Genomic DNA, 72,089 nt, shown 5'->3' on the forward strand with positions numbered 1-72,089 from the left:
GTAAATGCTAAGGGGGGAATCGTGTGTTCAGGAGGAATAATTGGAAACAGGTGACTCACAGAGGAGAAAATAGTGACAGCCCACAGTCACAAAGCAATCCTTCCTGCTTAAACAAAGGACACATTCACCACGGTGGGTGGAATGCGAGGATCTGCGTACATGTACACATCACACAAACACATACATACACATGCGCCTGGAGAGATTTTTTTTCAACATTCATTTCTGAGAGCCATAATCACATCATGGCTGGTGGTGCTGTGTGCTAGCAACAGAAAGAAAGTGGGTATGCTCAGATCCTTGTAGAGCCTCGGCACAGGGCTGGTAAGTGAGCACTGCCACCCCAAACAGGAGGCTAGCCTACTGAGAACAAAAACTATTCTCACCATGCCAAGACTGAACAATTAAGGGCTATGCTTTAGGTTTTTGTTTTTGTTTCTAATAACCACCAATCAGAGGAGGGAGTTCTACAAGCAAAAGTCAAAGCAAAGCATTTTACTGTGCCTTCAAGAAGTTCTAAAGTATGGGAATTACAGACTAAAGTTTAGCTGTGTGTCCATAATTGTTCGACTGAATGATAAAAATATTGTGGGTTTTTTTTCCCATGCTTTGTACCCTTGACAATTGCATAATTAAAAAACGTTCCATCTGTTTGTAACAATTTTATCAGCTCCTAACTCAGAAGCTCTGGGGTTTTTTTATCTGTCTTAATCAGCAGCTCATGTCCACTGTCTAGAACAATCCCTCCCTATTCCATGATTGTCAGCTTGGTGTACCTAATGCCTTTTTTAAACAGAGATTCCAACTTTTCGTTTCCTCGTGCCCAGTGTACACATGGACTTCACTGCTGGGCTGTGTTCTTGACCTGGCTTGGACTGTAAGGTGCTTCTGTTGTACTGAGTTTTCCATTCCTTGTGAGAAACCTCAGTGTAGCAGCGTCACAGCAGTGACAAAGGAGAACAGGGCCAGGGACACTGGAGAGGAGCAGAGCACAGTGAGTGCACAGGGCTCACCCTCGGCTCGTCCCCAACCTCCTTTTCAGAGTGTTGCCAACAGATTTTGTGCATGGGTCACCACCTGTACCCTTCACAAAACATCTCCAGTCTTTAAAAGAATGTTATTTCCTAGTCAGGGCTCTCTGAAACATTCGCAGTTCTCATGGATTAGGGCACAAGTATAGTATTAAATTACTCTGGGATTAATAATTATCATCTTAAGGGGAGGCAACTACTACTTCAATGCCCCTTGTGCAATTATAAATGATATCCATTGTTCTCATTTGCTGAGTGAATGAAAAGCATTCACATATAGCACCTCACAGAAATCTTACAATCCCATTGAAAATGAGACTCTTGGGCTGGGGATGTAGCTCGGCTGGTGGAATGTCCACCCAGCAAAAACTCTCTAGAAGTCAGGAGTGGAAGGGTAATTCATAGGACACTGATTTGTAAGTCCCTGTGTGGTGATAAATGGAAATCCTGAGCTATTCTGCTGTGGAAAACAGGGCAGTGGTGTGCCACCTACTGCATGCCTATGCCCCCCCTCCCCCATTCCTACGTTAAAAGCCCTTTTCCAAGTGGACATAGACATGGGCATTTAGAAGGTAGGTCGTGAGGCTGGACCCTTTATGAACAGAACCTGTACCCTTGTAAGAACAGCCAGGAGACAAGATCACTCTTTGGCATATGAACAAACAGCTAAGCAGCCTGTCTGCAAACAAAGGACTCTCACCAGGAATGGATGTAGCCAACTCACTGATCTCGGAAATAACAGCCTTGACGGCTATGAGAAGTCAACTTCTGATGTTTAAGCTCCCCACTTTATCATATTCTTAAGAACAGCTCAAACTGATTGAGATAAGGTAGTAACTAAAGGGGAAAGAGATCCCTGAGTATTTCTCTTCACTGATTGCGGTAATTAGTGCGAGACAGTTCTGTGGGCCTCTTTCCTCTTTACCTGTCTTGCAGAACCAATGACCGCCTCTATGCTGAACCCTCTTCAAGAACATTTGGGACAAATAATCTTGGATGATATTTTTCCTTATATCAAAAGACAGATTTATCTACTCTCCAGTAATCAAGATGTCTCCATCTGGAGCAAAGGCCAGGTGCACTTACTGGGCCTTTTCAAAGATGTAGGTTCCCTAAGCTTGGGCTTCTTTTCCTACAGCACTCTACTGCCATCTCTGCAGGCATGGGCAGGCTCCCTCTACAGTGTCTTGGAGGAATTGGGAGAATCAAGATAGGCATGCTGATGCACATCTTCTGTAAATGATAAAGTTCAAACAATGAATCAAACAGCTTAGCTAATCAACTCCTGTTGAACAACACTGTTGAACAACACTGGACTTCGGCTAAACCTACCACACAGCAGTGCAATATATGTTCTTAAGTACCCATGAAGATTCCTTCCCTAGAAGCCATTTTTGAACCACAAAACAAACTCCAATACAGTCAAAAGGATGGAAAAATTGAATTTCTTAATCAGGATTTAATAAACTTAGAAATGAACAGCAGAGGAGGACGTATATCCTTAATCCCAGCACTTGGGAGGCAGAATCAGAAGGATCTGTGAGTTCGAGGTCAATGGGTTAAAAAAGAAAAACCATAGGGAACTGTTCCATATGATTAAAATTGAAGATATAAACACCCAGACTTGTAGAAAGCCACCACAGTAATCCTTCAAGGGGAATTTATGGCTGTAAATGCCTGCACTAAGAATAAAATCTTGCCGGGTGTTGGTGGCACATGCCTTTAATCCCAGCACTCGGGAGGCAGAGGCAGGCGGATCTCTGTGAGTTCAAGACCAGCCTGGTCTCCAGAGCGAGTGCCAGGATAGGCTCCAAAGCTACAAAGAGAAACCCTGTCTCGAAAAACCAAAACCAAACCAAAACAAACAAACAAACAAAAGAATAAAATCTCGGGCTGCAAAGATGACTCAGGGGTAAAGAGCACTGGCTGCTCTTCTAGAGATCCTGAGTTCAATTCCCAGCAACCGCATGGTAGCTCACAACCATCCATAGTGAGATCTGGTGCCCTCTTCTGGCCTCCAGGGATAAATGCAGACAAAACAATGTATACATAATAAATAAATTTTTTAAAAAAGAATAAAATCTCATCTACAACAACAACAAAAAACCACCCAAACCACCTTACATCAGTGCAACTCTAAGGCATGTAAGACAAAATTAAATTTACATTAGAAGAAACAGTAAAGTTTAGAGTGGAAATCAATGAAGCTGAGGATGGAAAACCAACAAATCTGAAAGTTGATTCTTTAAAACAATTCACAAGAATTGCCCACTTTTTAGCTGATTAAAAAAAGAAGAAAAAGAAAAAAACTCAAATGGCTAAAACCAAGAGTAAGGCAGTGGCCATCACCTGTTAACACTAGAGAGCACAAGAAAGGTGCACTAGAATGAGGTTGCCAGCTTTTCCAGAGTCAAAATGAACACAGCCTTCTCATTCTAGCACCCACTGGGCTATGGGAAAGACACACTGAAAAAGCTAACAAAGGAATTACCGAAATGTCCGCACTTACTAGTCTTTTCAATTGTTGAACTTTATTTAGCATGGACGACTGCCTAACCAAGAAGTTCCCATCTCCATAGGAGGAAAGAAATTGGTGCTAACAGACTACAGAGAGCCAGAAGAAAAACAGTAACAGTAACAGTGTTCTACAGAACACTGGCACAAACATCTATAAAAGTGACATCCTATTGATCATTTCAAGAATAGCAGCAATTGAAACCATGGCCGGCTCAGGCCAGTGTTGATGATGCAGATGATGCAGTTCAGCCTGTCTGAGAATGATGGAAACTCTGGTCTTTCTGTTCTTGGCACTTTGGGTACTTTGTAGCATTCAGCAGCAGCTAGATGCCTGTGTAAGGCTCTCCAATAAACTCTGGCAAGTGACTCAATTTAGATTATGAGCACTCTATTTGGGAACCCTTAGGTATTTACTTAGGAAAATACAGCTGTAAAATCATGCATTAGGGACCTATAGGGATAAAAGTCTCCTGCTTGAAAAGGATCCTCAGATGCCATTAGCGCTTGGCAAGTCTTATTTTAAGTGTTAAGAGCTGCCTGTGGTCCATCATTTGATTGCTTGAGCATACAACAGCACTGTCAAAGGGGCCCACTTTTAGTCCCTTTTATGAGGAATGGCAAAATCAACCTAAGCCCCATGCTGACTAGCTTTATGTCAACTTGACACAAGCTAGTTGTCTGAAAGGAGGGTACCTCAACCAAGAAAACACCTCTATTAGATTTAACTGTAGGGAATTTTAATCAGTAATTAATTGGAGAAGGCTCAGCTCACTGGGGATGGGTCCGCCCCTGGGCTGGTGGTCCTGGGTTCTATAAGAAAGCAGACTGAGCAAGCCATGGGGAGCAAGCCAGTAAGCAGCACCCTTCCATGGTCTCTGCATTGGCTCCTGCCTCCAGGTTCTAGCCCAGCCTGAGTTCCTGTCCTGACTTTCTTCAATGATGGACTACAATGTGGAAATGTAAGCCAAACCCTTTTCTCCCTAACTTGCTTTTGGTTATGGTGTTTCAACACAGCAACTGAAACCCTGACTAGGACAGCCCCATTCATCATTTTCTGGAAATCCAAACCCTTCCTCTAATTTCTGGCTACACAGCCGTATGCAGAGGTCACGTACAGTCTCATGAATGCTTTCTTCCTGTGATGAGATCTTCAGGCAATGAAAAAGCGAAAATCCCCACAGAAAAGTCTTGGAAAGACTTGAGATGACAGAGTGGCACCAAGTGACACAAACACTGGCAAACAAAGAAGCTTCCTGCTCATAAATACTCCTCATATCCTTCACTTGCGTCTCTTCTTCCTGCCTCCCCAGTCTTGAGTTTCTACTGCCTTATTTTCAATTATGTTCCATCTTGTTTGATTCTTACTGAGTGTCAAGTATTCTTGTCATGCCTGTTTAGGAAAATAACCCTAGTTGCAGGGGAAGAGCCTTAGCTCTTCGGAAGACATTGGCACCTATGAATTGACCCTCAGGCCCTTAGCGTCCAGCCTTCAACGTATCCATGTGGCCCAGGATCTTTGCCTTGAAAAACACCTGTGACTGGAATGTAGGATTTAGTAAGAGATGATGAGTTACCTGTCATCTTTCGAGTGACAGCCATCCCCTGAAGATGCTTTCAGACAACTAGCTTGTGTCAAGTTGGCATAAAGCTAGTCAGCATGGGGCTTAGGTTGATTTTGCCATTTCTCATATATATGTTCATTAAATATTCACTAAGGATGAACCAACAAAAAGCAAGTTAGGTTGGGTCGTGGGAAAAGATGAAAACTTGTGTGAGGAGAAAGAGCTCTTTTTAGGAGGGATAGTATGAAAAGTGACAGATGCGTAGCTGTAGGTGGTTGGAGGGTCAGAAAGGGGTTTGCTTGTGCAATGACTCCCATTTGCTCAGTAAAATCAGAAACAAAGTTCTTTGCTAAACAGGGGCAGGGTTGGGAGGTGCCTCTGCCATATGGTTGGGAGTGATCTTTTCCAACATATCACTCACCTTTGTGGAAGATCAGAGGAGAAATTGGGTAGTGTGGATCCTAGCCTGTGGTTTTGTGAACATAACAGAAACATATGGAGATAAAAAATTCAAGTGACAGAATAAGAGGGAGCAATAGGGCTCTTAAGTATTCCATGCTGTAAGGGCACATTTGTGGTTCACAGCTTAGCATGAGCATACTGTAATGGGTTTGTTTTTTCTGCACTGCTCCCTGGCCCCAGATCTACATGGTCTTAGAGGAGTACAAGGCTGACACTAGCAGACAGTACACTCAGCCTGGATGTTGAGAGGATGAGAGAAAGGACAGGAGGTGAGGGAAGGGGAATCAACACAACAAAGGACCTGACCAGTCGGGAGATCAGCTCTGAAATGATCAACTGCCTTTATGTTCAGCTCTCCCTATAACATCTACTGCCTTGGGGAAAGAGATGCAGTTCTTTTAATGTCTTAATCCACTTCCTTCGAAAGACTACCAGCACTCTGAGTCAAACACAACTTTCAAGATTCAGTTTTTTGTCTGTTCCATTGGTGTTTGTAGTGACAGTACAAACCCAATACTTCCATTAAATAGAAATAGAGCCATGTACTAGCTAAGGGGAGGTAGAAAACAGGGCACTTCAAAGTGGATATGGATAAATTGGAGGTATTAGGAGTAAAATTCACACAAAATCAAGATGCCAACTAAGGGCACATTGTTCGTGTTTGAGCTATTATTCGGAAAGAAGCTTTCAATCCTAATGTGAGCAGAGCAGGGTGGTGCCAAGTATTTCAGGGTCCGCCTGGGACAAATGAATGATAGATACCATAATACCTCCTAGGATAGGAGCTACATGAATTGTTTCTGTGGTCTGATTAAAAAAAATAAAAAAAAGCACTGGCACTGAGGGTGAGGAATCCTGAAGCTAGAATATCTGATTGAAGATCCACAGGGACAGTTTGGCATTTCCATTGTGGCCAGCTAGGGAACTGAGGAAGGCTAAGAGCCACAGGCTTTTTGAGAAAGAGTGACCTCCAGGAGGCTGGAATGTGGTGTAACAAAGTTGTGGCAAAGATATTTCACTACACATAATTTTAGTTCTAACATTGATGTCAATACTTACTTATAATAAACACCACAAATCATTCATGTTATAAAAGAATCAGTCCTTGATCTAGAATGGTTAGAGAGATACTGACAACCAGGAGACAAGAAATGTGAATGTGACCTCAGTGTTTGCCTTTGATGGTTCGAAATGAACAAGATATGATACTAAAGCCTCTAGTGCAGATTTTGTGTGTGCTGATTTGCACGTGTGTATGCCGGACAGTTGTGGAGGTTAGAAGACACCTTCAGGAGCTGGTCCTCACCTCCTAACTTGAGACAGGATCTCTTGTTTGCTGTTGAATACATCAGGATAGCTGACCCATGACCAAGTTTTCTTCCTGTTTTAAAAATTTGCAGTGGTGATAGGATAAATCTCAGATAATAGATATGCTGTGTGGAACAATGTAAAGCTTCAGCAGCATGTTCTCTTTCTAGAAGACACACTGTCCTTCTAGGGAAAGGGACAATCAATGCCTCTAATGTGGCACCGTGTCTACCTTTATTTTATAAAATTTAGCCTTTACAAAGAACTGAATATCCATCTAAAGAGATCCAGCCATCAATAACCAGGAAAATTGTGTTTGCTTTTCTTTCTGTCTGACTGGGAAATTGTCTTTCTTTCTTTTTTTTTTCTTTTTTGGTTTTTTGAGACAGGGTTTCTCTGTGGCTTTGGAGGCTGTCCTGAACCAGCTCTTGTAGACTAGGCTGGTCTCGAACTCACAGAGATCTGTCTGCCTCTGCTTCCTGAGAGCTGGGATTAAAGGTGTGAGCCACCACCACCCGGCTCTGGGAAATTTTTTTAAGCTACATTATCATGGGCTAACTGAAAAAAAAAAAAAAGATGAACACTGTTATTTTCATGTATTTATAGGTGTCTGGAACAAAGCCTGAGAAAGGAACTATTCTTTAAAAAGAAGACATCCTAAGATGATAGGCAAGGTTTACACTTCCCAAGCAGCAAGGGTTAAACTGCAGACCACTGATACCAGCATCACTTAAATGAGCAAATAGTAAGTTCACATTAAATGTCAGAGTCTAATTTAAAAACAAAAAGCCTCTCATGATGAACTAGAAATCATCTAGTCATTTATTTTTGTTACATACCAGAGATATAATGAACACATTAAAAAGAAAAGATTTTTTTTTTTAAATCAACATATTTTTATTGTGTTTCTACTTCTGGACTCCTCCATTCAGAAAATAGAAACTGCCTTTTCATTAAGCTGTGACTCCTTTCCTTTTAACCTAAGCTTAGTTTAAGGAAAACTTCATTTATACAATTATGTAATTAACTTTAACCTATCTATAGCATTAAATTACTCAAAGCTTCAATACAGTAGCTAACTTTTTGAAAATGATTTTTTTTACCCAACCTACTTTGCAAAGTAAAAAAATGTTATGTGCTATCAACATCCACCTTCTTTGAAAATTTCTCTACGCAAGTATCAAAACATATTTCTCTTTCAATTTTCATTTTCTATTTTTGGGTATGCATTAGAAAAGTAAAAATTACATATAAACATTGTCAACTATTGTATTTCTAAAGTCAAGACAATTGATTATCACCTAAGCATTTAATTTCTGCAATGACTAATTTTTAAAACTCAAAACTGCTAGCCATGTAATTTAAAAACTGCACTGTGAAAAGCCTATTTATGGGCAGCAACAACATAAAGGCTATAATGAGTGTATAGAACATGCAAAGCATAAAATGGCATGGCTCCATAAATACAAAAACAGCTGCATTCTATCTGACTCCAAATGCAGACTTACATTATCTGTAAATCTGACTCAAGTCTCAAAGCACAGCCAGATGACTAGGACATGGGGCCTGAAGCAGATGTGTGGGAACTAGGGGCACACTTCGGCCCATGATGTTCACCTCGCAGAACCGCTGACGCAAAACACATGCACCAGAAACAGATGGAAAGGCAGTCTCAATAGTGTATACTGCTGTACCCCTAAGTTCAATTACATCTAGAAGAACAAAGTGTTAACATTTAAGATAACTCAACATCTTTGGTTTTCAAAGAAATATAATACCTTAAAAATTAAAAATACATCAATCTGCTTTAACAAGTCATACTCATGCTAAAAGAAGTTTTACTTAACAGCCGAAGGTCAAGATCCCAAGTATGTAGAACTATCTTCAGAAAACTTGGAATGTAACATGCTTAGTTCAGCTTAGATATCATCAATGTCTTCATCATCATCTCCAATATCATCAAACTGGATTTCATCATCATCCCCTGGACCAAATGTGTCCGTTTCATTGATTTTAGCATGTTCTGGAAGTTCTCCATATGCCTTCAGACTTCTCGCTTCATCTGCATTATACTTCAAGATTACATCAGCTTTGTTATCTTGATAGTCTCGCAGACCAATCAATATAATGTCTGATGTATTTATCCAAACCTTTTTTCTCAACTTTCCTCTGATGTGACATAGCCTTCTCACACCATCGAAACACATTGCTTCCAACCGTCCATTTCCCAGCATTTTGATCACCTGCGCATACTCTTGGCCATCTTCTTTAAACACCAACTCTCTTTTTTCAGATTCATTTTCATTTTTGCCTCTGCGCCTGTTTTTGCCTCCTTTACCTTTATTCTTCGGCATGATGGAAAGGGCAACCACAGGAGTTGGGGTGGGAGACGGTTTGGCTGTTGTTGGCTGTAACTCCTTCCCAAGAGCTACTACTAGGATGGGTGGCAGGAAGTATCTAACAGTGGTAGATCTGAAGTAACTGTGTAGCTGCTGGAGATTTCTGGTAAACGGTAAGTATAGAAGATCCACAGGCAGCAAACAGTGTTCGAGAGTCCTGGCTTCCGCTACCTGCAAAAACAAAAGTATTTTTAGTAAAAGTTACATGTAAATATTAAGTCACTGTGGAGAACAGGCAGGCCAGGCCAGTTCTGGGTTGCACTATGTTGTTTGGAATATTGACTTCCAACCTCTGCCCAGCCATGGCTTGCTCTGTCTAATGAAGCAACAGCCTTGACCTGAGCTACTCCATTTTCGGTGTAAGTGCCATGAAAGAATGGCTCCACATCTTGTTTACACAAGTAAACACTATCATCTGCTAGCACATCAGAAGACACAAACCGTTATTTTGTGCCAATAAATAACAAAATCTATCAGAGTTCAAGACACATGAGCTTACCAAGCACAAAGATGGAACTCCTCTTACCTGGGACTAAACTAGAAGGTGCACCCAGAAGCCAAATGCAGCAGCATGATAACTAATCCCTTGGTCACCTGTCACAAGCTTGTCTATGACTCCTACTTCTGTGCTAGGCCTCCAGCTCCAGCACAGCTTCTCCTAGCCAACATTCAACCACACATTCAACCACTTCAAACTGCCTCCTGAATGGCCTGCCTCCCAGAGCTGAATCTGATGTCCTCGCACTGTGGTCTGGTCCCCTTCCCTGTTCCTGCAGTAGCTCTATCTTCAGGACAGCCCCTCTACAATACGAACACAGACAGCCTCTTTGACCCTTTCTTAACAAAGATTCCGAAACCCACTCATAGAGTGAGGCACAAGTGTGTGATCTGGGAGTTAATATTAGTAATTAAGGTTGGAATAAAAGAAACTGGAATTATCAGTGATCACTATCAAGCAAATCTGGATTTCTTACATCAAATAAAATTAATGTGGGCTTATGAATTTATTGTATTCAATAAATTCTGACATTGTATAATGACATAAACATGTCCATCTCTGCTCCTGACAAAACACCCAGAACAGATAAGATACTTTTGACAGTTTAGTTTATTAAAAATTTAAATATTGTCCATTTGCTAAATTTATGCTTTTGTTTCAAATTTGAATTACTTTTATATGTTTGTGTACATGTATTCGTGTGTTAGAGGTGACACATGTACACACAAACATGTTCATGTGAGGCCAGAGGTCACCACTGGATATCTTCCTCAATCACTCTCCATCTTGTTTTTTGAGGCAGGGTTTCTCACTGAATCTGAAGCTCAGCTAGTGAGCATGCCCCCAGAGATCCTCTTCTATCTACTCCCCAGTGCTAGGCATGCTGGGAGACTAAGCTCAGAGTGCTGGGGATGGAGCTCAAGCCTTTATGCTTGCATAGCAAGCACTTTCCCAACTGACCCATCTCCTGACTTTTCAGTTCTTTAGGAGACTTTAGACACAATGCCTCCCCCCCCCCCTTTTTTGAGCTTGGGTCTTGTTATATATAGCTAAGGCTTGCCTGGGGATCCTCCTGCCTCAATCTCATTAATACTAGTTTGTAAGTATGATAGAGTGTTCAAAATTCATTCTATTCTCCAAACTGATTTAAAACTGATCTAACACCATTTATCAAAAAAGAGTATTTGGGGCTGGAGAGATGGCTCAGAGGTTAAGAGCACTGACTGCTCTTCCAGGGGACCTGAGTTCAATTCCCAGCAACCATATGGTGGCTCACAACCATCTGTAATGAGATCTAGTGCCCCCTTCTGGCCTGCAGGCATACATGCAGACAGAACACTGTATACATAATAAATAAATCTTCAAAAAATTAAAAAAGGGTATTTGGAACATAGTTCTTCCAATAACTTGCAGTGGTATTCCTTTTTTACTGTTTCTGAACTAATTTTCCCCCATGTCAGTCTATTTGAATGTAGCTCTATGGCACATCTTGGATGTGTAGTCCGTATCTTCAGAATCTTGTTTTTTTTCTTCTGTGAGGTTGATTTGGCTAGTTTAGAACTCTGCAGCATTATATGCATTTTAAAATCAGATTGCCAATTTCCACAAACAGAAAACCTACTGAAATATAGACTGGAATTATATACCATCATCAGACCAATTGGATAGGATTAACATTTAATTGAACCTAAATGTCTTTAGATGTTATATTACTCCCTTTATGTAGATTTTAATGTTCTCATCTGCTTTTTTGGCAGAAACTATTTCTGGATTTTTTATTTTTTGAACTACCCCAAAAAATGTCATTTAAATATTTGTGTATTCTGATATTTACATAGAGATGTCCAGTACTTTTACTAAACTCAAAATTCCTATTGGTAGTGGGTTTGGGGGGGGTGAAGAAGTTTGGGTTTTACAAATAAAATCTATAGACAATAATTTTCTCACTGGTTTTTCAAGCTCTGTACTTATTTCTTCTTGCCAAAGAGATATTGGCGAATTTTCTGTCATCTGTTTTTAATTCCAAACAAGTTTTCTTGCTTTCTTTTTATGGTTTACAATTACTGAAAAACAAATTGTGTGTTACTAATTCCTAGGTATTTATTAAGTCTTACTTTATGGCCTAGTACATTTGTGAAAACACCACATTTCCTTTGTTACTAGCTTAATTCAACTGCTCATTTAAGGCATATATCACAATGTATAATAGCCTCCTATGAGCATGCTTTCATAGAATTATATCATCAATAGGCTCTTCCACTTTTTAGCAATCCAGATGCTTTATGGAGATGGAACACATGTGAGACTAGTGAAATCTGAGTGTGATACACTGGACCTTTCTTTGCTATTAAGAATACCTCCATTCTGTGATTCAGATCAGTTCCCCACTCATTTCCTCTAAGAGTCCTTATATTACCATAAGCAACCACATACATTTGAAGGTTAATTGGTGCCACAATCCTTGCACCTCTGTAGTTAAATCCTAAGCATAGTGCTCGGCAATACTGTCCTGCAGCTACAGGAATGAAATATATTTATAGCCATGGCTGTTCATGAAGTCTGGCTGTTTCATATCTCCTTTTCTCTACTTATACTCTCTAGGGTACCATCAGAATAACCCACATGAGACGACATTTTAAAAAGCATTATCACTGCAGCAATCAAGTTCCACAGCTACTTGATTTCTTAATAACTTGTCATTCCAGGTCATCAGTAGTGACAGTTGAGCAACAGTACCCATTTTTCCCTGTATTCCTCAAATATTGCAAAACACAATCTAGGGTTTGATGCTGTTTCAAAGATTCTGCTTTGATTTCTGAGGCTAGTCAAAGTATCAAATCCCTGTGCCAATCAGAGGTTCACTGGGGGAAAAGACTGTAGTCAAGTTGAGTAATTTAAAGAGAAGGAATATTTATAAACATGCAAGAGCAAGCCACACCATAAAGAATAGTGCAATGCTCTGTCAGGTGTTGGTGACACACGCCTTTAATCCCAGCACTTGGGAAGCAGAGACAGGTGGGGGTTTGATGCCAGCCCAGTCTACAGAGTGAGTTCCAGGACAGCTAAGAGAACAGTGCAATTCTCTAGGACTATAAGCCATAGTTTTGTATTTAGTGAAAGCGAGAACTGGTGCAAGGTTAAAATGTGTGGGCAAGAAACCCTGATGCCCTTGCTGACACTTCTGTTTTTTGGCGTGACTGCCTGAAACCATGAGGTTTCAATCCCAGCTTCTCAATTCTGGGCTCTCTGTGGATTTGTAAGTGTATACTGATGCCAGTACCACATGCTGTGAAAATTTCCACAGTACATTTGAAAATTATGAGGTATGACACTAAACTTTATTCTCTGAGGGCGTTTTTTTCTTTTTTTTCCCCGCTGTTTGAAGTCTTTCCATATCCATATGATCAATCATCTGTTAATTTCTACAAAGGTAACTGAAATTTTGGTAGTAATGCACTTGATTAGCACAAAGCTAATGATTTAATCATTTTCATATATACATGATATGTAGTCGTCAAGGCCCCACACATACGAGGTTATGTCTAACATTATTCACGTCATTATTTGTGACATTATGAATAAAATTTCTTAGTAACACTGTTGGAAAGTGACTACAATGGAAAACCAACTTTCGTGTGTTCATTTCCCAATTTTTTCATGGTATCATGCTATTTTTAATAAAAGCATTTTTAACAAAAAATGTTTTGGTGGTGTAGTACTTTCTTACATATTCTCTTCTTTTAACAAAGGGTGTGTACATTAGGAATATAAACTTATTGTCTCTGACTTCTGTCACAGCACCCTGTACATTGTCCCTATTATCACATGCCTGGATGTCTGCTTTATGTTATGAGAACTCTCTTCTCTGCACCAGTGTATGTGCCCTGGAACAGAAATATTTGTTTCCCATGTGTCCACTTGGAAATGAGAAGGGCTGTGATATTGGAACACAGAACTATGTTTTATCTTTGACCCTCAGCATTCAGAACATTTGCTTGTGCAGTTCATCCCAACTAGTGGGGAGGAACCTAAGGGGCAAAGACCAGAGTCTTATTCAACTTGTGAAACTGATAGCCCTAGCCACGTTCTTCCAGGACCCAAGAAGAGTCTAGCCAACAAATCCTGAGAAAACAAGGACATCATACTGTTCACAGCAACAACACTGAGGGGCCAGAAAATAGGGAAAGATGCCCAACCTAAATATTGATCAAAGAGATGCAAGTGTATTAAGAGAATTCTTTCAACCTATATAATTAGCTTAAGTTAAGTCAGTAAGACCCAGTTTGAGTTAGGGAAGCTGGCTTTCCTTGATCAGTTCTGCTGGAAATGGAACTTGGTGGGTATGAAGACACAAAATGTGAACATGCTTGGATACTACAATTCTGCATTTGGTATTAAAAGTACAGTAAGTAACATAGAGTCAGTGTCCATGGACCACTTGCCTTCCTCTTCCAGTGTGCTAAGTCTGTAATGCCCTGACTGCCCTTTCCTGGCTTTGTCTCAGTTATTTTTTGAGCTGCTAAATTTGAGAGCTAAGGTGTCATCTTCAGACCAAGAGCAGGCTTACTTCAAACTTACAGGAAAAGCAGCTGCCCACTGAATGGACAACTCACCTTGGATGCAACACAAACCCAATCTGTGCACAGCAGCCAACTAAGCCACTCTGATCATTCTTGCAGGACTTGATGGCAAGAACATTCAACAAAAATATGGAAGGTTCATGCTGACTACTGTAGAATGAGCAACAAAGTCTGAAAAAAAAGCTGACACCCCAATTTTCTACAAATAATTAAATTGGGCCTATTAAAATTAAATATTTAAAAAGCTCAGTGTACAGGCACATGCCTGTAATCCCAGTACTTGGAGGCTGAGGTAGGAGAATCATGAGTTTGAGTTTCAAGCTAGCCTGATTTATATGGAGACCCAGGGACTAGGGGAGTGTTTCAGCCAAGAACAGAGGACTTGCAGTGTAATGGCGTCAATGTAAATAAACCATACCCCATTTCAACCCCTTAGTTTTCAGAAAACGTTAAGAATAAAGAGTGCAGAATTCCAGTATTAAATGTGGTTTCAAACTCTGGCTTTGCCATTATTAGTTTTACAATCTTAATTTCTCCATATATTAAAAAAAAAAACCTGTCAGTTGTTTGTTTATGCTGAGAGATATATGTGTCTTTCTGTGTTTTGCTACCCTAATGTAGGTACTATGAACAAAGCTATTTGAACCCATCATATGAAAAGAAACACTCTGGGACAGGATGCAGCTCAGGGTTTCAGAACTTGCCTAGCATGCCAAAGGGCTGCATTCAGTCCAGTACCACAAAAGCAGTATGTACTTCACACAGCAGTTAGCCATATTTCTTTCTTTCTTTCTTTCTTTCTTTCTTTTTAAACCAACTGGAGCTGGTGAGAGGGCTTAGTGAGGAAAGGCCCTTGTTTCCAAGTTCAATCCCAGAGACCTACACAGTGGAAACAGAGAACCAGGATTATCTTTTGGCACATGGGTTAAATCTAACATTTTATGGTTGCCTCATGTAATGGTCTGACTGGGAAACATCTCCTACATGCTCACATATTTAAAAACTTAGTCCCTGGTTGGTGGCACTGTTTGGGGAGACATGGTACCTTTGGGAAATATGCCACTGGGAGTTTGAGGGTTTATAGCTTTGCCCCACTTCCAATTTAATCTTCTGCTTATGGCTGTAGTTTAAGATGTGATTTCTTCCCTTAAAGTGAAGAAAAAAAATATCCTTACCAACAGATGTTTAAATTGCAACACAGAAACTCAAGGAACAAAAAAACTCAAGAAAAAAGCAACGTGACTCCTGGGTAGTGGGGTAGACTGTTCTTGGAGGCACCAATGTAAGCTAGCTTCCTGTAGCTACAAGAAAACACTTGGAATTTATAATTTATAAATGATAGGTTGGCCCCACTGATTTGTGTACCGAAAGCATAACTGTTGACTCCATGACCAAAAGAAAGAAGGGGGGGGGCACTACACACTAGGATCCCAAAATTGCCTTGAAGGCATCTAAACGATCTGAAGTCCACCCTGAGCAGTATATCACCTACCTACCTCCTAACAACACCTCTACCCAACCTTCTCTCATTGCAGCCCAGAAGACTTTCATGTATCCACGCCTTTAATCCCAGTACTTGGGAGGCAGAGGCAGAGGCAGAGGCAGAGGCAGAGGCAGAGGCAGGAAGATCTCTGTGAGTTCGAGGCCAGCCTGGTCTACAGAGCGAGGTCCAGGTCAAGCTCCAAAACAATACAGAGAAAACCTGTCTCAAAACACCCCCCTCAAAAAAAATTGTTTGTAATTAGACTGGTGGGAAGCATACTGGAACTACTTAAATATGCTTTATGGGCTATCTTTAGGGAGGTGCAAAATGCTGAATAAGAATGAACTCACTGGAGGAAGGATGTAGCTCAATGTTAAAAGTATGTCTAACATGCACAGAGCCCTGAGTTTCATCTGGGGAATAGGGAAGAATGACTATACAAACGAGCATGAACTGGCTCTGAGTCCAGTAGAATGAGGACATTCCAAAATAGTGACTTAGCAAATGTAACTCTGACAACTATGAAAGGCAGAAGTTAATCAGATGCCTTTCAAAGGACACTCTTAACTGGACTCTTCTGAATTGTAATGTCCCTCATATAAGCTATCCCTACCCCCATGGTCTACATGAGGCTAAAATACATTGTTTATTGTTATTCTTTCCAATGTTATTGGATGCACAGGACATCTCATGTAAGCCCCAGTTAAGCCCAAGAATTGGGATACTTTTCAACTACTTCCTACCTAGAATACATAGTTAAAACTATCTGCGGCTGTCAGTGCAGCTTGCTTTCCAAGACACATGGCATTTTAAATAAAAAAGATAATCAATTACATGTGATAGAAGATAGCCTGGTAAATACACTGTTTGAAACATGCATGCTACAAAAGCCTAATATTTACAATGGTTAAAATAGCACTATGATGTACATCAAAAATAAAAGAGCAAGATTCTGGTGCACCACATTTACACAATCATTATTTATATTCTCTATCATTCTATACATCTCTTTAGCTAATTAGTTGAGCATTTATTATGTGCCAAATACAGGAGCAAGAAGAAAATTGTCTTATATAAAGTGGAAGAATAACGCTGTCTTACAAGGAATGGAGCAAACAAAGGAATGAAGTGTCTTTTGTTTTGTTTTGTTTTGTTTTTCTAGACAGGGTTTCTCTGTGTAGCTTTGGAGCCTATCCTGGCACTCGCTCTGGAGACCAGACTGGCCTCGAACTTACAGAGATCCGCCTGCCTCTGCCTCCCAAGTGCTGGGATTAAAGGCGTGCGCCACCAACGCCCGGCTGAAGTGTCTTATATAAAATGGAGGAAAGCAAAACCATGAGACACTAACATGGTGTCTCGAAGATAGAGATGATCACTTACAGATGAAACAAATGCTTTTTGCTCGCCACTGAGAGGATGCCCCAGTCTCTTCTGTGTCTATATCAGATTCTGTCCCACCTTGTTCTCCCAGGCCTCCCTTCCCACAGTCACAGCTGCCTTGTCTTTTAGTGCCTCTGAGCTGACTCTTAACCCCTCCAGTCACCTTTCATCAGCAGATGCACTACCATAAGCCACCTAGTCAACCACTGATTTTTCCTTTTGCTAAAGACCTTTCCTTTTACATAGATTAATCTTACTTCCATATTTATATACCTCTAATCTAATCTTCTAATGGCATCCAGAATGTTCGTTTTAACAATAGAACTCTAACTAGGTCCTTTGTGGTGTGTTTTTTTGACGGTTCTTCACTGCCCTGGAAAAAGCTTAAATTCCTAACATGACTCTCTAGAAACAGTTGGTGTTTTTTATCCATTACCCACTCACTCTTCATTCTCCCTTTTGTTGGTTTGATGTCTTTAGCAAGTTCTGCTCAAATGTCTCAGCTGTGTTACTTCTGTAAACCTCAGAAAGAATAAAAGCAGCCTCTGTGCCTGTGGAGAGATCTGAAAAGTGAACAGCACCATCTACTGGCCACAAGGCTGTTGGGGCAATGAGGTTTCTAAAAAAGGCAGTGAGTTTCTCACTACCTTCAATCTCCATTTTGTTACACAAAGCCTTCCAAATGTGGATTTAAAATATTGGCCCAAAATTTTAGGCTCATAACCCCAAATCTCAACTCCACTGTGCTAAGGAATTTCTATGGGGAGATGAGCAACATGGTCTCCCATACTTTCTAAAGAGTTACCATCCAGCAACTGACTGGATTCCCAGCTTCTAGAGATTTCTTCCATAGTTTCCATTTCAGCCATTGGTTGGTAGCTTCTGAAAACTAGTGGCTTCTGACCATCTGCTTTTTCCTTTAGACAAATGTGACCTATTTGACAAAGCAATTCAGGGTTTCCTTGTGGCTTTGTTCTCTATTCAATATCAAATAGGCTATCACACTCACACAGCAAATTTTGAATTTCAAAATTTTAATTTTCCTGTAGGGAAATTACAGGCTGTAGAAGCACTCAGAGATTTAGTAATTCAGACTCCAACTGTCTATCCTCTGTGTGTGTGTGTGTCTGTATGTGTGTGTCTGTGTGTCTGTCTGTCTAGCACTTGAATCAGAAGTTATGAAAAGGGGGTTGGGTTGATGGTCCTGTTGGTAAAGTGCATTCAGCACAAGCACGAGGACAAGGACGAGGACCTGAGTTCAGATTCCCCAGAACCCACAAAGCCAAAGTGGATGGCCTGTGCCTGTAAACCCAGAGCTAGGCAGACAGAGGCCGGAAGACCCCTGGGGCTTACTAGCCAGCCTATCTAGCCCAGTCTGTGAGATCTCAAAAATCCCAAGAGGAGAACAACAGAAGGAGGCACCTGATAACAACTGCTGTCCTCCACACCTGCAGGAGGCCATTGGGTCCATTTGACATTCTCTTAAGTATGAGAGATATTCACAAGTTTTTACTAAAGAACCAACCAACCTCATGAAATTTGTTCATGTCCCTTATATCCCGTACCACATAACCACAAACTCAGTGACTTAAAAATAACAGAAACTTCTCTGACAGCTGAGATGAAGGTATTGGCTCACTCTGTCTGGAGGTTTTGAAAAGCTTCTCTATGAGGTCCTCATGACTATGGACAAGCTTTGGTGTTCCTGGCCTGTGCACACATCACTCCAATCTATGTAAGTGCCTTTATGTTCTTCTATGTGTCTTTAATCTTCTCTTCTATCAGGTCACCATTCATTGCATTTAGGGCTCACTCTAAATGTAAGCTTATCTCTTCTGGGGATCCTACTTCCAAATAAAGTGTTATCCAGTGACAGGAGTGAGGTCTTGGAATTGTGTTTGAAGGTATACAACTCAACCCATTATACATAGGCAATATATTTGAAAATAAGGCATTAAATAAAAGGAAAGGATAGGAAAGACATTGCTTTATAGTTTTATAAGTCTAGATTCATAGAAAACCCCTAGTGCTCACCTCCTTCAATCTGCTATGTTATACTGTTTTGATTAAAACACATCATGAAAAATCCAGCCTCAAACAACTACGAACCCTCTGAAAGATTTTCAGAAGCCTCCAGGGGTCTTCAGAAGATACTCCGAGAATCACTCCTCTAGAGTAAATACTCTATGGTGTATGTACAGTGTGGTATGAAATTATGAAAAGTGGGGCTGGAGAGATGGCTCAGAGATTAGTATTGACTGCTCTTCCAGAGGTCCAGAGTTCAAATCCCAGGAACCACATGGTGGCTAACAACCATCTGTAATGAGATCTGATGCCCTCTTCTGGCATATAGGCAAACATGCAAACAGAACACATATACATAAGAAATAAATCATTTAAAAAAATTATGAAAAGTGAAACTTGCAGGTCACATATAAGTATTACATAATATACATATATCTTTCATTTTATTACATGTTAGGCTTTCCCCAAAGTGGTTGCCCCTTTTACATTTCCACTAGCAGTGCACAACAATGTCCAGCATTGCTGTATTTTAAAATTTTTGCCTGTTTGGTGATACTTAATTGTGATTAAAAGTGATAGTGCATTGATTTTTTTTTTTACTATTTTTTGAGATTCTAGTTACATCATTTCCCCTTTCCTCCCTCACAAACCTCTCATACTGTACTGAGTTTTTTATCTTGCTCCTTCTTTCCTGTTTATTTGTATTGTCATCTTATGAAGAAAGAAGATGGCCTGTCCAGTATAGTCGCTGTCTACATCGTTGAATTCCCTCCCACACCCATCCCTGCAGCGCTGATGAGTCAACCCTGGGCCTTGAACAAGCTCTACTGGTGAGCTGCATTACCAGCTCCGAGGTTGGTTTTAAAGAGAGCTATTACCTGTCCAAGATCACAGAGAACAGAACCTACATTTTTCACTGTCAAATTCAGTTTTACTTTCGCTCAACAACAAAATAGTGTTTGTTTCTGGCCTGGCTCTCAGGAAGGTGTAGTCTCCACTGTAACCTTTGGCCTCCATTCCTTTGTCACCGCAGAAGCTTTGGTTGCCCCAGGCCATAGAGTAGACTTCCGTCCTACCCCACCCTAACTCAAGACCCGGCCTCACTCTTACTTTGCCTGTTATTTCCTTCTCATAAAACCCCTGTATTAATCCCCCGCAGCCTGAAAGCCCACCCCTGCCTTTTTCTAAAAAACAAAAACAAAAAAAAAAGAAGGAAAGGAAAAAAGGAACACCTGACGAATGGCAAAATGTATTATGAATGCACTTCAAGAAACGCCATGTTGGTCACAGGCAAATCAGTCACTTTGCTGTTGTTGGACCCTTAACTCCCTAATCAGTACAATAGACAGACACAATGACCACTTTTGGGTGGAAGGGGCCTGATAAAGGGTACACAACAGATGTTTGTTTTTATTAAGCCGAAACTTAGCTCGTGCTTACCACGTGCAGGCCACTCTTCTAAATGCCTTTCCCAGATAATGAACTCATGTAATAATCATGTGTTTATCTTAGGCAGTACTATTAGCACTCTTTAGACTAAGACAGAGGGCCGGGAGGTAAAGAGCAGGGATTAGAAATCCCAGTCTTGTATTCAGCTCTGAGAACACGCGCTTTCTGCCTGAGCTGCCTCCTCCAAATACTACTAAAATTTATGAGACAACCTCCTGCAAACTACGTAGCTCCCTACCACCGGCGACTAGTCCACCCCCCATGAGCACTTCAGAGTCCCTCGGAGCGTCCCCAAACTCGGTACTCACGGTGACAAAATGCAGCAGAACCCCTTCACCAGCGAAGCCCGGCGAGCAGCAAGACGACGCGCCCCTCCTAGGCAACGGCCGGCCACGCCCCTTCCCGTGGAGTTCCCGCGCGGGCCCCGCCCCTCGTCCAAGGAGGCCGCCTAAGCAACGCCGAGGCCTCGCGCGCTTCCACGTACTCACTCCAACGCCTTGCCCCCGGATATCATATCCGGGTCGCTGGAGCCGGCCCCGCCCCTTCCGCTTAGGCGCTCGCTGTACTTCCGGTCAGCGAGGCCTCTTCCTCCGCTGTCCTGCCGGCTCTACCCCGGCCCCTCGGGTCTTCCCAGTGCGGCGCCGGTCCGTAAGTGCGTCTCTTGGGAAGCCGGCGCCCGCTCCTCGTCGCACGCACCGCTGAGGTTTGCGGGCCGGTGGGGGCCGGGCCTGCTGCGCGCGTCGAGGCCCCGCAGCTCCGTTGAGGCCGCCGCGCTGCCGGGATGCCGCGGCCGGGGTCGGCGCCGCGTTGGGCGGCCGCCGCGGGCCGTTGGGGATGCTTGCTGCTTCCGCTGCTGCTGCTGCTGCTGTCGGGCCCGAGCGGCGCCTCCGAGATCACCTTCGAGCTGCCTGACAATGCCAAGCAATGCTTCTACGAGGACATCACTCAGGGCACCAAGTGCACCCTAGAGTTCCAGGTACCAAGGGCCCCAGCCTCTGTGGGTGGCTAACCTGAGAGTCACATCGGTTGCGGAGGCAGGGTTTTCGCCTTTCTTTTAAGAGCTTAAAGAAAAAACTATTTGTGAATTCCAGATAAGCTTCTTGTGACTGTGACATTCTCCGGTGTCATTCATTGAGTTTAAGACCTATTAAATAACTTCTTTTTAAGAGATTGTGATTTATTATTGTTATTTAGCTGTTCTTGCACACAAATGCCCGGCTCCCTACTCCTGTAATCCACAACGCCGATTTAATAAGATTTGATATAACTCCATGATCTTTTCGGGTCTTTTGGGGGTTTGGTTTGGGTTTGGGTTTTGTCTGACACAGGGACTCTTGGTTAACTGCGGTCGTGATTGGAAACTCTCGGTGAGAGGATTTTTAAAGACCGTCTGTCAAAGCTGTTGTAAAAAAAAAAATGTGATTAATCAAGAGGCCCCTTCCCAATGTAAAGCAAGAACTTTTTTCATCAGTGTGATTTCTTAAAATGGTCTAAAACAGTCTACAGTTTTTGTTAAAGGCTCATTTAATATTTCAGCAACTCTTGAATGCTGGGTCTCTCACAGTCACCTGTAACTAGAGCTACAGGGAGATCTAACAACCTCTGACCTCTGCACTCATGTGCACATACCCTCTTCAGACACACACATACACATCATTGAAAATAACAAAAATACTTCTTAAAAGAAGCAATAATAGCTTAGACTCAGTATAGTGCAGAAGGAGAAAAACAATAGGTAAAATCAACAGGACTTGGTAATATGTGTTTATATTAGTGGTAGTAATTGGTGAGGGAGGGAGAGGAGACTAAGGTTCAAAAAAGAATTGAGGATATATACGTGTATGAATTCTCAACATATATAATTACAAAGGATTGTAAGCTGTAATTCAGAATTTCCTTTAAGTTCAATATACATTTCTTGAATTTTTGTATCTGTAGATACTATAGTGCTGTAACAGGTTTAAAAATATGTTATTCGTATACAGTATGCCAAGTGTTTCATTTATCTTAATTCTGAAGAAAATTAACATGAAATAGAGAAGAGTTTTTATTCCTTTCAATTGGTGAAACAGAATCCAAGATGGATTTAGATCCAAGGTCCCCCTTAGAAGTAATAGAAATGGTAGCCTCAAGATGAAGTCTCTATTGTAGTAACTGCCTTAGAGTAGACACAGTCTGTACATTAAAGTGCACCACTAGAGGTTCACATCTGGGAAAGTTTAGAGGAGCACTGAGGTTTGTTTGAGCTGCACTCGGAAGGATAATTAAGGTTTGGTCTGCAATATGGCAGAAGAGGGAAAACATACTAGACGGATAAGTTGGAGAGTTCCAATAGGCCTAACATTAGCCTAAGCTCTTGTGCTAAAGTGTGAGCAAGTGATACTGAAGTAGTGAGAATAGTTCTGCTCTATGGCTGTGGAGGCTGAGAATTTTAGGAGATAGTTTTTGATCAGTTTTTGTTGTCCCATCGTGTGTCCCATCCCTTCCCCTGTTCCCCCCCTCCCCATAACTAACAATAAGATTTGTACTTGGTCTCTTTGCTCCCCATTGCCCAGTTCCTGCCCTAGAGCTCTGCTCTTGAGTTTAGTTACCTGTGCCTGTATGACCAGAAGACAACTCAGACAAAACTCAGCTCTGGATTCCCTGATTACAGGGTGTTCTTACACGCATGAATGGCCTTGATCTGAGAGAAAGTTCGTCTGGCCCAGACTTTAAAGGTGAAGGACAAAGATGGCCCATACCTGATCTCTCCAGATCTCTGTATATGAGAGCTTTTTCTGTTGAACCCCATTGTCAGTACAAATGTGAGGTAGAGAGCTTGTGAAGTCTGTCTGATGGGTAGGAAGTGGTAGGTACCAGTAATGAGCAGGAAGTTGCTGAGGCCCAGAGGTGATAAATAGGAAGGAGTGCAAGCTGGTAATGACATACATATCTGCACTTTTGATAAGTTATAGTGAGTTTTCAAGAGATTCTAAATGAGTTATTTCTTCATTTTCATTGAAGGATGAAAAAAGATAGAACACCCCCACTCCCACCCCACAAGGAGAAATTGCAGGTGGTGGGGTGCTATGATTGACATCTAATATGCTAAGATTGCAGGGAAGATTAATGGTAAATGTGGTGTTCCCGGGACAACACAGTTCCTGTTACCAAGTTGGGAGACCCCAGGTTAGAAGAGATTAGATTTGGGAACCTTTAGGCATTTGGGACCAGGATGATCAAGAAAGTGTTGTGATCATATGAACAGGTGGTAAAAGCTGAGTTTGAGATGATATCCAATTCCAGTTGTAGGTGACCAGACAAATTTAGAAGAGGTACTATTAACTAAAATAAGTTTGCTGTTTTAAAATATAATAGAACAAATGTGGCTGGTAATCATCCTGGCTTGTTTTCAAGTTGTTTTATTCAGAGTACTATGATCAGGTATAGTTGAATGAAGGCATTTTTCTCTTGGTAGAAAGTGTATTTACTTTCAGAGAGAAGGGTAAATGCCCAGTTTATAAAATACTTTTTAAAATTGTAGTCTCAAACTGTTTTATCTGTTCCTGTGTGCTGGCACATATGTAATCCCAGCTCCTTTGGAACTGAGGTGGTGGATTACAAGTTTGTAGTAGGCCAGGCAGGGGTGTTGCATGCCTTTAATCCCACCCAGCACTTGGGAGGCAGAGGCAGGCAGATCTCATGAGTTCAAGGCCAGCCTGAACAGAGCAAGGTTTAGGATAGCCAGAGCTATAGAGAAATCCTTTATTTAAAAAAAAAAAAAAAAAAAAAAAAAAAAAAAAAAAAAAAAAAAAAAAAAAAAAAACTTGAGCTGCTGGAAAGAGAGTTCTCCTGTTAAAGGCTCTCAACTGAAACAAGTTTGTGGTCATCCTGGTGAGTTTATTAAGATCTTGTCCACAGACAAAAACAGGCTAGGATGTTCGGCAATATACTATACGGCCCTAGTCTTAATCCAAAGCAATCATTCATTCATTCTTATTTGTGCTTATGTATGTATGCCTATATAATCATGTATTACACACATACAGCTCTTTAAGTACAAATTGTATCTCATGTAATTATTGAAATGGTCTTGTAGCATAATTCTATTAGTCATCATCTCAAGTGACAAAAGGTCATATAAGTAATAGAAATTTCTTTGAAGTCTAACTTTGACCTCTTTGTTTTACTGATGTATAATGTCAAAAGTATGTTAGCCAAGAGAATTAAAGCCTGAAAATAACAGTCCTGTCCCACCCCACCCCTCTTTTTTCTTCCTATATCAACCAGCACAGTTGTCTGAATGGTTAATGTGATTAAGTTTCCTCTCTGCTGTTAGGAGGAAACCTCTTCTCTTTCTATAAAGCTTTAGTTGAACTGGAATTTTAACTCCATGTTTAATCCACTGGTGAGAATCACAGTCTGTGAAATTGTGGTAGGAAGACCTCTGTATACAGCCTTGTTGTCATTTTAACAAGAAAAACGACTGACTTTTCAAATTCACTAGCTGCAGTGATCTCTAAATCTCTTACAGGTGATCACTGGTGGTCACTACGATGTAGATTGTCGATTAGAAGATCCTGATGGTAAAGTGTTGTACAAGGAAATGAAGAAACAGTATGACAGTTTCACCTTCACAGCCTCCAGAAATGGCACATACAAATTTTGCTTCAGCAATGAGTTTTCTACTTTCACACACAAAACGGTGTATTTTGATTTTCAAGTTGGAGAAGACCCACCTTTGTTTCCCAGTGAGAACCGAGTCAGTGCCCTTACCCAGGTAAATAAAAAAAGAGCAGAAGAGCATTGATTAAAGGGGTGGGGGGGAGTACATAATTTAATCATGTATTTACTCCTTGATGAAATTGAAATTTGAGACTATTTAAAAATCTGAATTCCTGCAGATTTTTGATTTTGTTTTGTTTTTGTTTTTGTTTTTTTGGTTTTTTGAGACAGGGTTTCTCTGTGTAGCTTTGGAGCCTATCCTGGCACTTGCTCTGGAGACCAGGCTGGCCTCGAACTCACAGAGATCCACCTGCCTCTGCCTCCCGAGTGCTGGGATTAAAGGTGTGCGCCACCAACACCCGGTCTGCAGATTTTTGAAAGATAACTTGAGACTTCTGTGGTAAAACCCAGTGTTAAAAGATTTTGTGAGCCCCCTACCTTTAAAGAAGGGAAGCAGTGTTAACAGGGGTGGGAACTCACAGCTCACTTTACATCAATGGACAGAGAGCTGAAGATAACTTAACAGGGGGAAGGGTTTAGTATGGTTAATGTTCCAGAAGTTTCCGGCTCTGGCCAGCTAGCCTGTGGAGAAGTAGAATACTCATGGCCAAGAATGCTTAGTAGAGGAAGGTTCCTCAACTTCACACTAGCAAAGAGAGAAGAGGGATCCAGGATCCTAGTATACCCTTCAAGGTCGTGCCCCCAGTGACATAACTCCCTTCCAGTAGGCATTGTCGCCTAAAGATTCTCTCTTCTCCCATCAGTGTCATAGGCTAGTGGCCAGCGCTTTAGCATATGGCCTTTTGGGACACTGAGGATCCATACCACAGCAGCCACTAGATAGAAAATGAGTTGTAAAGCAGAGTATGAAGGCTAAGCTGCTCCAGTGCTCTAAAGCGCTTTCTTTCAGCTGTGAAGGAATGTTGCTACGATGTCATAGAATGGCTTTAACTGTGGATGGAGAGTTGTCTAAGCAGCTCCAGTGCTCTAAAGTGTTTTCTTTCAGCTGTGAAGGAATGTTTCTACAGTGTCATAGAATGGCTTTAACTATGGATGGAGAGTTGTCTTACCAGTTAAGAACACTTGCTAGTCTATAGAGGACCCAAGTTTGGTTCCCAGCATCCAGATGGTAGTTCATAATCACCAGTAACTCTAGTTCCCAGGATCTGATGCCTTCTGGCCTAGAGGCAAAATGCACCATCGTGGGCATGCATACATGCAGAAAAACTCTGTACATTTAAGAAGAAAAAAAAAAGAATTGCTCTAAATCATTAGAAAGATTGAAATAAGATCAGCCATGCAGTAATAAATGTTGATATGGGACTCACTGTTTTATTCTTTTAATGTGTATGAAATTTTTCACTTTAAGGGTTTAAAAAATAAACCACATCTTAAAAATAATAGGAATACATTTAATTTCAGTAATTCTCTCCAGTATAACAGTTATTAACTCATGCTTCTTGATGTAATCCAAGGGGTTCTTACATGTTAATTGCTTACCTTGCCTGTCAAAAGGTCTTATTCTGTAATCAAGCTAGCCTGCAACTCACCACATAGTCCAGGTTGATCTACTTGAGCTTGGATCTTCTTGCCAAAACTTTCCCAGGACTCATATTACAGGCATGCATACCTGACAGTAAAATTTCATTAAATAGGTTATTTTCTAATGTCTGTATAAGCTAATTAAAATTAAGACAAAGTCACATATGTCTTTTAAATTTTTCCTACATGGTTTGTAAGATAAAATAGTAATGATGTATTTCATCTCCAGGGTTAGATTTTCAACAGTACAATATTAAACTCTGCTATATATAAAGAAAATGTATAACCATTTTAAGTCAGATGATAACAATCATAGAAAAAATAAACTGTCATCTGAGTAGAAGGTCACAAGTCAATTAACAATGATACTGGTTTAGTTACTGGATGGGCAGAGACTTATCAAAGAGATAACCGTTTGAAAAAAGGTCATTCAGGAGCTGGAATAATGGTTCAGCAGTTACAAGCACTTGTTGCTTTTTAGGAGGACCCAGGTTTGGCTCCCAGCATACATGTGATGGCTGAGGGGATCTAGTACTCTCTTCTGGACTCCTTTGGCACTAGGCATGTACATGGTACACATGCCCACATGCATGCAAAACATTCATATACACAGAAACCTACAAAACTGAAGGATAAACCTCATTCTCTTACCACTTTCAGATTTAAAAGTTAGCTAAAGATGTGGATAATACTTTTTTTTATTAAAAAAATTTATTTAAAGTTTCAGATAACTTTGAGTAGTTGGATTTGGGTCTTGCCATATTTGGTTTATTTTTAGAGTATGTTGGCTGTGGCCTGTGTTCCCCTTATTAGTGAACTTACTAACCCACTGTTGTATTCTTCTAGTTCTTAAGAATTGTTTTGAAATTTACTAGCCACTGGCCTTAACTAAAAAAGAAAAATGTTCACTTTTGTTAGTTTGTGTTCTATCTACCACCTTAGAAGAGCCGTAACTGTGGCATCCTGGTTTGGGATGTATCAGTAGTTGTCTCAAGGGAATGAGTACAAGAGCTTCGTTGCCAGGGCAACTGATATGAGTGAAAGAATGATTGCTAGTTCACTACAGCAGTGATAAACAGTGATAAATTGAGATTAAAAATAGCAGAAGAATATGGTAGGTACAGAACTATGAAAGATGTTAAACTAACTGAAAATATTTCTGTTTAGATGGAATCTGCTTGTGTTTCCATTCATGAGGCATTGAAGTCCGTCATCGACTATCAGACTCATTTCCGACTGAGGGAGGCCCAAGGCCGAAGCCGAGCAGAGGATCTCAATACAAGAGTGGCCTATTGGTCAGTGGGAGAAGCCCTCATTCTTCTGGTGGTTAGCATAGGGCAGGTGTTTCTTCTGAAAAGCTTTTTCTCAGATAAAAGAACCACCACAACTCGTGTTGGATCTTAACTCCGCTTCAGATGCACCATTGCCACTGTAATATCACTGTCCTCTAATTTTAGGTACTGAAGAACTTTACATTGGCAACATTCTAAAACCCTACTCATTCTTGTTGGGAGAGATGTACAATGCATATCCCCATGGAGAGAGGACACCTTTTTTATTTGTAAAGGTGGAAAAACTTTGGACCTTAATGCAGCTATTCATATGAAATATCTAACACCAATGATCTACTTTTTCTTGGTTTATATCTACTCTTCATACACTAAACTTTGGTAATCTGATTCCTTTTAACCATTTAAAAGTACTTTTCTTAATAGGTAGTTGATACTTTTAAAAAATCTTAGATTTAATGTCTGTATTACAGAGGAAGAAAACTGCCTTTTAATTGTTTATAGTGAATAAAGTTGTGTTTTTAAGAAAACCAAATGTGATTAACTGTAGCCAAGCCCTACTCTGCACTGCTTAATTTTATGGGGGAAAATAATCTACCATAGAACTATTAGTTAATATTGATAAAATTTTCATTAATACATCATGATATAATTTATTTCTTGCTAGTTTGGAAAATGTACAGGTTTTTTTTTGGTTTCTTTGTTTTTTCTCATTCTATGATTTATAACTAGCTATGTCATTTGCTTAGAAGTGTTACCACCACTCAGAAAAATAGCATAATGGACCCTAAAAATCACACTGTTGTAACTGTTAGGATAAAGAATAACATGAGACACTACAGTGTGGGTAAATGAAATAGAAACATGTTTAGTGAGTTGTCTGTGTCATTGCATTACCAGGACTTTTACAAAGAAGAAAGGGTGTCTGGGTCATTTGATCATTCTGGTGAACTAGTTCTAGTCAAGTCATTCGCAGCTTCAGTCGACAGTCGTAAGCCAGGATCACATAAGTGCCATACATACATGTTGTCCTCATGATGTGATGCACTGAGAAGTTAGTTTCTATCTCTTCATTTTTGTTGTTTCTACAGTCTCTGATTAGCAACCCTAAAGTTAAAAGTAGAGAATGCTGTGAATATTTCCTATTTAAATTCTTTAGAATTGGTTTGTACTGTTTGTCTCTTACACCTTGTGTGGATTAAGCTGACTGAAATGAGATTTTGATCCAAGTATTCAGAATAGAATACATAATGATGGAAAATTACATAGATAAGCAGGCTTCTCTGCTGTTTAAAAAAGAAAAACCATGTCAGTTGCTTTTCAGCCCTGCCTCTTCACCACAAGTGATGAGAACTAAATGACTCTCATGTAGTGGAGACTTTAACATGTACCATCATAGGATAGTGACTGAGTAGCAATTCTAGTCACTTAACCATTACTGACTAGAAGTGGACTCTTAATTCTAAGCCATCATAAAATGCGCGCGCGCGCGCGCGCGCGCACACACACACACACACACACACACACACACACACACACACACACACCTACCTGCATGCAAAAGCCAAATGAATTCATATTGTCTTGCGTACTAATTTCAGATGTCCCAGTGTAGAAGGAGTAAACATGTTTTCAACCTTTTAGGATTCTTGAAGACCAGTTCACTACTTCTTAAATAACATTTACAAAAAGATTAAGAAGATTTAAGATTTTGCAGATTTATCCATCTGAGTTCTTATACTGAAGTTGTCCTGTGACATTTTAAAAATGTCCCATCTACTTAGCTGTGAGTGTCTTAAGCACCAATGTTAATGTGATTACTAAGCATGGGCACATGTAAAACACTGTATCTGGTTGCCAGTGGGTGATTTGGCTACTTACACTGTAATTAAATGGAGTCAGGTATAGATTTTGTTAGATTTGGCATAAATAATGCCCTTATTTAATCTGTGCCTCTGGAAAGTCATGATAGTAAGCTAATACTATAAGTCTTTTTAAATGAAACCATGTGTCAAACTTGAAAACAGCAGTTACCTATTGTCAGAAATGGTATGAATTTAGTTTCATCTCTCAGTAGCTGGCTAAATTTTGACAGCTATCTGTTCAACTGGTATGAATAGATAAGAAAATACATAAACAAAAGCTGTGTGATATTTTTTTTCTCCTGTGACATAATTTGCAGCTTGTCTTTTTCTGTAATCTTTATATAAGTTGTTGCAGGAGTTTGGATTTTCCAAATATTTTTGTTTGGTCATATGACTACATATTTGAATATCATAATTGTATTTAAAGTAAATAATGGAAAGCAACTTGATACGTTAGTTAATACCAAAATTTCAACTGGGTGAAGATATATTTTAAGATACTGCTTTGCTAATAATCTAAATATTCTTTCGTTCTATTAAAAACCATAGTTTGTGGCTTATAACTTTTCCTCTGGGCTCAATAATCACCTTTGAAAATACAATGGACTGAAAGCAGTTTACTGAAAGGTCTCATTTATGTCTCTGTACTATCCATCTCTTGTTTCAATTTCTAAGTGTAACATTCATAGTTAAATAGGATAAAGCTGACTATGAGTTTTGTTTTCAAAAATTAGACAAATTAATAATATATAAATAATTCAAAGGATTTTTGTTTACTTTTGAAAAAGAATTTTCTCTAAATTAAAGATGGTTCCACAGGATTGCACCAATCAGTTCCATGTAAAATAAAAAACATTTAAAAATCAGCAAACTGACTTCACTTGTTTCTAAAACTCCTTAGAAATACTCAGCTCATAGACCTGTTTTAGGCTGGGCCGTGTTAATAATGTGTTAAATGGTTTGGGGAAGGGGGGACGACAAAATTTTAGAGATTAGCCAGTGTATAGAAACTAGCCATGTTTTTCTTTGGTCCCAGCACTAGAGAGGCAGAGGCAGGTGGATCTCTTGAGTTTGAGACCAGCTAGTGCTACGCAGAAAAACCCTGTCTCAAAACAAACAAAAAAAGAACAAAAGAAATACACAGTTCATAGTAGGGTTCTGCAACTATAGTGTTTTTTTTTTTTATTATTTCATAAAGGAAGACATGAGGAGGGACTAACCAAAACAGATTATAAAGAAATGTTGAGCTCCTATTTCATTTTTCATCTTTACAGTCCTTAATGAAAATGTTCATGGAAGACAGTGATACCATTAGTTGCTCTAAAATGTTCCTAATTTTTGAGGCAGTTAACTTAGATTGTTTAAAACTTAGTAGCCTTGACTCACACCCACCCCCCTACCCCGTAGAGACCAAGAGACAGTCTGGCTCCTGGGCAAAACTATGCAGAAGGGAACTTAAGTGCTACAGACTGGCACTTGTTGAGTACTTAACTTTGGGTTGTGATGAACTGAAAGTATTGTGTCCTCTGCAATTGCCCTATGAACTAGGAGTTTTAAATATGTATGTGATGCTTCATGTATATAAGTATTACATATCATTTTATCCATCACAGTTCTGGTCTCTTGGTCTGTCTGCTGTCCCTAAAGTTTTTATTGTGGCATGAATAGGATCTAACTCTCACACAGGTATTTGACAGATAGGAAAACATGTGAATGTCTTGTCATCAACATAATTACCTGCCAAAAGTTTGAAAAATTAAGATAGTCTGACCTCCGAGAACAAAACTATTAAAGCAGTGAACTCAAGGTACTCCAGGAAGAAGAGTGTACATAGGTCAAAGTTCACTCCCTAAGGAGTTGGACCTTGTTTTCCCACAGTGGATGCCTATGGTCTATGACCATGCCAGGAACTGATTTCATTTCTTGGCCCAGCCCTTGTTGCTACAAAACTAAAAAACTATTGTTGAAAATAAAGGCAATATTTGATCTCCTGAGTGACTTTATCTTGTAGTTTACAACTTTGGGAAGAAAATACAGATATGTATTTCCCTGAATAACTATGCAAGTAAGATCTCATGGTTTAATTTGCATTTTTCTGATGATTAATAATGCTAAGTTCCTTGGCTTCAGCTTTAGCCATTTTTTATTTGATTGGAGGCAAGAAGGAGGAACGAAGACTGCCTATTTTTTAATTATCAGGGTGCCATTTTCAGGTGAATGCTTTGCAGGCCAAGTGCATGGGCTGCTTTTTCGTTTTATTGAGTGTGTCCTTTTTTGTGAAGAAACATTTTAGTCTGATTTACTTCTACTCGTTTATTTTTGCTTTGACTGCCTGTATTTGCGTACACTAAATGCCTGTTAAGAAAGAAAAAAGGGTTCAGCAACCTCAGCTTCCAACTAAATAAGCCAAGGAGAAAAAGTTAGATATAAAGCAGAAATAAATGAACTAGAAAACAAAAACTATAAAAATTCATCAATAAAAGATGATCTAGTAAGAAGATCAAATTTCCAGGCAGGGAAGTCAGGAAGAGAGATAAAGTGAATCTCAGATATAGATAAAGCCTACTGCACTTCTACTGCTAATACTACCGCTATTAAAGAATTAGGAAGAATGTAAACATCTTACGACAGTTCAACAATATAATGGAACTAGAATTTAATTTCTAATTATCAGGACTTTTTCAGATACCTCATTAATGAATCCTAATTTCATTCCACTGGAGTAAAATAATTGAATTACTTAACTAACTTGGGAATCATGTTATGCCCAGAAAAGAGTCCATTTTGGTAAATTGCTGATCCATGGTTCTTTTGGGTGGAATACTTTCTAAATACCTATCTAATCAAGTTGGCTGGAGTCAAGTTGGCTGGAGTCAAGTCCGCCATTCCTGCTGAGTTTTTATTTTTTTATTGATGATTGAAAGAAAATACTCAAATTGCCTTCTGTAATAATTGTGGATTTGTATATTGCTCTTTGCAGTCTGTCAGGTTTTGCTTCATACATTTTGAAGTTCTCTTTGATGCATACATGTTTAGGGCTGCTGACTAACTGGCTCCTTTATCATGCCATGCCCTTTATCTCTGTGATACTAACAAAATTAATCCAGTGTTGTCTGGCTAGTCTTAGTATGGCATATAAAAAAACTTTACTGAATTGTAACCAGTTTAAAGTATGTTTTGTGTTTATTTTACTTTATTTTAATTGATAGTAAAAATTACATTTATGTATACATATCTTTTGTTTCCAAAGTCAATTTTATTTGGAAGCTATTTAATAAGATTCTCTTTTGTGTAGCTGTACTTACAATTTCAGTAATGTTCATTCCTTTGTAGAGGTCTAGACTTCTGCCTGCTGTCATTCTCTTTTTTATCTAAAGTGTTCCTGTAAATACAATACTAGGCCCCTGATATACTCAGGTTTATCTCATTTATTCTCCTGAATTTTCTCAGTTAATTTTATCATGGATATGGTTGTTGATGTTTCCACTATTTTTATTTGATTCATCCCCCTCCACATGTGTGTGCGGTCTTGTGCGTCCATGTGTGTGTGTGCCTGTGTGTGTGTGTGCGTGCGTGCCTGCATATTCATCAGGGGTCACCATTCTGCCAGCATTGCTTAGTGGTCAGCTAGTGATAGGTCAAAGGCTGTGTTCACACACTTCAGTCTTGTAAAACTATTCTGGTGAATATGTGCCTGGGCTGAGAAATTTATCCAAAACTCGTGCTGTTTTAAACTCTGGCTTCACTCTGTTGGTCATCTCTCTATATGCAGTGGCCTCCCATTCAGCTAGTGATGTCCAGAGGACTTGAACTCAGTTCTCTTCTGCATAAACATAGCCTTATGACTAGCCAGAAGTGTAGTGAGAACTTGAGTTCTCTTGTGTTTTCCTTTTCTGTGTTTGCAGGTTTCCTTCCTGGCATGCAGAGATATTGGAGTTTACTGAGATCTTCAGTGGCTCTCATTTCTAACATCTCCCTGCTAATTTCTTGTGTCAAATCATGAGTCTAGTCTATTCCTCTTAAGTTTGTGATTTTTTTTTTTAACTGATAGTTATCACTATGTATTACTATCCAAATCAGGCTAGCTTGGCTTCCAACAGAATACTTCCTGATTTTTATTGTCAACCCATGCTAGTGATGCTATAGTGATGAACAGTATTCTGTATAATGGTATCTTCACCATACCATCACTAAAAGTCTCATTATTTGCTGGATCTGTTGTTAACCTTACACTAATAAAGTAGCCTGTTTCCCAGATACAGGCAAAGACACAGAAGTCTTGGGTGTAAGACAATGGGCCTTATTTATCTCATGGGAAAACAAGCAGGGTCACTCATGACCAGCATTGCTTGTACAGGTTCCTCTTGCCCACAATGTCCCTAGAGGTGATGAAAGAGCCAATGGATGAACCTGCAGTGAGCCTGAGGGATCTGCTACCTTTAGAGCAAGCACTAAGCTAGTTTTTGTCTGTCTGTCTGTCTGTCCTGGAGTGAAACATTAACATCCTATCTCAAGGTTGCTCACATAAACACTACCTCAAGAAAATAGTGGCCAGGGTCTGGCATTGTTGACAGATGTCTTGTGGTCTTCATTGATATCTCCTTTTTATATCCACTAGTTATTTGTGTTCTCTCGTCTCTTTTCTCTTAAATATGTCCACCAATAGTTTACTTATTTTACTAGTCTGTTTCAAGTAACATTTCTTTCAAGTAACTTTTCTTTTTGAGCCTATTTGTTTATTTTTTCTTTAAATTCTGGTTCTTTATTTGAATCCATGCCCCATTTATTTTCAAGGGTGTGAATGTTTAGATAGTTAATTCTCAAACTTTGTTTTCTTTTTTCTCCTTTTTAGAAATTTGTAAGTTTATATGTATGTGTATATGACCAATTTAACATTTCCTTCAAGCAACACATCTATGTATTGTGATGATCAGTGCAACATTTGAAGCAATTTAAAAGAGTGGGAAAGTTTGAGTCACTTTACCCTGGACATTAATGACTTCTAGCTCATTAGTGCACTTGATGTAAGTGTCAAATGGGGAAATAGATGTTTGTTAAATCTGTCAGTAGTAGTTTTGAATACTTTGGAGGAGTGGCAAGTGAGGCAGCAGTAATTATTGATACAGGGGAAGTTCTATGGTTGATAGAGGAGTAAACCTTGCAACTACCTGATTCAGCACCTTCATCTTACAGCAGGAACACACATGGAAGAAGGTGAAGTTAGTGATGACAGGTGCCATTGCTTTTCCTTTTTGTGGTGCCCTTGACAATCTATTTCTTCCAACTTGATTGCTAAATAGCCTGGCCCAAGAATGATCAGCCTCACAATCAATCACAAACTAGCTGTTATTTTTAACTAATGAAATTACAACAAAGACTGAATATAACTAAAAGGTGATTGTTCCTTCATTAGGAGAAAATTGGGGACATGCTACTCCAAAGGCTAATTTTCCATTGAGAACAAAAGCAGAGATTTGCAACATTGTCCAAGTTGCCACAATGCAGCTTCAGTCACATCTCATGTATTTATAGAGATGCTGGCTGGCCTTATTGCTGTTTCATTGCAAACAGCAAAAGGGGTTCTTTGGATTTCTGGAACTGGTTAGGAGCAGAAGAATACCAATCTCAATGCATACAGTTAGACTCTATACAAGTAGTACACATAAGGAGTTTATATTTTACTATGGAAAAAGGAGGAGGAGGTAAAGGGGAGGGGGAGGGGCGGACTGATTCTAAGAACTTACAGAGGGGCAAGCAAAGGAAATTGGTAGAGAAGAGGCAAGAGCACAAAGGCCAAGTGGGGCAACACCCAGGCAACATTGGAGAAGGCAATTATCATCTTTGACAATGACCAGAGAAAGATGCAGTGTTAAGGAGCAGACAGAGGATTCAACATGAGGTCAGCCATTGCATGGCAGCAGTTTGAATAGTGACTGTCTACTAGCTCCCGAGATCAATGGTAAGTGGAGTTGGCTGCATGGAAAGAAGAATAACGTGGAGCTCTGTGTGGTGTCTCTGAGAACAGGCCCAGACTTCCAAGCCCAATTTGCCGTTTGTGAGCTCCCTGGATTAGGCTAAATTCCGTTCCTCGGCAGCAAATGAAAATTGTCAGAATTTGCCGGGGCATGGTGGCACACACACTTTAATCCCAGCAGAGCCTGGATCTCTAAATTGGAGGCCAGCTTGGTCTAAGTTAAGTTTCAAATCCTGGAGCAAATGGCTGAGGTGCCTATTTAATATTATCAAAGCAAACCTGGTCACTCTTCCCTAAATAACCCAGATGTTTAGTTATTCGCCATTTCTTTTACCTTTTGCTGTGTTGGCTGCTGCAGGGTTCCCCTCTTTCCCCTGTCCTTTCCCCTCCCCCTCTCCTCACAGTCCATTCTGGACTCTCTCAGATGTCTTTGCCTCTGACTATGCTCTCCTTTTGTCTAAAATAAACTTTCTCCTCCACTATACCTCGGAGCAGTCACGTCCGTTTTATTTCTCTCTCAAATTCATCCTATGGAGTGAGTTCCTGGACAGGCAGAACTACATAGTGAGATCCTGTCTCAGAATCACCAAAATGTCAGAATTAAAAGGTTGAGGAGAGAAGACCTAACAGAACTTTTGAGGTATGATCACCATTGGAGCCTGAGGTAAAGAATAAAGATTGGGGACTCTGGAAGGTTTGTAGTTTTACTTGATTCTTGTTTTGGTTAGTTTGTTTGGATTTTTGTTGGTCTTGGGCCTTATTTGGACTTTAAGGAACAGACAGAAGCCGAATTCTTTTCCGGGTTTGGGCTAGCATGGAATTTGGGACTTAATTTAAAAGGAAGAAGACAAAAAGGAAGAAAACAGAAACCAGGGAGCCAAGCTGGCTTTTGCCTGGGTGGTAGTTCCCCAAGGCATTTCCCCTCCTCCGCCCTTGGCCATCTGCTTCCTCCTGGGGACAGTGCACCCCACCCTTCACTCGGTGGCCCAGTCTGTCAAGTCAGAGTACGACCTCCAAGGGCCAAGTCCACCGCCCTAAGGACTCTAAGCCAGTCCAGGTCTTCTACGCTGCAGGCTCAGTGGGCGTGGCGTGCCAAGTCGCAGTGGCTTCAGGACTAGATCTCCCGCAGTCACATCCTAACTCTCAGCGCTCTCCTACAAGTCACCTGTCCACAGGACTGGTTCAGTGGAAGAGGAAGACTCAAGAGCCTCGTGGCCTCTTAGCTCTGCTTCCCAGGCAAGTTGCGGGCGCCAGGGAGCGGGCTGGCTGGGGAGTATCATGCAGTCCAGGTTGTTCTCATTGTCTGCCGGGCAGGCCCAGTGCCTCATGGTGCCTCCATCCGAGGGCTGCCTCTTTCTGAAGGGAAAACCCGCTCATCTGTTTGCCAGTCATGTGTTTCAACTTGACTAAGAAACTTTTTTTAAAGACATGTAGTCGAGGCTAGCCTCCATCCTTCTGTAGCCCAGGCTGGCATCAAATTCCAATCCTATCCCTTTGGACCTTTGGAGTGCTAGGAACATAATTTTGAAAGACACCCAGAATAATGAGCAAATAGCCCAGCATATGAAGAGCTCTGTGCCAGCTTCAGCCAGCCATGCAGAAAGTTCTGTGGGTGTTTTTTTGCTTTTTTTTTTTTTCTCCTTTCTGTTTTTCCAGGGCTAATTTGAATGGAAGTCATTTGGGCTGGCAGCTGTGAGCTGGTTTCAGTATTGCATTAGTTAGGACTACTTAAGTTTTCTAGAACAGTAAACTTTTAAAAATTATTTTAAAATATGATCCTGATTTAACATTTTAGTAGTGTAGTAGACATAACTGAAGTTAACTCCATTGTATATCATTTATATCAGAAAATAGATGAACACATATAGAATCACAAGTTATATTTGAGGCAAAGTCAGTGTTACCATGTGGGACTTGAAGTACAAACCGTGTTTCTGTTGTACAGTCACACATCATTTGCTTCTCATTTGGTGGAATTTCTTAAGTCATCAATTTAACAAATGTGTAATGTTGAATGCCACTTTAAATAATGCCCCCCAGGCCAAATGTCCCCAGCCTCTTTGAAAGGCTTGCCTCTGGGCCTCATTTCCTACTTCTCCTATTTTTTTTTCTTCCCCTCCCTGTCCCCTTGCTGGCTCTGGGTGACATCAGGGACAGTCTTGTGAAATCTGGTATCTGTGCACAGTTCTCAGTTCTCATCTTTCCTGACGAGTCAGTAGCCATTGTCATAGATGTGCTCCTTCTTAGTAGTCTGATCAATCCAGTGGGCTCCTGAAAACCATATGAAAATTAAGGATTTCTTCATACACATATCTACAGGATTGGCTTAATTTATCAGTTAAGCAGAGTAAGAAATTAGTAACTGATAAAATAGGACCATGATAACAGTATGCTGTAATCAAATTGCCAAAATAAGTGTTACCTGGATACATACCCTGTACTACTCTCTGACAGTTACCTGATATCTACATAGTGACTGCCAGGCAAGGAGCATATCCGGTGTATATAACCTATATAATGACTGCCAGGCAAGGAGCATATACAGTATGAACAATCTACATAGTGGCTGCCAGGCAAGGAGCATATACAGTGTGAACAATCTATTTAGTGACTGCCAGGCAAGGAGCATATACAGTATGAACAATCTACATAGTGGCTGCCAGGCAAGGAACATATACAGTGTGAACAATCTATATAGTGGCTGCCAGGTAAGGAGCATATACAGTGTGAATAACCTACATAGTGACTGCCAGGCAAGGAGCATATACAGTGTGCATATGCCAGACGGAAGAATGACTCAGGTCCAGATGGGACACTGCTCAGAATATTGAAAAATTAAAAAAAAATTATACATTTCTGGATTTTTCCATTTCATAGTTTTGGATAGTGGTTAAACCCATGAAAGTGAAACTGAAGAAAAGCAACCCTAAGTAAGCAGAAACTGCTGTATCCTGTGAAACACTGATATCTATAAACCAACTGTAGCTGCTGCTAATGTTAAAACTGTACGGCCACCTTCCTTTTGAGTATCATTCAGACACTATCTTGCTTTGAAATTAATTTCATTTTTTAAAATAGATCATCTTCCTTGTTTGGAGATTTGTTTTTTATATAAGTTCTCATTTTGTCTTCTAAATATAAAATTAAAGAGAAGAGCTGGGTATGGTACCACTTGTCCATAATCAGAGAACTTTGAAATGTGCCAACAAGAATAGGCAATAATTTGGCAGAGGGTGGGGAGGACACCTAAAAGACAGGATTCCCAAAGTTAAAAATATAGATGAAAATAAAGTGTTAAGTGTTTTTTGTACTCTGACAGAGGTATTTTTAAAAATAATTCATTTAACTTTATTTTATGTGCATTGTTATGAAAATGCCAGATTCCCTGGAACAAGATTTACAGTCAGTTGTGAGCCTCCATGTAGGTGGTGGGAATTGAACCCATGCTCTTAACTTCTGAGCTATCTCTTCAGCCCCAAACAGAGGCATTTTAAAAGAGATTTCCTTATCTATTTATCTATCTATTTACTTATTTATTTATTATGTATACAGTGTTCTGCCTGCATGTATGCCTGTGTACCAGAAGAGGGCACCAAAGCTCATTACAGATGGTTGTGAGCCACCATGTGGTTGCTGGGAATTGAACTCAGGACCTCTGAAAGAGGAGCCAGCACTCTTAACCTCTGAGCCATCTTAGAGGGTTCTTCCCTCCTCAGTTACACCTGCCTCTCTGGAAACACTCAGAGGTGTGTTTCCTAAGTGAACCCAAAGCCAGTCAAGTTGACAGTGAACATTAGTCATTATAATCTCTAATAGCCAATGTACAAGTTCTCTTTAATAAGGAAATATACTCACATTACTCATACTGCAAACATACAATAAATATGTCTTCATAGGTCCTGCTATAGGAAACTTTAAGCCAGTTGGATGAGTAAAAAGGAGCCCATGGAGACCCAAGGGCAGAAACACTAAAGTTGTAAAGGAAAGAGGTTTGAGATGAGAGTGGAGCAGAAGGAGTAATATACGACATTATTTGTCAAATTAAAAAGTTTGGATTCAAGAAACCATGTCTCGGAAAAACCAAAAAAAAAAAAAAAAAAAGTTTGGATTCAGCTGGTCAGTGATGGCATAGTCCTTTAATTCTAACACTCAGGAGGTAGAGGCAGGCAGATCTCTGTGAGTTCCAGAATAACCAGGGATACACAGAGAAACCCCGTCTCAAAACCAAAAAAAGAAAAAGAAAAGACAATGGGCCATTTCAGGGTTGCAGATGGGAATAACCTGATCAGTCTGCCTGATGTGTGTATAAAGATCGGTCTGGCTGCTGGCTGAAGAATGGACTACATACTGGGAGAGAGTGGAATATACATACTCAGGGAGAGATGTTGATCCAAAATAAAAATAAGGCAGAGGAAGTGTAATGATTTGAGAAGTATTTCGGAGGTTGAAGAGTCAAGATTTGGTGGTAGAGAGGCAAAGTGGAATAATTTGAGAGGAATCTGGAGGTTGAATTGGCATCACTTCTAAGTGATGACTTAGAAGTGACATGTAGAAAGGACTGGAGAGATGGCTCAGAGGTTAAGAACACTGGACTGCTCTTCCTGAGGTCCTGAGTTCAATTCCCAGCAACCATATGGTGGCTCACAACCATCCACAATGAGGTCTGGGTCTTTCTTCTGGCTTGTAGGCATACATGCAGGCAGAACACTGTATATATAATAAATAAATAAATTTAAAAAAAGAAAAAGAAGTGACATGTAGGAAAAGTAGAGGGAGGTATCAAGGATACCTCACGTGTAACTGCTGCTGCCGTTTACAGCAAGGGAGAAGACTGGGGAAATGGGTTTGAAGCTACCTCCCAAGTCAGCAAGGATGACAAGTGTGCTGAGATGTGAACAGGACATTACAGCAACACAGAGGGCCACTGCTCAGTTCAACCTGGATGTGGTAGCCTTTCTGACAACATGGCCTTTAAACAGTATCTTGAAATAGAAAATGTATATAGACAATTGCAGCATATATTCTAAATAGGCAACACAGAGGTGAGACACATGATGATGTGCTGGTTCGGGTTAACTGTCAACTTAAGAAATTGTGCCAGACCCCCTGAACGTGGGTGTCAGTTTGGAGGTCTGGGCAATCTATGAGGCCTCTGGTAGTAGATCAGTATTTATCCCTAGTATACAAATGGACTTTGGGAGCCCTCTCCACATAGAGGGATACTCTCTCAGCCTAGACACAAGGGGGAGGGCCTAGGCCCTGCTCCAAATGATATGATAGACTTTGAAGATCCCCCATGGAAGGCCCCACCCTCCCTGGGGAGCAGAAAGGGGTTGGGATGGGGGGGGCAGGGAGAGGGAACTGGGATTGACATGTAAAAGAAGCTTGTTTCTAATTTAAAATTGGTCTAATTACAATTATATAAAAAAAAAGAAATTGTGTAAATGAGGTTGGCCTGTTATCTACAGGGGATTGTTTTGATTGTTAATTGATGTAGGGAGACCCAAGCATTGTGAGTGTCACCACTCCTCAGCTTTGGGACTGGGTTCTATAAAAGTAAACAGCATTAGCTGAACACTAAGTAAGCAACTAAGGTTGCATTTATTCTCTCTTTGCTCTTGACTGTGGATATGATATGACTAGCTGCTTGACTTCCTGCCTCAATTTCCCTGAATGATGGTGTCTTGAAGAGACACCATGACCAGGGCAACTTATAAAAGAAAGCATTTACTTGTGAGCTTGCTTAGAATTCTGGAGGGTTAGTCCATGACCAGCATAGTGGGGAGTGTGGCAGCAGGCATGGTGCTGGAACAATAACTGAGAGCTCACATCTCTCTCTCTCTCTCTCTCTCTCTCTCTCTCTCTCTCTCTCTCTCTCTCTTTTGGTTTTTTTGGTTTTTTTGAGACAGGACTTCGATTTGTAGACCAGGCTGGCCTTGAACTCACAGAGATCTGCCTGCCTCTGCCTCCTGAGTGCTGGGATTAAAGGCATGTACCACCACCGCCTGGCTTGAAAGCTTACATCTTGATCCACAGGCAAAGTAAGTAAGACTGGACCTTGTCAAGGCTTTTGAAACCTCCAAGCCCACCCCAAGCCTTCTCCAACAAGGCTATACCTCCAAATCCTTACCAAACAGTTCCAACAACTAGGAGCCAAACATTCAAATATATTAGCCTGGGAGGGGGGCGCTATTCTCATTCAAACCACCATAGATGGATTGTAACTTGGAACATAGCCAAATAAACCCTTTCTCCTCTAAATCGCCTTCTGTTGGAATATTTCATAACAGCAACAGAAATGAAGCTAGAACAGATGGTATCAGGGATGCCAATAGTTGGATGCTGTATCTTTGAAAGCTAACAAAGTAGGGGTGGAAGTTGTGGAGAAAAGAGATGAGGTGATGGAGGGCTATACTACTCAGGTACAGGTTACTATCTGGGAATCTTTAAGCAATTGAAAAAATAGCATCAGTTTTCCATTGCAGAAAAATCTTTCTAAAAGTAACCTAAAAGGGGAGAGATGTGGAGGCAACGAGACCAGCTGAATCTTGGCATGTATAAACATCGAAGGAGGAATGCTAGTCTTTACCTCATATAGAGACAAGACCATGGAAAGGATAGGAAAGTTTTGAAAACGTTTAGGAGACATATTTGCAGGAATTAAAGATTGGGAGAAGCTATGGGAAGAACGGGGGCTGTGGAGATGATTTCCAGGTTTTTGTCTTGGTAGATAGATAGCGTATCACTATCATCGGCAGAGAAGCAGAGTGTCTGAGGTAGAACAGATTAAAGAGGAACAACTGTTAAGTATACCCATTAGTCCATCCCCCCATCTATTTTACACTTATTGACAGTGTATTATGAGCCAGGGATTATTGACTTAACTTAGTAAGAACAATAGTGGTCAGCTGTTCCAAAAGATGCTATGGTCCCTGTCACTGGTGTTTATTCTTGTGATCTTTGCCCCTGTGGAAATCCCACAGAACAGCATTCAGAGAGTGGGTGTTTCAGGCCTGGAAGATGGGGTGGCTTTTAGAAATAAGAACACTAAGTTTACTTTCTATCTCTCAAGTAGAGAAGAGCTCATTGACCTATGAGAAAGTCTCCTGAGGCAGGAGTGGAGGTACGTGAGGCAGAAGGAGACGAGGCTGGGCTACATAGCAAGACCCAACAATCTCCTAGAGTCATAATATGCCTTCAGCCATATTTCTTCTGCTCTTGTAGTTGTCATTCAATCCTCCCAGGCTGCAGGAATGTTTTGGAGTTCTTTCTTAGTACCTAAGCATTGCTGCTGGTCCTGTAGATACATATGTGCGTTTACATGTGGGAGCATGCGGGTGTGGTTGTGCATGCACATATATACACATATATTGTGAAAGCCAGAATAAACCTTAGGATGGCCACCCACCTCAACTTTTGAGCCAGGGTCTCTTTGCTGGGGCTAGCCAATTCAACTTGGCTGTCTAGCAAGCCCCAGAAGACCTCGAGTCTCTCCCACCCAGCACTGGAAAGTCAGAGTGGTAGGAACTTGAAATAGCTTGTTACAGCACACTGCAATCAGGAAACAGAGAGGGATGGAGGCATACTCAGTTTACTTCCACTTTTTTATATAGTCCCGCATCCCAGTTCAGGGAGTATAGCTAACTACAATACACAAGTCTTCCCACCACAATGACCTAATCGAATAATCCCTCACAGGCATGGCCAGACTAAACTAGATAATTCCTCATGGATGTGCTGGGATGTTTGGCTTCTAAGTGATTCTAGATTCCAGTTGACAATTAACACTAGCCATCAGGATTTCACCTTGTCAGTTTCACATGAAAGCACATTGTTTTTAAGCCATAACCTTTCACTCTTTGTCCCCATAGGCGCATAACTATTAATGAACAGTGAATTCAGTTCAACATCAAAAGATTTCAGAGTCATTAATAGTTTCTATACTTTTAAAAAGTCAAAATTCTTTTAATTATGAGTTTAGATAAAACTTTAAAACCAAATCTCATACTTCTAACACTTAATGGCACAAAGTCAACCTTTTTAAGACTTATTTTATGTTTAACTATGCATGCGGTATGTGTGGGTGTGTGTACTCATGACTATGGGTGCTCTCAGAGGCCAAACGTGTCAGCCCCTTGGAGCTGGAATTACAGGAGGTTGTAAGCCACATGACTTGCATGCTGGGAACTGAACGTAGGTCCTCCAGCAAGAACAGTATGCTATAACATATTTTTCTAGCTATAACAGTATGCTCATGACCTCTGAGCCATCTCTCCAGCCCCACTCTCAGAGTTAGCATACTTATTCCAAAAGGGAAGAAACGGAGCATAGCAAGGAATATCCAGATAAAAATCAACCCAAAATCCAGGAGGGTAAACACCAAATCCTACAGCTCAGTGTCTGGAATAGAGGTGATGTTCATACTGTCACAATTAAATTGGCCAGGCTCTAAAAGTCTTGGGTAGCCTAATTCCTCCAGCTTTCCACCTGCAGCACTTGGCTTTGCTCTTGAGCCCCCTCTGCTCTATACCCACAGATTTCTTCCATGGCAGACATCTCACAGTTTTGCCATCACCAACATCATGGGATCTCTACTGAATCATAGATTTCATCTTCATAGTTTCACACAAAGGTCTCTCAACACTTCCTTACATGGACTCTAATACTGCCACATATTGCCTGTCCTCAGCTGCTGTCTGAAACTGTGCATCAGGACTACATGTTCCCTCAACTTTACATCTTTCATGTCACCAAAAACCAGTACCACTGGGATGTTCTGCTGAAAGTTTGAGACGTATCCTGTTCACCTTGAACTACTTGAGTACAGGAGCCCATAGAAGCCAGAAGAGGGTATTGAATCCGTTGGAGTTGAAGTTATAGGCAGCTGTGAGCACCCAGCATGGATGCTGGGAACTAAACCTGTAGGGAGACACTGTAACCACGCCTCCTAAGGGCTGGCTACAGCCTGTCAGGGCTGCATTTGACTGGTGTTTTTCTAATAAAAGGTTATCCTTATCGTAAGCTCCTTTTGTTCCTTAATATGAACCCTGCACTAGGCTTTTTCTTTTGGGCTACCAACCAGCTCCCAAATCATGACACAGAGACTTATCATTAGTTATGAATGCTTTACCTAGTTTAGACTTGTTTCTGGCTAGCTCTTTTAAATTAACCTGTTTCTCTTTATCTACCTTTTGCCTTGGGGGCTTTTTACCTTTCTTTTTTTTTCTGGAAAGAAGTGACTTTAATGTGAAATATTATGAACTACAGAACATGTGGTTTCAGTAAGATCTCTGAAGGTGCCACATGTCTTTTTTTTATTTTTTTAGCTTATATATATATAATGTATATATTTATATTTATATAAAAAGAGCAATAATGGCAATATGTTATGCATCAATAGCAGCAACAGCTTTTCCAGGTTCTGTAGTCCTTTGAACAAAATTGTAGAGATATCCAGCACACTCCATTTTTTAAAAAAAACAAAAAACAAGCAAAAAAAAAAAAAACCAAACAACGACAACAAAAAAGTAAAAAACAAAATCCCAGAAGACAGCACACTTCTGTTACTCTTGTGGTACTTGGCACCATTTTTTTTAAAATTAGTTTCTCAGTCATCATCTGGGAGGAAACCATTCTGAGCAACATCATTAAAAACAGCTCTGATAAAGCATGGTCACTACTGTGTATCATAAAGCAGGTCCACATATGAGTGAGTACATATCATGTTTTCTGTGTGTCCTAATCTGTCTACTCGCTGGTGGCTGCATGACTGGCCCCTGGCATCTCCTTCTCTTTCTCCCTTGTTCTCTTCATTTTTCTCTCCTCTCTTCTTGAGCTCAGATTTCTCCTATTTATTCTCTCTGCCTGCCAGCCCTGCCTATTCTTTCTCTACCTACCTTTATTAGACCCATTGGGTACCTTAGGCAGGCAAGGTGAAACAAATGCAACAAGTCTTTACGTAATTAAACAAATGCCACATGAGCAAATGTTACATGTCCTTACATCATTAAATAAATGCAGCATAAACAAATGCAACACACCTTTACACAATTAAAGTAATATTCCACAGCATAAACAAATGTAACACATCTTTACATATCCCACAACAGAACCTGACTTCTCAGCAAGCCCAGTATAAGTGCATAATTACTGAGCCATCTCTCCAGACCCCTGAACATAATGCTTTATGTTTAAGTCTCTTCTGCTCTTAATTTCCCCAGTCTTCTTTCTTACCTTTGTACACACCCCCTATCCCACAAGTGTGGACTTGAACCCTATAAATGGCTAGTGCAAAATGATCCTGAAATAGTTGCGCCTCTGATTCCTGAGAACCTGAGGTCCTTGCTTCTGCTGTAGGTGGCCCTGCATTCCTATCACCTGGTACCTTGTATAAAAAGCAAGAGTACAGTGGCTCCTAATTGTCTATCTGCGTATGCTGGCTTCACATCCTTCAAACCCAGCAAGTCTTGGTGTAGAATAACTTTCAGCAAAACCTGTAAATAGCAATAAAGCATATATTTATTAATAGCAAAACCTCAGTTGGACCAGAAGCCGTTGATTTTACATATTTCCGCCACAAGATGGGGCTATTCAGATAGGAAAGAAAAAAGGTTTTCCAAATCAAGTATTACTGACATACTAGGATTGTAAACGTGTTAAATTTCAAAGTTACTTATTTAAATATATAATATTTCCTGTGATAAACATACAGACTGAAAGTTTGATGTTTATATGTATTTTATCAGATTATTATTGATTATTATTTTACTCTTAGCATTTGGGAGCCCCTCTAATCAGGGGGTCAAAATGTTTTTAAAAGATGAACATTAACTTTTAACTTAATGACAGGAAACTCTTAGGTGAGCATTCCATCAGCCGCTACATCTCCTACCTTCCAAGGAAGACTGTGTTAGGATTCCTTCTGGAACAACAGGACTAATACCAGATAAGTGGAGGCTGGGAGAAGGATAAACTTTACAGATTGGCTTGCAGGACAGAGGGCTAAGTAAGGCAAACCAGACTGAGGATTGAGAGAGAGTGTTCCTGGGGCTGGGGATGAATTTCTGTGGTAAAGTGCCCTCCCTAGCAAGTGTTAGGTGCTGGTTCACTCTGGAAAAACAGCAATAATAAGTTGATAAATTATTGAGTCTCAAACAAGTCTGTATTGCCTTCTGCAAGCAGAATTGATCCTCTGGACATCCAGATGATGGGATGTGGCCCAGCTACATTATGAAGGCCAATCCCATTCACTCCAAGTTTACTGAATGGGGAGACTAAGTTTAGCAAGAAGGGGATGTGCACACCGATGCTTCCTTCTTTAGTCATGGGGTAGGACTGGATGCTTGCAGCTGGAGCACCCTAAAGGTGTTCTGGGAACTTTCTACAGAAAGAGCAGCTCTGCTGCTGTGATGTGCTCTCCTTCCTACTACAGATGTCTTCCCGGAAGAGGAATGAGCCTGAGGCTCACCAGCTCTGGGACTGCACAGGAATAATGACATGCAGACATGGTATTTCTTCCCAACAGTCACATCCTGTTACATTTCAAAATGAGATCTGAGGCAATTTGCAGAAAGGTCTCCATTCCCATCTTACTGGGAATAGTGAAGAAGAGACTTTCTGCAGATATCCACTAGTACCCCCCCATCTGTCTCATCTCCTCTCTGTCTCTGTCTCTCTCTCTGTCTCTCTCTCTCTCTCTCTCTCTCTCTCTCTCTCTCTCTCTCTCTCTCTCTCTCTCACACACACACACACACCTGTATCCATACTATTGATTCTTCTTGTCTGCCTAGCACACCCCTGTCTGCCCCTTACCTCATGCATGAATAAATTTTCTCATCAATATTTGTTCTTTTCTATGGATAGACATCCTTGTAAATGATCCTCTCTAGATACCCTTCCCCTCCACCAGTCTTACTTCATTTTTCTACCTTTTTCCTTTGTGACAAAACTTTTCAAAATGGCTTTCTAGGACTGGGAAGGTAACTCAGTCAGGACAGTGCTTGCCAGAGGACCTGGTTTTGATCCTCAGAACCAGAAGAAGAAGAAGAAGAAGAAGAAGAAGAAGAAGAAGAAGAAGAAGAAGAAGAAGAAGAAGAAGAAGAAGAAGAAGAAGAAGAAGAAGAAGAAGAAGAAAAGAAAAAGTGTGGTGGTGGTGGTGGTGGTGGTGGTGGTGGTGGTGGTGGAGGAGGTGTTCATTTTGATCCCAGCAAACTCAGATCTCTGGAGCTTGCTGGCCAGCTAGCAGTATTTGAGCTCCAACTCCCTGTCTCAAAAATGTGGTGCATAGCCCCTAAGGAATGACACTTCAGGTTGTTCTTCAGCGGCACACATGCAGGCACACACACACATTCACACACACACATTTGGGTTTTCTATATTGCTTTTTTTTGCAAGGGGGGGCAGTTCGAGACAGGGTTTCTCTGTAGCTTTGGAGGCAGTCCTAGAACTAGCTCTGTAGAGCAAGCTGTCCTCGAACTCACAGGATCCACCTGCCTCTGCCTAGCAAGTGCTGGGATTAAAGGTGTGCACCGCCACCACCAGGCTTTCTATATTGCTTTTTCTGACTTTTTTTTTTAAACTCTACCTAAATGGTCTTTTATATCGCTCCCCCACTGTGCCATGTCTACTCACTTCATGGTATTTCTCAGTGCTAGTCCCCCCGGGCCAGTCATAGCATTTGAAGACAGCTATGCACTCCCTTGAACTGGTTCTTCCCCTGGCATCTGGGGCAGCACAGTCTCCTGCTTTACCTCCACATTCCCTGCCACTCAGACTCCTTGGCTGGCCCTCTGTGTTCCTGACCTCGGTTACATTGGAGTGCCTAGGGGCTCAGCCCTGGGGCACTTCCTTTTCCTGTCTATACTCTTTCCGTTAATGATCTCACATGGCCTTTAGGTTTTAATGCAATGTGTATGAAGATACGGATACTTCTTGTCCTCATTAGTCTTTATTCTATTCTTTATTCCCTCAACAGACTCACTTAAACACAAAATGTCCACCAGCAGTTTTTAGTTCATCTTTCTGCCCTATTTTCCCACACATATATGTATGTATATACATGCATATATATATATATATATATATATATATATATATAGAGAGAGAGAGAGAGAGAGAGAGAGAGAGAGAAAGGGAGAAATAAAAATTTTTAAATGACATAAATTTTTTTTAAAACAAGGAAAAGCCCTAACATGACATTATAAGACAAGGAACAAACCTCCAAAGATGTCGTTGAGTTTGTTTTCTGTTGGCCATCTACTGCTGGGCATGCAGTAGTAGTGAATGGTGTGTTTCACCAATGAGACTCCCTTGGAGGAACTAAACTTTAATTTGCAAGTGGCCGTCAATCGTTTACAGACGGGTGTTCCAAGGTGTCTCACTCTCAGTGCAATGTCTGGTTGTGGGTCTCTGTATTTGTTCCCATCTGCTGTAGAAGGAAACTTCTTTGATGGAGGCTGAACAAGGCTCTAATCCATCGGTTCTCAACCTATGGGTTGTGACCCCTTTGAGTGGTCAAACGACCCTATCACAGGGGTTGCCTAAGACTATCTACAGATCATATATTTACATTATGATTTATTACAGCAAATTACAGTTATGAAGTAGCAATGAAAATAATTTTATGGTTGATGGTCACCATAAAGGGTTGCAGCATTAGGAAGGTTGAGAACCACTGATCTATCTATTAGTATTGCAAAATGTCATTAGGAGTCATTTTATTGTTATGCTTTATTTCTATCTATTTATTATTTTTAAAACAGTAGTATTTGGTTTTACCCTGGGTTCCTGGGCTATCTGGTCTCAGGTTCATGGTCACCCAAGCAGAATCATGTATGGGTTCCATCTTACAGAGTGAGCCTTAAGTCAAATCAGATATTGGTTGGTTATTCCCACAAGCTTTGTGACACCATTGCACTAGCATATCTTGCATTTGGGACACCATTGCAGATCAAACTGTTAGTGTCTGGCTTCATGTTTTGTATTTCTCCTTTGGTAGCATGCAGAGTACCTTGCTATACCAAAAAACACTAGAACATAGGAGTGAAGGCTCTTTGTAGGCACCAACTTGATTTCTCCAGGTTCAGTGAGTTGTATAGGTGTTGTCTTTAGCAATGGCGAGTTGCCATCCTTTTGTGGAGAACAATCTATAGTCTTGGCAATAGCCTGAGATGTTTTGGGGGTTCCCATGGGACCACTTTGCCCAACAATTCAATTAGATATAACCAATCCTGGGACCCAGCCCCCGCCCCATCTATCCATCTATACATCCATAAATACTCTATTTCCTGTTCCTGGGGACATCTATCTACACCCACTTACTGTATACCTAACATCTGTGATTCTATGAGTTGTGGCTTGGTTATCATTGGCTTAATGTCTAATATTCACATGTAAGTGAATACTTATTATATTTGTCTTTCTGGGTCTGGGTTACCTTACTCAGGATAACTTTCTCTAGTTCCATCCATTTTCCTGCAAATTTCATTTGTTTTAAATGACTGAGATCCACTGTATAAATACACAACAACAATTTTTTTTTAATTCACTCATCTGTTGAGGGACATGGAGGTTCTTTCTGATCTCTGGCTATTATGAATAAAGCAGCAATGAGCAAGTGTTGCTATGGTGGAATGAAGCATCCTTTGGGAAAGTGTCCGAGAGAATCACTGTCTTTTTTTTAAAGATGTGAACTAAACACAGACACACATGGTGAGCAGTGACCTCATGAGACCCTCGCCAGTAACAAAAGGCAGCAGTGAGTCCTAGCTAGAGAAGAATGGGCAAATCAATTAGGTTTTATTATTTGCAATGTATGTGGGCTACATTTTAGAGTGGCACTTTAGACTATCTCTTGGTCACCTAGGACCTTGGAGCCAGCCTTAAAGTACAAATACCACAAATGACAAGCAGTGGCCATCAATGCCTTCACTAACCAGGGAAGCAGCAGGGGATTTTCACCTGTGTATGCATTAGAATGAGATTCCGGGTATGTTTTTCCTAACTGTCACCACTTCTTCTAAATCTGAATTATGTGGAACTTTGTCATTGTATTATTTAGGTCATTGTGGATGTGACTGTATGCACATATATGGTGGTATAAACAGAGAAAGTTAATTAAGAAAGAGAAAGACAGCCCCAAGAATGTGTGCAAGCTGGGAAAAGGCATAGGCTCAAAAGTCTAGTTTATATTTGAATCTGGCCTTTGAGCATAAATAATAAATAATATATCCCATAGCTTATATTTCAAAATATGAAAGTAATATTTGTCTATTCTAAATTGTCTTTTGATAAAAGAATTTCCTTTGAACTTAACATTGCCAACATCTTCTGAAGTTATTTAAATTCCACTCACGTGGATTACTTTTCTTTCACAGCTGGTTTAATTCTTCTATTTCCAGAATTTCAGATCACAAAAAAAAATTAATGGAAATTATGTCATCTTGGGTTGGCCTTACTAGAAAAAGCTGCAGATCTTAGTTCCTAGACTTTGATCCAAACTGGGATGTTAACTTTATGCAGGTGAATGTCTGTTCTCTAACCTTCCAAAGACACCTGGAAAAAGATGTTCTTGTATATCCTAATTTCTTCCCCACCACAGCAATGAAGTGAGTCCTGAAAACTGACATTTCAAATCTCTTGGTGCTGACTCAGTAGAGCAACTGTCAGTCATCTTTGGGATATTTGTATCTGTGTTTGCTACCAAAAAGTTTCTCTTGTCTCTGGCAGCCCTTGTGAAACTCACAAAAGCCTGATAGTTTGATTTCTTGATTGGCTGCCATTTCTTTCTTAGGCCCTTATATTACAGTGTTTTTTATTTTTTCAATTTGAACGAAAGTTTTTTTTAATGCTTTAATAAAACATATAATATTCTGCTTTGTTACTCCCTTTTTAGATTGAGAAGAAATGTGAGGCTCAAATAAACCTCCCTCTTCTGCCTCATAAGTCCACCATGGGTGTTGGGAAGTCGAAATTAGATAACTGCCCTCTTTCTTGGCATAAAAGACCCAGTGAGGATGCAGATCAAGACTGCCATGAATCAGTGGCCAAGAACTCTAAGGATGTGTCCTTGCATGATTTGGTGGAGCGTAGCAATAGAACAGAGCAGCCGATGGGAGAGCAGGAGGGAGCGGAGGCAGAGGGAGAGCTGCCAGAGGAGGAAGCTGAAGAAGAAGTCTTCCTCAAATTTGTAATACTGCATGCAGAAGATGACGTAGATGAGGCTCTCAGGGTCCAGAATCTACTGCAAAATGACTTTGGTATCAGGCCTGGGATAATTTTCTCTGAGATGCCGTGTGGCAGGCTGCATTTGCAGAATCTAGATGATGCTGTAAATGGATCTGCATGGACGATCTTATTACTGACTGAAAACTTTCTAAGAGACACCTGGTGTAACTTTCAGTTCTACACCTCCCTGATGAATTCTGTGAACAGGCAACACAAGTACAATTCCGTCATACCTATGCGGCCCCTGAACAGCCCTCTTCCTCGGGAAAGGACTCCCTTGGTGCTACAGACCATCAATGCCTTAGAAGAAGAAAGCTTGGGCTTTTCTACACAAGTGGAGAGAATTTTTCAGGAGTCTGTGTATGAGAGGCAACAGACTATATGGAAAGAGACGCGAAATGTGATGCGAGGACAGCTCGTTGCCTGAGATGAAGCATACACCCGGCTGCCTCCTGTTTTGTAAACAAAATGATTCATCTTCACTTGAGAAAGCAGCGTCTAAGAAATGGTTCTGTATGAGTGAGTCGGCTTTCAAGAAATCTGTGGGCCACAAGAAAGGTACATTTCTGCAGGCCTAGGATTGTGGTGCTTTTTGATGATAAACTCAAGATGGTCCGTTTTGAGCACTTTTTGCTTAAAAAAAATAGTTTATGGATATTCTTAATTTGTTTCTTATGTTGAACCATGAATAGGCATATATGAAACATTTTCAAAAAACAATATTAAAAAAATCTTCTAAAGACATGAAGAAAATGCTTACGGCTGAGAGAGGTCTGATTACCTTCCTTCCTACTTCTCTCATGAATGTTACCACAGAGCATCCTGGTGCTGTCACCCAGAAACATGGATGGCCAGACTGGGATATGTGCAGTGTGGATGCACACAAGTAGGAGGTCAGAAGTAGACGTGAGAATGGTCAGGCTTTGGAAAACAATCCAGCCACGTGTGGTTTTGTTTCTGCTGGAGTTTGGAACCAATTCCTGCCAAGAATTATGAATCATTTTGAGAGTGTGGTAGCTAGGGACTCGCAAATGTCCTCTGACCTTGTCAGTGGCCGTCTGTAACCAGGGCTGTTTTATTCTCAGAGCTTGGGAAGTGTGTGATTCCCCAGTTGTTTACCTTAAAAATCAATAACCTCTTATGTGAGCCTTTAGAAATGTTCCTCTTACAGTGCTTGTCTCAGGGAATGTTTCTTATTTAGGGTGGTCTGACTGTGAGTGTTAGTGTGGTGGGAGTGGTGTGTGTTTGTGCAGAGAATGTATTTTTACCATCTCCACTTTCAGGGCCCAATGTGCATACCAAGCCAGGGAGGCCCACAGGGACCCATACCTTTCCCTCATAGAACCTTAGCCCATTTGAGACTGAAGCACTGCAAACAAGTACAAACTGGGCCTGTAGCTAAGGGTGAGTCATGTCAAATAATGAGAAAGTGCCCACTGGGGGCCGGGAGACCTACTTGCAAGCCAGCCTCTGCCACTGAGGATGAATGTGCCAGTGGGTAGCTATTCTCCTTTGTCTATGAAATGAAAGGGTTAGATTGATGGATCTCTAAAGGCTTTTGTCCTCTCCCAGGATGGGAAAAACTGGAAGCCAGAAAGCAATAAGCAAAGCCTTAAATGTTTATGAGGTTATACATAGTGTGATCATTGCAGAAGACATAATACATGCTTACAATGAATGGATATTTTTGTATATTTGCATCAGAGTTACAGGAAAGAATCTATACATGCTTATTCAGATTTTTGGTTTTGTTTTTATTCAGGGTCTCACTATGTAGCCCTGGCTGGCCTGAGAATTGCTGCATAACCAGGTTGGCATCAAAATCACAGATCCACCTGCCTCTGCCTCCTGAGTGCTGGAATTAAAGGTGTACACCACCACTGCCTGGCCAGATTTTTTTAACTAAATAAAGAGATAAATGTTAGGTACCAAGTAATTGTAGGTGTTGAAATTAGCAAGAAATGATCATCAAAATAACTAATGGTAAAAGGAGACAAAGGTGGGGGCCTTATCATGGGTTTTGTGTTTATATACACACACATAGGTTTAGATACACACATCAACCATTCTGAGAAATTCTGCCACATGCCAGCAGATTGTCACCCTGGGTACTCTGTGCCACCCACCTGGAGCTGCCATAAGGATCTTAGGTATGCCTGAATAAACAGCCCTCCATGGCCTAACGAGGAAGTTTACATTATCCTGGTAATCAGGAGGCAGAGGCAGGCAGATCTCAGTGAGTTCCAGGCCAGCCTGGTCTAAGAGTGAGTTCTAAGACAGCAGGGCTGTTACACAGAGACACCCTGTCTCAAACAATCAAACAAACAAATAATTAAATAAGATGTATAGTTCATCTAACTTAACAAGGCATCCTAGAATGTGTGGAGGCTTAATGAGGTCACTCAAGACCTAGGTTCCTTCATTCAGTGGAATATTATACAGGCTTTAAAAATAGTAAAATTTTAACATGTGCTATAGCATAAATGAACATTATGCTTAAAAAGAATAATATTGTAGGATTCCACATATATGTTGCAAATTCATAGAGAGAGTAATAGAGACAGACTTGGGGCTATAGAGGGAGAAATAGGATGTTAATTTTTTAGTAGTTAAAGAGTTTGGTTTGGACTAATGAGGGAGGTTCTGGTAAAGCCCTGGTTGTATACATTGTGAATGGACCTAATGCCATGAAACTGTACACTCAAAAAATTATTAAAACAATTCCTTCCAATGGCTGCATTTTTGCCACAGTAACTTTAAAAAGTAAACAACAACAAAACCCAAAAGTACAATATGGTGATATATTGTTTATGATTTAATAAAGCCACTGGAGATCAAAATGCAAAGCTAACCATAGCCATAGAGCCAGGCAATGGTGACACACACCTTTAATTCCACTTTAACAGCCACTCTAGTTAGCTTTAGAAGCTGCGCATACACCTTTAATCCCAGGACTCAGGAGACAACGGCAGATGCATCTCTGTTAGTTCAAGGTCACACTGAGCTACATGAAATTGATCCAGCTAAAAGAGAAACAGCTCACACAAAGGAGATATCAGCACTTGAGATCCCACTCCTTTAACCCCAGCTTTAGAGAGGTACATAAGACAGGAGTGGGACATTCAGTATTCAGTACCGGATTTATTCTCCAGCCACACTGAGGACAGGACAGCCCTTTCAGCCTGAGGTAGAGGTAAGAGCTAGTGGCCAGCTGCTTTGCTTTTCTGATCTTCAGCTTGAACCCCAGTATCTGTCTCTGGGTTTTTATTATGCATGTTACAGTATAAGTCCAAGGTCTTCTTGCCTTTTTTGCTAGACCATTCTCAGTTTTTCAGTTGAGTTTCCTTCTGAATTGTGTTATGGCTGCCCCATGTCTGTCCCACCACACCCTGGAACACTGCCGTGAAGTCACACTAAATCCCAGCTTGGCCCTTTATTTTATTATTTTTTTCAGAAATAGTTTTAAGACACACACACAGAGAGAGAGAGAGAGAGAGAGAGAGAGAGAGAGAGAGAGAGAGAGAGAGACAGAGAGAGAGAGACAGAGACAGAGAGAAGTGAGGAAGAGAAAGAGAGAATTTTTTAAAACAAAAAAATTTGGACCTGAAGGCTAAATGTTTTAAGTGTTAACTTGATCATCATTAAAATGTGGCAGTTAGTAGAACTTTGCTAAAACTAACTTTAAAACATGGGTGAGGGCCAAGAATGCTATACAGAGGACCACTGCAATGTCCTTGGGCCACAGTTACAGGACAGTCTATACAGAAGTGATAGAAGTGATTGCTCACAGTTCTGAAGCCTGAGAGGTCCAAGGCCAAGGATGTCTTAGTTAGAATAGGGTTTCTATTGATGTGACAAAATACCATGAGGTTGGTGAAGAAGAGGTGTATTCAGCTTACACTTCCACATTGCTGTTCATCACCAAAGGAAGTTAGGACAGGAACTGAAGCAGGGCAGGAACCTGTAGGCAGGAGCTGATGCAGAGGCTATAGAGGGGTGCTGCATACTGGCTTGCTACCCCTGCTTTGCTTCGCCTGCTTTCAGAAAGAACCCAGGACCACCAGCCCAGGGATGGCAACACCCACAATGGACTGGACCCTCCCACATTGATGACTAAATGAGAAAATGCCTTACAGCTGGGTCTCATGGAGGCATTTCCTCAACTGAGGCTCCTTCCTCTCTGATGACTCTAGCTTGTTCAAGTTGACACAAAACCAGCCAGTACAAGGCCCTAACAGATTTGGTGTCTGGTGAGGGCCAGTTGTCCAGAAACAGCACCTTCTTGGTGTATCATCACATGAAAGAAGAGGAAACAGGTTCCTTGAAGCATCTTTAGTCGTGGCATGAGTCCTATTCTTGAGGGCAGAGCTTTCTTCCCCAATGGTCTCTCAAAGACCTGACCTTGTAACAACATCACATTGTGGATTAAGTTTCCACTTTGGAATTTTGGGTGTTCACACAGGTAGTCAGTCATCTATAAACCTTGCTGAATCTCAGTATCCTTCTCTAAAAATAAAGATAATACCCACAATAAAAAAGAGTCACTCTTAGGATTGTTGAATGGCTCACACACTGTCCTAGCTGGCTTTACATTGCTGTGGTAAAGGACTGACTAAAACCAACCTGGGTTTGTCTCATCTTACAACTCCCAGGTCATAGCCCATCACTGTGAGATGTTAGGGCGGGAGCCCAATGCAGAAAACTGGAATCAAAAAATGAAGCAGAACCACAGAGGAACACTGCTTATGCTCTCCAGGCTCATGTTTAACTACCTTTCTTAATATCCCCCAGGACCACTTGCCCAAGGGTGGCACCACCCCCAGTGGGCTGGGCCCTCCCACATCAATCATTAACTAAGAAAATACTCCACAGATTTCCCTACAGTCATTTTTTAATTGAGGTTCCCTCTTCCTAGATGACATAACACTTGTATCAAGTTGACAAACAAAAAACAAACTCCAAAACTAATCAACACACACACACACACACACACACACACACACACACACACACACACACACATCTGTGCTACCAGCACTATCATTATTTAGCACATTTAACCTACAACATGGGAGAGGAAAGAGGGAAAGAATGTGTTTAATCCTACCCACAACCCTACTCCTAGAAAGATTGCTGCTTGTAGGGAACAGATTTAAAACAAAAGAGAAGCTACTGGGATTTCTTTGCAAGTGCACTGTCAAGAGAAAGGAGCTCCCTGATCTACCAGAGTGTGCAAGCTGCTAATTAGTGGTGGAATTTTTGCATAGAGAAAGCTGGTAGAAAGGATGGTGCTTCAGCAGGGTCATGTACATCTAAAAAATTGGGAAAGCTGGGCCATAAACTAGGAAAACAGAGAAATGGAGTATAGGAGCGTTAGTCTTGAAGCCATTCAGGGGAAGAGTAGCTCACGTAGGATGCCTTCAGCTCGGCTTTGTGAAGTAATTCTGCACACATTTGCATTTGGGGCATTTGGGCTATAATACATTTGATTTAGCCATTTATGGTGCTCTGCCCAGAGAAGTCTCATTTAGGAATGGGTAAAAGCTGGACTGTCTTCCTTGAGTTGCAGGAAGAATAGTCATGGATCCCCTTTGATCCTTGCTCTCCTATCTGACTTATCTTCCAGTTCAACAACTTCATGCTGGGGTTTTCCCAGGGCAAGACAGTGTTGTTTACCTCAGCCCTTGACTTTGCCTTTGCAAATCCTAAGGCCTTGGGGTGAAGATGGACCCTCCTGACATCATGGGGGCATCATGCTACTATTTCTAGAAACAGCTTCCTTGGACCCACACACCGTCTCACTGCAACTCAAAGCCAAAACCCTGAGCCTGGTTGGTGGTGGTCGTGGCCATTTTTTCAAACCCTGAAAGAGCCCAATTATTGTGTCTCTTGCTGTAAGTTGTATTGGTGTAAATGAGAAATGTCCTTGATAGTCTTGGCCATTTGAACATTTGGTCCCTGGTTGATAGCACTGTTTGGGGAGGTTTGAGATATGTGCCCTTGTTGAAGGAAGTCTGTCATTGGGAGTGGACTCATACCATTTCAGTTTGATTTCTCTCTGCCTAGTGCTTGTGGCTTGAAGATGTGAGCTCTCTGTTTCCTGCTGCAGCCACCATGCCTCATTTCTGCCCTCATGAACCCTAAGCCTCTGGAATCATCAGCCAAAATAAACTCTTTCTTCTGTAAATTGCCTTCGTCATGGTGTTTTATCACAACAACCCAAAAGTAACTAAGACACAAACACAAGGGTTACCTGTAGACAAGATCTTGCTAAGATATATCTGCCTAACAGAGGGCTCTGCAAAAAAGGAGATCAAAGGCACTGATTGTGGGGAAGAGACTGAACTGAGACCCAGAGCTGGAGGTGAAAACAATAACAAAAATCTTCATGTGATTAAAGGAATGACATATCACACTACTGAGCTAGGCTAACCCATGTCCAGCTTTGGGTAAAACCAGGCCATCTATGACTGAATGGGGTTTGGCATGGGGCGTGGAGGAAACTGTTGCCATGGCTCTTACTGGGAGATGGGATCCAGTGTGTTGACTTTGGCAGTCAATGCAGCTTCTGTGGCTTTCCTTCTCTGCAGTTTTAGGTCAACTATTACACCGTTACAGCACATGACTGGCTACACCTTCCTCATAGTAGTTCAAAGAGCAAAGAGGAAATCTCAAAGCTACCAAAGACTTGATGTCCTTAAGCCAATGATCAAGCAAAGCACTAATGTTGCCCTTGAACCTGGTGTTCCTTATGATTTCCAAGTGAAACATTTATTAGATTTTGACCATTAATACCTAATAAGAACATACACACACACACACACACACACACACACACACACACACACACACACACACACATACACATTATATTTGGCAACCCCCACTACCAATTAGCACATTGATTGTGAACTGAGGCAAGTATCATTTAAAGAAACCATTAATTAATAACTTGGGTCATGAAAATCATTTGACTAAACCCCAACAGGTCAGCTTATGAAAGCACAAAATCAGTTTGTTGCTCTTGCCTCTTCTTCCAAGTACTCAAACTTCACAACTATTTGTGCGTCCATCCATACTCCTTCATCCTTCCTGTCATTAGTGAGAACTGTTTTGGAGAGCCATTTCCTTTACCTAACTTAGCATTTCTCCTGTCTCTTCAAATACCGGGAGTTCTGAGTCATTTGCTCCAGAGTGAATGAATGGGGATACTTATTAGCAAATAGCAGGAATCTGTAGGTTCCTGGGCATTTAGCTTGGTTAGTTCAGTTGCTAGAGGGCTTGTCTAGATGTACGAAGTCCTGGGTTTGATCCTCAGAATAATCAGGACATGGTGTTGCATGCCTGAAGTCACAGCACTTGGGAAATAGAGGCAGAAAGATAAGACTTTCAAAGTCATCCTTGGTTATAAGGCAAGTTTAAGTCCAGCTTGGGATACAAGAGACCCTGTGGAAGACAAAAGAGAGAAAAACATTTGTCCAGTTTTATATTATAAATTTTATCTTATTATTATATGTGTTTAATATGCGTGTGTATGTGTGTATACACAGGCATGGGAGTCAGTTGACAACTTTCAGAAGTTGGTTCTCTAGGTGGCAGTCTGGACCACTGGCATCCACATGGCCTTTGGTGGTGACAAGGACCACAACATCAACACAGACCCTGGTTGTGGTAGAGCCATGGACCCAGAAATGGCTCCCATCTTCAGCTCAGGCCTGAATATCACCATGGGGGAAAAAAGTTGTTTCTCTTTGCATTGTGGGTTCCAGAAATCCATCTCAGATCATCAGGTTTGCCTGCCAAGAACCATCTTGCCAGCCCTTTAGTTTCTATAATCTATTTAGGACTGTCCCTCCCAGCTATTTATTCAAACTACATGTTTTTCGTTTATTTATTTGTTTTGTTTTGTTTTGTTTTGGGGGACGGGGTTTCCCAGTAGCTATGGAGCCAGTCCTGGAACTTGCTCTGTAGACCAGAGCCTCTGGCTGGCCTCAAACTCACAGAGGTCCGCCTGCCTCTGCCTCCCGAGTACTTAGGATTAAAGATTATGTGCCACCACCGCCTGGCTAAACTACAGGTTTTAAAACAAGGGCATTTCAACAAACTGTCTTCCCAGAGGATTTTTATGGTTATATTGTAAGGACACAAATCCAACTGTATATATTTTGTTGTTGTTGTTGGTGGTGGTGTGTATGTATTTTACAGTATGTGTTTGTGCGTGTGCCTATATATGTGTGGAGGCAAGAGGTTGACCTTGAATCCCTTCTATCTCTCTCTACCTTAACTTTTGAGACCATCCCTCACTGAACCTGAAGATTCCTGATTAGGCAAGACAGCCTAGCCAGGGAATTCCAGGAATCTCCCTATCTCGGCCTCCCCAAGGTTAGTATTACAGATAAATACCATCACTCCCGCCTTTTTACTTGGGGGCTGTGGATACAAATACAGGTCCCCATGCTTGCACAGCAAACACTATACTGACTGGGCCAATGCCCCAGCCCTCAGCATCTTATTTGTATTTGTGAATAGCACTATGACATGAAAACATTCTAAGATTACACTGAAGTGCACTTGCACAACTCTTGCACAAATACACCAAAACATTCAACTGTCATCTTACACAGTGAATTTTATGCTATGCAAACTGTATCTCAAAACGAAAACCCAAGGCAGAGGATGTAGCTCAGTGGTAGAGCATTTGCTTAGCATGAATGAAGCTGTGATTTTGGTCATTACTGCTTCAAAACTAAGATAGATAAATAACTCAGAAGATAAAGCCCCAAAGAAGACTTCTGGGTTATAATATCAACACATAATTCATATAGGTAGTCCACAAATATTGCATCAGTTTACATTCCCATCAGCATATCATCACCTATTTTCCCATATTTTTCCTAAAGGGTGCCTCAAACCTTTTAATCTTTGATAACATTAATAGTCAAAAAGTAGTAAGTAGGAAACTACACATGGTTAGATTTGTTATTGTTGTTTTCTTTTTGAGACAGGTTCTGTAGCCCAAGATTTCCTGGAATTTACTATGGAGTTTATGGCTTCAAACTTAAGCATAAGTGAGATTGTCTCTGCCTCCTGAGTGCTAGGATTACAGGTGTGCCCAGCATACCCCACTTACTTCAAGTCTTCAATCAGAATGTTTTAAAGTAAGATTGACATTTCCATGTGTTTTAGGGGCTTTGGCATTATCTTCCCCGTGAAATACGTGTGTATATCCTTTGCTTGGATATCCTCTGTTGGTTTCAGGTTGGTCTTTTCATATCAACTAGTAACAGCAGATATCTTTATTTAAATGTCAGCTACCCTGAATGTGGATGTCAGTTTGAAGGTCTGGTTAATCTATGGGGCCTCTAGTAGTGGGTCAGAATTTAGCCCTGATACATGAATGAACTTTGGGAGCCCACTCCACATAGAGGGATACTCTCTCAGCCTAGACACACTGGGGAGGGTCTAGGCCCTGCTCCAAATGATATGATAGACTTTGAAGATCCCCCATGGAAGACCTCACCCTCCCTGGGGAGCAGAAAGGGAAAGGGGGTGGGGGGGCTGGGAGGAGGGGAGGGAGAGGAAATTGGGATTGACATGTAAAATAAGCTTGTATCTAATTTAAATTAAAAAAATAAAAAAAATAAATGCCGGCCTGTGTGTGATGAGTTCTAAATATTTTTCTAAGCATGTATTATAACTTGTCTCGTGATATTTTTCCCATTCTAGGTATTTTTCATTTGCAGAAGTAGACTTTATCTGTCTATGTTGTAACACAAATAATAAAAACTCAGTGACAGATATTGGGGTTCAGGCTGAAAACTCAGAGAAGCAAAGCAGCCAGCCACTTATCTCTACCTCTTATCTCTACCTCAGGCTGAATTGGGTGATCCTGTCTCCAGGAATCCTCAGAGGCAATACGCAGACAGTACTGCTCTCCACCAAGCCTCAGACTGTAATCCTGAGTTCCTGTCTCCTCCTGAGTTATATTCCTGTCTCCTCCTGAGTTATATTCGTGTCTCCTCCTGAGTTATATTCCTGTCTCCACCCAGTCATATCACTCCTGTCTCCACCTCCGTAGTGCTGGGTTTAAAGGCATGGGATCCAAAGTGCTGAGATCACCTTTGTGTGAGCTGTTTCTCTTTTAGACTGGATCAATTTCATGAAGTTCAGTGTGGCCTTAAACTAACAGAGATCCATCTGCCTCTGTCTCTGGAGTCCTGGGATTAAAGGTGTGCATCACAACCACTTGGCTCTATGACTGTGTCTAGCTTTGCATTTTGATCTCCAGTTGCTTTATTAGATCATAAACAATGTATCACCACACTGTTTCTCTTTCTCCTCCTCTTCCTTCCTTCCTTCCTTTTTTCCTTCCTCCCTCCCACATCCCTCTCTCTTTCTTTCTCTCATGAGATTTTTTTTTTCTCCTAGCTTCTTTTTATTTTCAGGAAAGACTCATCCCATGTGAATATTATCCAAAAAGTATTTATCTAATACTTTTGTGGCTTTATTGTTTCCATAAACTCGGATGAGATTTACTGGGTGTGTGACTAGAGATAATGTTGTAAGTATTCAGTAAATAGTGTTACTAAATAAATTACTAAAATCCTTTTGCTATAATAAATCTCTTCCTGCTAATTTCAGAGTCACCACTCTCATCAGCTCATTTTGGGTCTGCTCTTGAACTCCCTATCTTTTCTATAAATTTGCCAATGTATTCAGGCATCACTCGCACACTGTGGCAATCATTGTCTTTAAGGAAAGCTTTAGCATCTTTCCTAATTTTATTCATTTGCATAATTCTACTTTATTATAATTGACTTTTTACTATTACATTCAAAAGCTGTTCACTTAAATACAGTAATATTAAAATATGCTGATATTGCTATGAAAATCCTTATAACATTCAGGAGCTAGATTCATCTAACATCTTTCTTTTTTGAGATTTTATTTTATTTTTATTTCATTGAATGGCTGTTTTGCCTGTGTGTATTTCTGTGTATCGTGTGTGTATAGTGCCCACAGAGGCCAGAATAGGGTATCAGATCTCCAGGGACCGGAGTCACAGAGGGTTGTTAGCCCCTCTGTATTTACTGGGAATTGAAGCGAGGCCCTCCTCAAGAGCCACAGGTGCTCTAACCCCTTGACCAATCTCTCTAGCTCCTGAATATATTATAAGGATTTCCATAGAAATATCAGCATATTTAAATGAGCTGACAAGAGTGGTGACTCTTAAAGGAAAGCATACACTTTTAGTCCCAACACTTGGGAAGCAGAGGCAGGGGGATCTCTGTGAGTTCAAGGCCAGCCTGGTCTACACAGTGAGTTCCATACAACAGGCATGACACTGTACTTTAGATGCACCTTGTCTTTTTAATCCATGCTGCAATGCAATAAGAGAGGAAGTCCAACATTCTTTTTTAGAAATAAGGAAGCAAGGTGTGGATGAAAAGAGAATAACTGGGAAAACTTGGGGTCTGAGCTCTTGGATTCAACAGTCTAGATGTCTATACTAGCACCATGCCATCTGATGGTTAGTGAACTGCAGACCCTCTGGAAGCAGCAGCTTTCTTTCTAAAGGGGGCATAGAAAAATACCCATGTGTGATGCTGTCTGCATCTTCCCTAAGAGCTACCCCCTTTCTCTCCTTCCTTACCCAAGAGTCCACCGATTGTTACAGCACCAAATTCTAGACCCTGGTGAACTTGCAGCAGTGTGAGACTTAGTCAAGGCCGCTGGAACCCAAGGAGGGGCATCAGAAGGAGGGATGTTTCTTTCATAGTGAGAATTAGTAAGAGGAGAACTCTAAGAACCTGTTTTCCTTCCATAAACTGCTCTGACACCTGATACTACTAATCCCTGGACACTGAGGGCAGCTCCAGAAACACAGGAGTGACTGAGCCAAGGACATCTCGGAATTATGAAGTGGTAAATTTTCCTTATTTCTTAAACCACATTAAATTGGACATTGAGTTACAACTCAATATGGCTGTGTTTGAAATTAAACATATGAGATAGTTAGTAAGATACTAGCAAACAGGAAGTGCCTGATAATAAGTTATTGTCATTTTCATTGATTTTTTTAGTTTGTAGCTTTTGATCATTAGTAAGGTATGGAGGTTTTCATTCTTTTTGAAGTAATCACTTCTCAGGCTGGAGAGAAGTTTCAACAGTTCAAAGTACTTGCTGTCCTTGCAGAGGACCAAAAATTGGATCCTAGAACTCCCATCAGGAAACTAACAAATGCCTGTAACTTTAGCTCCAAAGCCTCCCTGGGTACCAGCACATAGGTGCTAACACATACACATGTAAATAAAAATAAGGCTGGGCGTTGGTGGCGCATGCCTTTAATCCCAGTACTCAGGAGGCAGAGGCAGGCGAACTCTGTGAGTTCGAGGCCAGCCTGATCTCCAGAGCGAGTGTCAGGATGGGCTCCAAAGCTACACAGAGAAACCCTGTCTCAGAAAAAAAAAGTTACAAATAAAACTACCACTTCTAAACTTACCAAATCAAAACACTTAAGTATAGTCATAGCCCATAGACCGTTAAGGGAATTGTTAGGGTAAAAGCCTGGGCCCTGACAACCGTAAGGAGCTCTGTTCAACCACTCATCCTCAACAGGCCAACTACAGAGACAAGTGATAGTGAAAAGTAAAGAGATAGTTGATGGGGGATATCCTTCTGAGTGCTGTGAATATATGTTTCTCTTATTGGTTGATGAATAAAACTGTTTTGGCCAATGGACAGGCAGGATTTAGCCAGGCAGGAAATCCAAACAGGGATAGAGAAAGGTAGTAGGTGGAATCAGGGAGACACCAAGGAGGTACCAGCAAGGTAGAATGCCCAGGCATTTTCTGGTAATCCAAAACCATATAGAGATATACATATTAGTAGACATGGGCTAATAATTAAGAGAGAGCTAGCCAATAAGAAGCCTGAGTCATCTACCAAACAGTTTATAATTAATATAAACCTCTGTGTGTTTATTTGGGACTAAACTGCTGCAGTACAGGGTAGGACAGAAACTTCAGTCCACAGATAGGGATTCAATGTTGCCACACAGAGAAGAGGAATAAATAAATAAAGAGGTTCATGACACTGCCACTAGGTCCACATTCAGGGTGTCAATAGATGCCAAAATTAAGCAGTCCTGGCCAACGTGTGGTCCTGACTATCACTGACCCACCATTGTCTCAGCTCCATTCTTATCCAAAACTTGCTGACTGTGTCAAATCTCTCTTCCAGGAGACTCTAGTTGGCATCAGGCTTCAGCTTTTTCCTTTACACAGAATGAGATTCCTGGGGAAATTCCAGTTTCTTGGATACCATAGTTTCAATAGTCTGATAGCTGAAGGGAACAGTGCAGGGTCTCTTTAGAATATGTCCATTCCTATCAGCAAAGTTAAAGTCTATGGGATGCTGAATCGGTAAGTTTATAACAGAGGGCCAGTGAGACGACTCAGCAGGTAAAGGTGCTGCAAAGCAAGCCTGGCAGCCGAGTTCGATCTCCAGAACCCACATGAAAAATAGAAGGAGCAAGCTGAGTCCACAGAGTCGTATTTCACACACTCACCATGTTACATGTGTTCACCGCCCCCCCACTCTCTCTAAATAAATAAATACAAAAGATTTATAGTGGAGCTGAGAAGTTCTGGTTGCCTAGTGGTATGGGATTTGGATAAAATGTGTTTCCCCAAAACTTATGTGCTGTAGGGTTGATACCCAGGGTAGCATTTTCAAAGACAGGCTCTGGGGAGACAATTGGATTGTAAGGGTTCTAATTTCATCAATTTTATTAATGGATTCATGGCTGAATTGGCAGTAGAATAGTGACAGAAATTTTAAGAAGGAAGGAGAGGTGACTCCACCCCTAACCATGGGTGTAGGAGAGCTGGCTCTGCCCCTTGCCTGAGGAGGTGATCCCAGTGGCCCAACCAGCTCAGCTACCACCCAGACCCACATCCTGGGACTTTGGGTGGCCCGCTCTAACACCTATCCCTCCTATCACCTGCTGGAATTTGTGAAGGGACTGGTCCTGTGGAATGATACCTGCAAGATCTCTGTGACTTGGGGCAACAACAAGATAACCAAGAGGAGCTTTGGTGAGGGTCCAGTGATGATGGTGTGCTAGAGGCCTTGAGCCAGACCAATGACTCACTGTAATGAATACTTTTCAGGATGGGCTGATTGGACAAAAGGGTATATTGTGTGACACACCGCAGTTCCAGATGGCACTAGGATAAATGAAGAGGTATTGGGAAGACAAGGAGCGACATGGACTTTTTGTTTGTTTCTGTGTTTTGGTTTGTTTTGTTTTTAATTAATTTGCAGGGAGGGCATGCTGCAGGGGTGAGGGATTGGGAAGTGGATGGGATTGGGTGCATGATGTGAAATCCCCAAAGAATCAATAAAGAATTATGTTTCCAAAATTATCATGGAAACAAACCTCTGGGCATGTCTGGAAGGGAGTTTCTAGATCATGGAGGTTGAGGTAAGAAGGCATGTGTTAAATATAGGTGGCACATCCGTGGGGTGGGATCCCGGACTGAATAAAAAGAAGTAGCCAGCTGAACAGTGGTTCCATTGCTCTGGTTTCCTGAGTGTGGACTCAAGATAACCAGCTGCCTGACGCTCCTACAACCATGACTTCACCTCCACAATGGGTCGTCAAGCTCTTGAAGAGTGTATTTTGTCTTTGGCTCCAGTCTCCACCTCCTGTTCACCATGAGGTAAACCGTTTTCCTCTCTCACAGGTTGTGCCTTGCCTTAAAGCAACCTGACCAAATGACTACATACTAAACCTCTAAAACCAAGAGTTGAAATAAAAATATTTGTCGTTGTTGTTTCAAGAGAAGGTCTCACTCTGTAGCTCTGGCTGTCCTGGAACTCACTATGTAGATCAGGCTGGCCTCAAATTCACAAAGATCCATCTGCCTCTCCCTCCCGAGTGCTGGGAGTAAAGGCCTGTACCAATATGCCCAGCTTAATAGATTTTAACTTCATTTAAGTTGTTTATCCCAGACATCTTGTCATAACGATAGAAAACTAACACACCTAGTGACAATGTAATTGTATCATTTTGCATCATACTTCTTACACTTAAAAAAAAAATGATGCTGGCAAAACCATACTTACTTTTCTGCCAGCAGCACATGTGATTATATACAGCACATGCTGGTTGATGGCAAGAAGCACCCCTGCTATGGCTTTTGTATGCATTATACTTCACCGTACATTCTGTGACATTTGCACAGTGACAAAAATCACCTGATGGTTCATCTATCAGAATGTATCTCTGTCATCAACAGTGTATGACTGTGTTATGTAAACCAGAGTCAATGCTGTTTGACTCTGCAGAAAATAGGGTCATGGTAAGTACAGAGGGAGCAACACTCATGCTTCTATTGGTGGTTGATTCGATTTGGTTACAAAAGCATTTTTCTTCATTCAGAAAATCTACACAAACACCCACATCATCCTAAAATCATTTTGTCTTTCCTGTGAGAGGCATGAGTGGCCTTAATGTTCAGGTTAGAATCTCCTACTGCTTGTTTGTTTGTTTTCTTTTCTTTTGTGAAGGGATTTAGCAAATTACCTACAATTAGTTTTCTCCTCTTCCAGATCCTGGGACTTGTTCCTTCAGTAATAATTTATAATCTATTTGAACTGATACTCTTAAATTCTTACTAATATATGCAACTTAGAAGTAACCTGCTTTAGAATACACTTGAGATGAAAGCCAAGATATGCAGACTGTCAAAATTCAAGGCTGTTTGTTCAGTGGCATGTCCATTTGGGAAGATTCCCATGTGGAATCTGATTTACTGGTAAAACTCTAGTTTACATATCACAGTCATACACTGTTGATGATAGAGATACATTCTGATAGATAAACCATCAGGTGATTTTTGTCACTGTGCAAACGTCACAGAATGTACGGTGAAGTATAATGCATACAAAAGCCATAGCAGGGGTACTTCTTGCCATTAACCAGCATGTGCCGTATATAATCATATGTGCTGCTGGCAGAAAAGTAAGTATGGTTTTGCAAGAATCATGTTTTTTTAAGTGTAAGAATAGAAGATGCTGGGTCTGGGATAATCTCATGACTCCATGGATGTCAGGTTGCTCATTAGTAAATGTTAAGTGTGAAAACACTATTATTGTGTTTCTCAAATGTTATTGCATATGAAAATGACCAACAGGGCATGTCAGAACAGAGGTTACCAAGCCGCAGCAACCCCCCCCCCATGGATATTTGACTCTCTAGGGCTCAGGAATTTGCCTCTCTAAGCTCTCAAGTGCTGCTGAAACAACCAGAATAGTAACCACACTTGGAGAACCATTATTCAGTGGAAAAGGAATTCTTCCCATTTCTATTTGTTGAACCCACCCACGGTGTGTTGTACAATCCTCATCTCAAGGCTGGTCTTTGAACACTCTGACATCAGTTTGTGGTGGCTAGCTTCCAGTTCCCTCTTGCCATGCAGAGAGCGCTTGCTTCCTGCATCTCTGATCCTGGAACCCAGTAGTCACGGTCATTTGGCAGGCCCTCTCTGTCTTGATGGGCTCACCTTGACATTTCTTTGGCCTTCTTGCTGCACTCATGCATCTTCCTCCTTCTGCACCAACCATGCCAGTTCTGTTGTCACCTAATTTCCTCAAGAAATTAATCCATAAAACACCGATGTAGTTAAGCTTCATTGAAATAATGAGTAAAATAAATAAGAATTTTCTGTAGAGGTTAAAGGGAAACTTATTCAATCAAGTTTTAAGGCAGGGCTGTGTAAAGTGATAGTGGCTGAATGGGAACAACTAACAGCACAATAAGCCATTGGTGATTTAATTAGTAATTGGCTTCACTTACACAAAGGCATATTGTTTTTAACATAATCAGTCAATGTATTTGTTTTCTCTTGCTATGTGGCTCTCACATAGCAAGACTGCTACAGAATATTCCTTTACTCCAATGATTGACATCAGCCCCAAACTTTGTTGCCAATTTGTTCTTTACAGTTCTGTTGGTGCAAGTTTAGCATAGCAGGGTTGGGTCCTTGTCTGGAGTTTCAGAAGACTGAGATTAAGTGTCAGCTGACTTCATTCTCCTCCAAGGGCACAAGTGAGGAAGAATCTGTTTCCAGCCTCATCTATGTTGTTCACAGAATTTAGTTACTGTGTCTATAGAAGGTCCCACATTCTTGCTGTCAGTTGGATGCCAATTTCTACTCCTCAAAGCCCTTCCTTCTTACAGGCCTTCTTCCAACATCATAGTATCAGAGTCCTTTGATGCTAGCGGGAACACCTCCTTCAAGGTCAGTTCCTCTTATGCTTTTACTGATCTCTGCTGTCCCCAGGCAAAGAAAGCTCTATTTTTCAAAGGCTCATTTAATTAGCTAGACAAGGTAGACCTATCTAGCTAATCCTAGTTTGCCATAGAACAACAGACAGCATATTCACAGATTACACTTGCACTTGAAAGAGGGATGACTATAAGGCTGAGAGTTACTGGGGTACAATTTTGACTGCTGTAGTTTACTCCTAGGCCACAAGGATCCACAAATGTCCACACGTAAAATATGTGTTTACTCCAAAAGATTCACAAAAGTATTTTCCTGTCATGGCAACACTTCAAAGTCTAAAATCTTACCTAAATAACACCAGCTCAAAAATGCAAAACACCATCTGTATTGGGCCCAGGCAGATTTCATCTCTATTCACAACCTATAAACCTGAAAAGATAAGCTACCTGTCCCATACCTTGGACATACCATAGTGAAAGAGGAATAGGATAAGTGACAGGCATCTCAGCTTTTAACAAACAAACAAGGTTACATGGACTGCAGAGATAATTCAAGCATAAGAGTCTTGGCTACTCTTCCAATGGACCCAGATTTGATTCCCAGCACCCACATGGTGGTTCAAATTTGTCTATTAGCTCCAATTCCAGGGGATCCAATATCTTCTTCTGGCCTCTGAAAGCACCAGACATGTAAATGATACACAAACAAACATTTGGAAAAATACAACACAAAAAAAGCAAATTAAAAAACACACACAACAAAACAAGATTGCAGAGACATTTTCAGTCTAACACAATATGTGCATCCAGCTAGGCCAGTTCCATTAGGTTTTGAAGATGGAGACTGTAGTAATTCTCCTTGACTCTGCTTTATCTATTAGACTTTTGGCTTTTCCTTGATCTGCCCTTGATAAATGTCATGTAGGGGGATGTTCATTGTGCAGCCCACATTTGCCATATCTTGAGGACCCATAGCACACACTCAAGAATGCATGATACAGTGGCAAAGCACAATATAAATCAAGATTTATGAAGTCAATGAAACAGCACCTCATTTTTTAAGCATGATAATATTAACCACCATATGCCACATTATGAATAAGTCCCTTGGTCGTTTCCCCAGTAGTGATTTCATACCCATAAGAGATTACTCCCTGAGGTTTGGAACATTTAATGGTGATGGTGATCTAATAGATAATTATATCAATAAACAAGTATGAGGAAAGTCAGAGAACCAAGAAAAATATCTAAAATAAATGTTATTAGAAACAAAGCATTTCTTTAAGGTTTCTCTAGAATACTCAGTCTCAGTAACAAGAAAAAGTCTACAAAACTCTCAATTGCATTCGTCAGTCAGTTTCTAACAAGAGAAATAAGAGATTCCCCAAGACCTAATCAAGGTCCAATGCCCAGCACGTAAGAGCCATTTGGGAGATTTTAAATCATTCAGCCTTGGAGAGCACATCCATGCAAGGCTGTTCTGAATGGGACCTTTGGGAAAGATCATAGGAAGACTGACATGGGTGGAGTGAAGGGAATGTCTTTAACAAACTGTAGCAGATGGGCAAAAGTAAGGACCAGCCAGCACTGAAACTCAGGACAAGCTTATGTATCTGATTCTGATTCAGAGCCTTTCAGATCTCTGAGCAGAGGCAGCAGAGGGTTAATATTGTTGGAACAGCAAGCCAGATGTAACCTTGGCAATAGAGTAGTAAATGGACCAGACCAGGATAATAGCAAGTAGAGGACAAGGGGAGAAATTACAGGATAATGTGGGCATTTTGTTCTTCACACATTAGAACAATGGTTCCGGCCTGCTGTCGGCACAGAGTGTTCTCTGGGGCATTTGTGAATAGCAATCATGGGTTTGTGCTGATGTGGTCTCCATTTCTTGTTCAGACTTGCTTGTGAGCAAAGGCAAAGATTATAGTGGGCTATTGTTACAGTTACCACCTTGGATAAGGTTGTGTACAAAACCAGTGTGTGGCAGAAGACACACACACGTTTAGCTGGCATATACAGAATAAGAATGCTGGAGTCTGGCCTCATTAGATAATAAGACAGATCGAGTGCCTACTGTGTGTAAAACACTGTGCTTTATGAATGTTATCTTATGTGGGTCTCAAGGCAGTCTTTTGACAACTGGGACTTTTGGCCTCATTTTAAAGTTGAGAAAGTGGGGGTCTGAGAGATGCTGTCTTCCTGAGAACAATTAGCAGGTAAGCTGTGGTTGTCTCTGTAGCACTGTGCTTTCTTGTGACTTTTCCATTGAAGTGAGTTTGCTGGCTGGGGATGTAGCTCAGTTGGTAGAGTATTGCTTGCCCCTCATGTGTGAAGCTTTGGGTTTGATCCTCAGCACCTCATCAGTCAGCTATGGTGGCACACACCTGTTATTCCAGAACTCAGGTGGTAGAAGCAAGACCATGAGATGTCCAAGGTCACCCTCTGCTACATAGTAGCAAGTTAGAGGCCATAAGACCTGTTTCAATGAAATAAATTA

The 72,089-nt window shown here is 40.9% G+C and overlaps 3 protein-coding genes across 3 annotated transcripts; 2 read left to right on the plus strand and 1 right to left on the minus strand.

Annotated features, from left to right (window-relative positions):
• Nucleotides 1–7,679: 7,679 nt before the first annotated feature.
• Nucleotides 7,680–21,157, minus strand: LOC100758579 (eukaryotic translation initiation factor 1A). Its single transcript, XM_027400863.2, has 2 exons — nucleotides 21,004–21,157; nucleotides 7,680–9,450 (listed from the first exon to the last, which is right to left on the minus strand). The coding sequence occupies exon 2, from the start codon at nucleotides 9,232–9,234 to the stop codon at nucleotides 8,800–8,802; it is 435 nt and encodes a 144-aa protein (XP_027256664.1). The 5' UTR covers nucleotides 9,235–9,450; nucleotides 21,004–21,157; the 3' UTR covers nucleotides 7,680–8,799.
• Nucleotides 21,158–21,253: 96 nt separating this feature from the next.
• Nucleotides 21,254–30,966, plus strand: Tmed7 (transmembrane p24 trafficking protein 7). The gene is made up of 3 exons (XM_027400862.2): nucleotides 21,254–21,671; nucleotides 25,209–25,454; nucleotides 28,109–30,966. The coding sequence occupies exons 1-3, from the start codon at nucleotides 21,477–21,479 to the stop codon at nucleotides 28,343–28,345; spliced, it is 678 nt and encodes a 225-aa protein (XP_027256663.1). The 5' UTR covers nucleotides 21,254–21,476; the 3' UTR covers nucleotides 28,346–30,966.
• Nucleotides 30,967–51,991: 21,025 nt separating this feature from the next.
• On the plus strand, nucleotides 51,992–54,509 carry Ticam2 (toll like receptor adaptor molecule 2). Its single transcript, XM_035440152.1, has one exon. The coding sequence runs from the start codon at nucleotides 52,019–52,021 to the stop codon at nucleotides 52,718–52,720; it is 702 nt and encodes a 233-aa protein (XP_035296043.1). The 5' UTR covers nucleotides 51,992–52,018; the 3' UTR covers nucleotides 52,721–54,509.
• Nucleotides 54,510–72,089: the final 17,580 nt, after the last annotated feature.

The sequence above is a fragment of the Cricetulus griseus genome, chromosome 2 (genome assembly GCF_003668045.3).
Source record: "Cricetulus griseus strain 17A/GY chromosome 2, alternate assembly CriGri-PICRH-1.0, whole genome shotgun sequence".
NCBI classification, from domain to species: domain Eukaryota; kingdom Metazoa; phylum Chordata; class Mammalia; order Rodentia; family Cricetidae; genus Cricetulus; species Cricetulus griseus.

Coding starts and splice junctions, on each gene's coding strand:
- LOC100758579 (XM_027400863.2), bottom strand. CDS start 9,234: ATGCCGAAGAATAAAGGTAAAGGAGGCAAAAACAGGCGCAGAGGCAAA.
- Tmed7 (XM_027400862.2), top strand. CDS start 21,477: ATGCCGCGGCCGGGGTCGGCGCCGCGTTGGGCGGCCGCCGCGGGCCGT. Junction 21,672..25,208: donor AGTGCACCCTAGAGTTCCAG/GTACCAAGGGCC, acceptor AATCTCTTACAG/GTGATCACTGGTGGTCACTA. Junction 25,455..28,108: donor GAGTCAGTGCCCTTACCCAG/GTAAATAAAAAA, acceptor ATTTCTGTTTAG/ATGGAATCTGCTTGTGTTTC.
- Ticam2 (XM_035440152.1), top strand. CDS start 52,019: ATGGGTGTTGGGAAGTCGAAATTAGATAACTGCCCTCTTTCTTGGCAT.